At 57.5% G+C, this 53,692-nt stretch overlaps 1 protein-coding gene and 1 long non-coding RNA gene across 2 annotated transcripts; one reads left to right on the top strand and one right to left on the bottom strand.

The window, feature by feature from the left end:
• Positions 1–5,493: 5,493 nt before the first annotated feature.
• LOC140630035 (uncharacterized) lies at positions 5,494–14,639 on the bottom strand. Its single transcript, XR_012027841.1, has 3 exons — positions 12,563–14,639; positions 9,403–9,514; positions 5,494–8,172 (listed from the first exon to the last, which is right to left on the bottom strand). It is a non-coding gene; the product is annotated as an uncharacterized lncRNA (long non-coding RNA).
• A 144-nt stretch (positions 14,640–14,783) lies between these two features.
• On the top strand, positions 14,784–47,291 carry SLC7A5 (solute carrier family 7 member 5). Its single transcript, XM_072819535.1, has 10 exons — positions 14,784–15,366; positions 27,329–27,454; positions 37,741–37,846; positions 38,353–38,397; positions 38,819–38,942; positions 39,853–39,956; positions 40,352–40,448; positions 41,679–41,828; positions 43,572–43,749; positions 44,840–47,291. Exons 1-10 carry the CDS (start codon positions 14,814–14,816, stop codon positions 44,893–44,895), a joined length of 1,539 nt encoding a protein of 512 aa, XP_072675636.1. The 5' UTR covers positions 14,784–14,813; the 3' UTR covers positions 44,896–47,291.
• Positions 47,292–53,692: the final 6,401 nt, after the last annotated feature.

Here is a 53,692-nt window from a genome sequence, read left to right as displayed (position 1 = left end):
AGATAAAGAATAAATAGACTTATTACAGCCCACAAGTAGCATTTCAAATCAGAGAGAACGTATGATATGGAGGTGGTTTGTTTTGGCGGAGTACTCAGAGCCACCGCAGGTTACAGTCTGGCTTTGGGGAACTGGAGGTTCTGGATGCAGAGCTGCAGAGAAAGCAGTCCTGCACCTCCTCACGCACCCTCTTCCCTGGGAAAGAGCATGGGTCATGGCGCCCACCCCACCGTGTCACAACGCCTCATCCAAACGCAGCACATCAGGCCCTCCAGGAGGCTGGAGCCACGGAGGCACCTCTGTTCTGCCAAGTGAGCGTGAGTTAGCCAGTGATGGGGTGATGGGTGCATGGCCTGGCCGTTAGCCTGAGGGTGGAGCTGCGGGAGGATGGTCAAGGAGGAGAGGGTACTTTAAAGTTTGGCTCGGACCAAGACTATTTCTTGTCTTCTGGGGCAAGGTCACCACTCCTGAGTCTTTAGTGAGGTGGGCTTTCGTGCACAGGGAGAGCGTCCTGTGGCCGAGAGGGTGAAGGTGCTGCAAACTCAGTGGCTTCCCACAATATGCATTTGCTGCCTTAGGGTCTGGAGGGGCGGTCAATATGTGGGCGGGCTGGTTCCTGCTGGAGGCTCCAGGACCAAGTGGTTTCCTGGCTTCCCCAACTGCTGGAGGCACCCGCAACCCCTGGTTCGGGGCCCCTCCTCCACTGTCCAGGCACATCACGCCCCCAGCCTCTGCCTCCATCACCACACCATCCATCTGACTCAGACCCTCCACTTCCCTCTTACAAGGGCCTTGCAGATCCACGGGGCTCCCTTGCATCATCCAGGCTCATCTCCTTACTTAATTAAGTTAATCCTTAACTTAATCCCATCTGCAAAGTCTCTTTGCCATGTGAAGTCACATACCCATAGGTCCCAAGGACGAGGACAAGGATGTCCTGGGCCATTACTCAGCCGTCCACACTGTATGTGCAAAACTACATTCTGGCAACTTCAGGCTAGCAGCCCGGGGCTTCCTTGAGACAGTCTCCTCTGGAGATGGGGGGAGGGGCAGATTTGGAAAGGTGCCAGGGAGCCGCAGGGGTAGGAGGGAGACACCAGAGTTGCACTGTCCAATAACCCTTTCTCTAATGGTGGAATGTTCTAGAACTGTGCTGTCCTATAGCACTTTCTGGGATGATGGAATATTTCAGAATTGCATTGTCCTATACGGCAGCTCTTGGATACACATGCCCATTGAGCACTTTAAATGTGTTCAGTGCAACTGGGGGACTGAATTTTAATTGTGTGTAATTTTAATTACTTGAATTCTAATGCCACACATGACCGGCCAGTGGCCACCATGTTGGACAGCACAGCTCTTGAACTCCACCTGGGCAGGTGTATCATCAGCGAGCCCAGGTTTCTGAGGCCCTGTGGACAGGACGTGAGGCTGCCTGGGATTTCCATGCCAGTACCTCTGGGAGTAAGTAGAGCAGAGCAGGAGGGGGGAAGTGCCATGGGGCAGACAGCCCGCCCCCATGTTGAGGGCATCAAAAAACTCACTGCTGGTAGGTGACTGGTGCCACCAAGGGAAGACAGCTCTGGGTGCTGATAGGGATACAGGTAACTCATTTGCAATAAAATAACTTAAAATAAATGTGAGGTTTTTTGGAGTTTTTTTGTTTTTTGTTTTTTGTTTTTTTTTTACTTTAAAAGGGCTGTTTGGTGGTGACACTGGGTGAAAGAGGATTGGCTCGAAGTTGTCAAAATGGAAATGTTTCTGTACCACGTCTAAGCTGCTGTCCCTGGTCACTTAATTCACAATGAACAGCAGGTCCCGCCACTGCCAGCAACTGGCACAGTGCAGGTGGCATTCCCGTCCGGCCCCTGGGCTGCTTTCACACCTGCTCAGTGATCCTCGCCCACACCGTGTGTCAGACCACGTGGGGCCCAGCCCTCACCCCAAAGCCTGCCATTCTCTTGGTTTGAGGAATGGTGTTTTGGAAAGCTCCCCTGGAGCCTGCGTGGCCGGGGATGAGACCCTTTTAATCCCATTAGCCTTCTTAACACGTTCCATGGGAGTTCTGTGAAATGACCCCCCAGGTTTTAATGGGGAAATTGAGGCTCCTTAGAGAGATTGTGGCTCTTGCCCAGTTAGAGGCCAAGGCGGGAGAAAGAGCCGCGCTCCGACGGGAGGGCCCAGGCAGCGTTGTGCTCTTGCATCCTCTGATGTGTGCAGGTCAGCAGGAGAAGAGGGCAGTCTCCCATAAGAAAAAGAAAGTCCTGAACTGTACTGTTCCATGAAAGATCCCATCCGTGCTCTCGTGCCCTACAGGCGCATTCTGATGGGCACTTGCATTCAAACCGGCACCTGCTCAGACCTCCCACAGTTTCTGAGAATTATACTTCTAGATAATGAAGGCATGTCGGTAATTGGAGATGGGGTCTCTGCACCGGAACTTGGAGTGGGGGCGGGGGGGGATCCCTCTGCACTGGGGCAGAGACAGGCCCAGGTGTGCAGAGTGGCCTTGTAAGAGGAAGACAGAGCCCTGGCGCCCGGGCTCGGTTCCACGTCACACGGTAACATTGTGTCCCAACCAGAATTCCAAGAACAGGTAGGAGAACTTTCATCCTCATTTTTCATGTTGATGTAAATCTGTCCTTTGAGTGAACGGACATGTCTTGGTCTCCTGGTAGGTGTTCTCTTTTGTCAGTTATTTTTAAAAGCCGGCGGGAACCCTGGGACACCACGACTCTCCCGGGAACCACGCCGCGTCTGGATGCACTGCACTGAGACCACAAACAGCCTGAGAGGAAAGACGTGGATCTCAGCCCTCAAAGCAATGGTACAAAAAACAAACACAGACGCTCCCACTCCCTGTCCTGAGCGGCCGCCAGACACGGAGGTCAAGGTCCACAGGTTTGCGGGACGGGCTCTCAGTGTGGCGCAATTGTGGCTGAGGACCGTATTGTGGAAACTCTGGCCCAGACTTGAAAGCTCAAAGACTCCTCCCTGTGCTTTTATGTTATTTTCTCATTTTTCAGAATACAAATGTGTAAGAAGTACCGGTTCCTGGCATGCTGCCGTCCCTCCCTCCCCTCCCCTTCCTGACCCCAGAACGAGAGAGGCTGGGCTCCTGGTGGGCCACAGGCCAGGCTGAACCCCCTCCATGCTGCTGCCCCTGCTGCTCCCCAGGACGAGGCCCACTGCGGATCCTCTGCGCAGGCCCCTGCCCCCTCCCCCGCCACTCTGCACCAGCCAGGAGTCTGGGGCTCCTCTCATCCTGCATTTCTGGCCTGGATACTCTGCTCTCCCACCCCCTAACCTCTGCTCCTGCTTCTCCTCCCCGAAGACACACCCAGAACACAGAGGCACACCTGGCCCTCAGCCTGCACCTGGGGTTCCTCATCCTGCGTGCCTGTCCTCCTGCCAAAAGGCGCCTACTGACTCCCTCTCAGTAAACGACACCTCCGACACCTCCACCCCACAGCATTCAGACCGGCCTTGAGGAGGCCCCAGAGCTCCAGCTGTGGATCCTTGCTCCAGATCCTCTTCCCATCCCCCATGCTCGGTGCTGCTGCACCTGGACTGCCTCACTCCAGGCCAGAATTGCACCACTTGCCTCTTGATGCCACTCCTTCCTTCTAGGTCTCCCTGCTACCCCTGAGTGTGGGGTCCTCTCTGCTTGGACTGCTGTCCCACGACCGTTTGCATGGGTCCTCCTCTTCTTGCTCAGCCTCTGCCCTGACTGCGGGCCTCTCTGCAGTCCTCCACCCCTGTGCTCGGATGGGGCGCTCAGATGAGGTGTTCTCATGTGTGTCAGCTGGTCCACAGCTGGCTTCCCTGAGAGGGTGGTATCCTCACCTACCTGCTGATTTGCAGTGCAGAATAAACACTCTTCATGGAGGCTAAATGAGGAGCTCCAACCCATAAAGCCCAGGTGCTGCCTGCTATCTCCATGGAAGCCACACATGCTCTTGCCTCAGTGCCTTGGGTCATGCTGTTCCCTCTCCTGGGAATACGCTTCCCCTCCCGGTTCTGCTCATAAACTTCCATCAAGCAAGGCTCAGCCCCAGTGCCTCTTCTGCAGTGACTCTTTCCTTGGCACCTCCCAAGAGAACTGTCTCCTCTGTGCCTACAGCATGTCCTATTGATGTGGGAGAAAGTGGGGGTGGGACATGGAGCAGCATGGAGAAGACATGAAGCAGCATGGAGAAGACATGGAGCAGCATGCAGCAGCATGGAGCACCATGGAGAAGACATGCAGCAGCATGGAGAAGCATGGAATACCATAGGGCAACATGAAGCAGCATGGAGAAGACATGGAGCAGCATGGAATAGCATGAAAGAGCATTGAGAAAACATGGAACAGCATGGAGCATATGGAACAGAATGGAGCAGAATGGAGAAGACTAAGGGCAGCATGGAGAAGACATGGCGCAGCATGGAGCAGCATGGGGCAGTATGGAGAAGACCTGTAGCACAATGGAGGAGACATGGAGCAGCGTGGAGCAGGATAGAGTAGCATGGAGCAGAATGGAGCAGCATGAAAGAACACGGAGAATACACGGAACAGCATGGAGCAGAATGGACAGCATGGAGAAGACAGGGAGAAGACAGGGAGCAGCAGGGAGCAGCAGGGAGCAGCAGGGACAGCATGAAGTAGCCTAGGTTTCTGGCTCTCACCATAGAAAGCATTGTGTAGGGTGGTGAACAATATCTTTCTGGAGACTTCTGAAGTATGGAATTGAATTCTCACCTCCCCAAATCTATCTTTCAGCTCGGAGTCCTTTACCTGACCTGGTGTGTGTGGCATCTGCCCAGTGGCCTCTGTCCCCAAAACACAGAGGAAGAGCTAAGTAGCCTGAGTGAGCAGCTCTGAGAACCATGGCTCCCAAGAGTGTCAATCCCTCCAGACTCTGCAGAGTTATAAGAGCTACGTGCGAGGCACACATCTAGCCCTTGTACTGCTTAGTGCCAGGTTATAGGATGCAGGGTGAGTTCTCCCCACAATCCAGGGCAAGGTGGGAGCAGGTGAATGTGAGAGTCCGCTTGTCCGCACATTGACTAACACACAGGGTCAGCTGGCACGCCTGCTGCTGAGCAGTAGGGATGCCTGGCCCCAAGTCCATGGAAGTGTCAGAATGTATGTCAACAGGAAGAAAGCTCTTCTGTTTCCGCCATACTTAAGATATGTTCACCGACTGTTGCACTGAAGATTAAAGCCGTGTGTTTTTTCAATGTCAAGGTGATACTTTGTCAGAATTTCCTGTCAGTTTGGGTTTTTTTTTTTTTTTTTTAGTAGCATTGAAACAGGGAAACTTTTTAAGTAAAGTGAAATCTTCTGATCCTTTTACTGAATTCTGGGAATTCAGAGGGACCACCCTACAGGTGTTCAAGGTCCCCGAACACATAAACACAAATCAAAGGTATAGACATCAAACAGCAGGCATACAGCTCAGGCTGCACACAATATCCGCAACTCCAAACACGCGGTTTCTCCAACCATTTACTGAACCCCTCCTGCCAGCATGTACCAGTCAGTGAGCAAGACAGTAGGGATATGTCAGTGAACAAAACAAGAAAGCACACCGGGCCCAGCCCCCGCGGAGCGTGCATCCGTGGGAAGGCAGCACAGAGGCAGGGGATGTGAGAAGCAAGTGTGGAAGACACTAGAGTTGGACCAGGGCTCCAGAAAGTGCAGGGTGGAGGTAGGAAGTCGGATGCCCAGTCAGGGTGGGCCTCATGGAGGAGGTGACATCTGAGCAAAGATTTGCAGGAGGTGAAGAGGTGAGCCTTGCAAATCCTGAAGGATGGTTCTGGAAAGTTCTAGAGGAGCAGAGACCAGCATGTCTGGATGCTGTAAACAAGGGGCAAAGTAGCAGCTGGGGAGGGCAGAGATCCGATGGAGGGGACCAGACCCAGAGGGGCCTTGGGGGGGCATGCAAAGGTGCAGTTCATCCCCAAGGGGAGAGAGGAGAGGAACAGAGTGGGGCGCATGTCACACATGCTCCAGATGTATGCCTTGTGGTGACCCACGCCACAACGGGGGCAGGAAGCCCTGGATGCTGCAGATGTTCTTGCTCTGGCTTCCACCACCCTGGCTGTAAGAGCCAGAAAACGTGGGGTGTCGAGGGTATGGTCAAGGCAATGATACACAGCTCAGAGGACAGGGTTTGCTCAGCTGGCCTGGAAGTCGGGGGCAGAGGTCAAGGGGAGAAGGTGGAGGGACCCCCACCCCTTGCAGCTCCGACTGTGCCTCCATGGCCTCAAGGTGTGAGAGCAACACTTTCAATTGACTTTTCCCTTTTTCTACTCACTTCTACAATCTTGGAAGGGCCGAGGGCAGTGACATGGACGCATGTGTGCACCGCACTGCTGCATGGGGAGGGTGCAAATGTCTGAGGTGAGACTCCCAGCAGGCAGGTCCAGCCCCAGGGGCCCAACCTTCGGGAACTGGGGCGGCATTGGGGCCCAGCAGGCAGGGCCTCATCCTAAGGCCGCCTGAGTCCTCCTAAGCTGCTCTGGTGTGGGGGCCAGAAGCAGCCCAGACCCTCCTGCCACTGTCCATGTCCACTTGGCTGGGAGCAGCAATGGGAACAAGATGGCTCTCCTTGACACTTCCTTCTTGTGGGCCTGAGCTGGCTGCTGGAGGCGGGCTAACCACTGGGAGTTACCTCCTCCCCCCATTGCACTCCACAATCAAGGAAAATTCAGGGTGTGTGATGGCCTGGAGGTGGCCAGTCTAAGGAGGGTGGAGACCCTGCAAGCTCACATCTGTGTCCCCAGCAGGACCTCCCTGCCCACACAGGGCAGCACAGCCTCCGTCCATCTGTCCCTCCTTCTACCAGAAGATGATTCTGCATGGAACTGCTCTCCCAGCTGCTGGCACCGTTGGTGTCCACAGGGAAGGCCAGCCCCCGCAGAGCTGGGCCCATGGGGACCGATGGGGGCTCCGTGAGTCAAGGACCCCGTGGGGATGCCATGTGGACGGGTTAGGGCTGGATCTCCCTACACCCTTGACAGACTAGCATGACCGACCAGGTCAGAGAGGGGGCCCATGCACAGGTGCCCACCCTTTCTAAAATATTTCAGAAACCAAGAAGGACCCATCCGGCCTCTTCTGCCTCTGGTGTCAGCAGTGGTCCTCAGCCATCCTCATTATCACTGTGTCTGGTCTTCACAGGCTGGGACACCAGTCACACTGGGTCAGAGCCACCCTGCTCTATCACGATCACACCTTCCCATACCTCTGCAATAACCTATTTCCAAATGAGATCACATTCTGAGGTATTGGTGGGTAGGATTTCTGTCTATTGTTCCAGGAGGATATAACTCAACTGGTGTCAGTGAAAGAAGGTGGGGGGCCATGTCCCAAATGAGCCCGTGCAAGGACATGCAGGATAGATGCCCAACACTAGTTGCATATTATCCATGTGAAGAAATCAGACTAGGACCCAAATGTCCAGTCAGTGTTCTGACTTGTCAACCCAGGCCTTTGGGATAAACCCCCAAGAGAAGCCCAGAGTCCCAAACCCAGACTCCTTGGAGGGGGGGAAGACCTGAGTGGTTGGGTGGTCAAGGGTTTGGGGGATTAATTGTGCCAGAGACTGGTGGGGCTGTTGACACCAGCTGGTTATAGGCCATCAGGTTGCTGGCAAGTGTAAAGGGTCTCCTTTAATTGTCAGTGGTCACAGGAGGGGAGACACGTTGCAGCGAGCAAGAGAGGTGCATTTCCAGAGGCTCATCAGCTGCCTGACGTGGACATTCCTGCAGCTGAGACCACACCTGGACAAGGAGCTGTAGCCAGGCAAGTGACCACACCCAGACGAGTGACCACATCAGAAGATGCATGAGTGTAGAACCACTTCTTTCCACGTTTCCTCTGACACACATTCCAGCCCAGCACATGCTGGGAAAGAATCAGAGTCTGGAGGCCCAGCACCCCAACAGCCGGTCCGCCGCAAGGCCCTGGAGGCACACCTTTCTAGTGAGACGCTGATCTTCTGATCTTCGCCGCCTCTGCTGCTCTGCGGGGATGCAGGATGCGGGGCTTCACCGTCGGCTCCTCCCACCCGGCCTGCTTCACAAAGAGAAACGGAATCTCCAAAGTTGGGTGCAGCATTAACCACAGTGGCAGAGGCCACATCTGAACCCAGGGCCCCCAAGTCCAGGCTGGCACTCTTTTCTCTTGTAGGTAAAAAAAATACATAACATAAAGTTGGCCATTAGCTAGTTTAAAGACAGTTCCGTGGCATTTAGCACATTCACATCGTCATGCAAGCAGCACGTCTATCTGCTTCCAGGACATTTCGTACCCCCAAAGAGCACCTCAATCAGCAGTCACTGCCATCCCCTGGCCCCCCCACAGCTGCAGTACCTTCTGTGTCTGTACATTTGCCTTCCCTGCACATCTCACACACACAGAACCGTACAAGCCCGCGAGCCTGCTGCTTTCCCTGAGCACGAGGCTTTCACCGTCCATGTGTTGGCGGCTGACATTTTCCCCATCTATCTGCTGACGGGTGGGCCCGAACTCATCCTCCCTGATCCCTGCTATGGCCTCCTGCGTGATCCTCAAGAGCAGGCGCTCTTTCCGAGCGCATCCACAGGGCCAAGCTCAGGAACAAAGCTGAGAAGTGACGTATGCATGAGCCCAGTGGCCGATGGGAAGACCGATGCCTGAAACACAGGCAAACTTTTTATTTTTTCACTGGGTTGTGCCCTAAATGAAAACCCAGCCCTATGATCTCTAACTTTGATGCTGTTACTCAGAAATTCCCCGGGGGCTTTGGATGCCATCTGGAGCTACAAAGACTGGGACCAGCTCCACATCTACAAACTTGAGAAAGTTGGGTGGCCTTGCTGAGCATTCCAATGAAGCCAAAAGGATTCTGGGAAGGGAGGTCAGGAGTTCTTTCCTCCTCGAGAGTGCGGGATGATTCCACCTGAGGACAACGGAGCTGCAGGCAGCCACCAGGAGCAGCAGAAATAATGCTGCCCATAAACTGGAAGTATCTGTGTGCTTGTCCGTCTGGCCTGGAGTGCAGGTGGTAGGGCTGCCCGTGTAAGAGGTAGAGTTAGTGTGGCCACAGAGGCCTAGCTAGCACCCAAGACCCACCTTGTGGTGGCTGAAGCTGGGGTTGGCCACTTACTGAACTCACTGGGCCTTATTTCTTTAGCCACACACGGCCTCGCGATGTTGCAGAACTTAAATAACATACAACGTCTACAAGTCCTGGCCCGGGCCAGGCACTCAATATGTGGCCGCTGTGCACACACACATCCACTCAGAACCTCGTTTCAGATATTACTGAGGGCAGTCCTGCCTTTTCAAGCGTGTAGACAGGAAAAATGAACAGCTGAGCGCAACAAAAGCATGGCTTTTAAAAACAAATTTCCAGAAGAAAGGACACTTACCTTGTGAAAAGGACACAAATATTTCTCGTGGGATTGAGAATACACAGACCGGGCAGCTGCACAACGGGGGCAAGTTTCCACATCAATGTAGGATTTTTGGATCCGCTTTTTCCTGGGAAAAAGAATGAGTTCAAAAGGAGAGCAAGGATCTGATAGAAGTGTAAATGCCCAGGCCCACCCCGCTGTGCGTGCGACTGAAAGCACAACCCTGGAGCGGCAAGCAAACTCTCATGGCACTAGCTAAGGATCACCTAATTTCCTCTGCTTCCAACTTTCTGCGGGCTTGCCATCCCACTGCTGTGGCTTCGAAGCAGGCAGCATCGTAATGCAGGTTAACCTATCGGGGCGGGCGGCTACTGAGCTGCATTCTGGCACGCTGTGACCTGCTGTATACGCCTGATCTCATTTATACCCCCAAACAAGTGTTACTGCTTCCCCAGTTTTACAGATGTGTAAGCTGATCCCCTGGGGAATACCCAGGCACACCGCTGGAGGCTCCTTTTATTTATTTATTTTTTAAGATTTTATGTTTTATTTTTTATTTATTCATGAGAGAGAGAGAGAGAGAGAGAGAGAGAGGTAGAGACACAGGCTCAGGGAGAAGCAGGCTCCATGCCAGGAGCCCAATGCGGGACTCAATCCCGGGACTCCAGGATAGCGCCCTGGGTCAAAGGCAGGCGCCAAACCACTGAGCCACCCAGGGATCCCCTGGAGGCTCCTTTTAAAGCCAGGCCCCTGGCCACGCTGCATGCGGTGAAACAAGTGTCATCTGAATCAGCTAAAAGCAGGGGCACCGATGAGTACCACCCAGGGTGCCAAGTAAGCATTTTAAACCCTGTAAACAAAGTGAGCCCCTTGTCCATCGGAGCAAAGATTCCGTCTGCAAGGCAGAAAATCACCCTACGTGTCTGTTTTGCAAGTTTTATTTACCCTGAAGGGACAATAGGCTGGCTTTCAGTGAAGCATACCTGGCGATGACTTTGCTGGGAATATTTGTGAAAGACACTGAATCCACTTCTGGTGATTGAAGATTTGTAAGGCCATTCAACTCTCCCTGGGCAAGGGGGCCAAACCTTTCCCAAGACCAAAAGCATCAGGAGTGTGCCCGCAAACCAGCAATTTGGAGATGAAGCCCGGTGAGTGGGAGAGAGACTTCCCATAGATTCCCACCTCCCCCACGGAGGAGTCGCAAGTCAGGCATGGCAGAGTGGCATGCAGCTGGATTTGCAAGGGAGCCAGAACTCGGAAGTTGCTCATGTGTGTGCCGTGGGAAGTTTTCTTTCAACCTGGTGCTCTGTGAAATGAGGCCTTTAAAAAAGATTGAGAACGTGAAGAAGTATATGCTTACTGTAGAAAGTTTAGAAACAACAGGGAAATATAAAGAAATTGTTGTTCATAACAACCCCCTGACCCCTACGCGTGCACGCCTGCCAGGAGATGGCTGCTGTCACCATGTCAGGGTTTAAATGATCAAATTAGCCATTTTGCAGACCCATCACCACTCCTGGTGGCTACTACTTACGGAGTTGCTCTTCTGTAACGACACTGTTCTTAGTGCTCGATGTAGATTAGCTCATTTGTAGTAGGAGCTCTGATCCCCACTGGGAGCATGGGAAACCCAGGCCCAGGGAGGGGCCAGATTTGCCCAGCTCCCTGAGCTGGTGACCCAGCAGACGTGGGGCGTGGGGGTGAGCTCAGGAGCCTGAGCCCAAAGCGCAAGGATCACACTGCTGCTGTGAAATCCCCCACCCCCTCCCCACCCCCCAGGTTTGTGGAGATAGGATTGCAGGTATACTGTATTAGTTTCACGTGCACAGTGTAAGGAATCAACAAGTGTATAAACTGCAGAGTGACCGCACGGCAAATCTACCTCGCACCTGTCACCTCACATAGTTACCAGTCTTGTTAACTGCAGTTCCTCGCTGACCCCCATCTTTGCCAGTTTCTACCGCTCTGAGTTTGTGCCTTCTGACTCCCCTCGCCCATTCCCCCGCCCCTTCCCACTTCCCATTTCCTACACCCCTGCATCTTGCCACCAGGGCAGCTTTGGAGATGCCAAGAGCAGGCAGGAAGAGTATACAGAGTGGCTACAATCTTGGCCCAACGTCCAGTCAGTCTTCCAGCAGCCAGGGGGCTTGCAATGGGTTCTCTTCTCCCAGCATTGGCCCCAGTGCCTCTGAGACTCCAAACAGGACAGAGAGGCCACCCAAAAGGGATCATAATAACATGCAGCTCTGCCCTACCCAAGCACAGCGTATGCTTTCTTCAAGGCCAATCCTCCCTGTTCCAAGAGGCCCTGGGAAATGTTCCTCCCCAGAACAAGCAGTAGCCTTGAGGCCTGGTTACACCCTATACCTGAGAAACAGGAACTGCTCTTCTTCCAAAATGGCAGGTTCCCAGATCTCGAAAAAATAGAAGTGAAGCCTCAGTTTAGCCAGACCACATCAAGAGTCCCCCAAATGGGGCTTTGGAGAGTGTCATATCCCATCCTCCTCTTCAGTAAATCAAGACTAGATTGTGCCAGGAAAAGGCTTTCTTTCTTTCTTTCTTTTTTCTTTCTTTCTTCCTTTTTAAAAAGATTTTATGGGATCCCTGGGTGGCGCAGCGGTTTGGCGCCTGCCTTTGGCCCAGGGAGCGATCCTGGAGACCCGGGATCGAATCCCATATCAGGCTCCCAGTGCATGGAGCCTGCTTCTCCCTCTGCCTGTGTCTCTGCCTCTCTCTCTCTCTCTGTGTGACCATCATAAATAAATAAAAATTAAAAAAAAGTAAGATTTAAAAAAAATAAAATAAAATAAAAGATTTTATTTATTCATGAAAGACAGAGAGAGAGGCAGAGACACAAGCAGAGGGAGAAGCAGGCTCCCTATAGGGAGCCTGATATGAAACTCAATCCCAGGACCCCGGGATCACAACCTGAGCCGAAGGCAGATGCTCAACCGCTGAGCCACCCAGGCGTCCCAGAAAAAGTTGAGCCACCCAGACATCCCAGAAAAAGACTCCTTCACATCCTTATATTTAATGGTTCCCCTCTATTCCACCATGTGGTTAACAGCAACATCTACAAAAGCAAGTCTGTTGGATGTTTGGTTTATTTCCAATATTGGTGATTATGTTTTAAAGCTATAATAAACCACCGTGTAGCCAAAATATAGCTTACTCTTTACTTCCTTAGAGAAATTCCCAGAAGTGGAATTACTAGGTAGAGGGCACAGGGCTTTAAGGCTCTTGGCAGAAACTCCAGCCAACTTTCCTCTGTAGAAACGTTCCAGATATTTTCCCCACCAGCCTTCCTGAGAAAAAACAACACAGCTTTTAATAAATTAGCTCTTTAATCGGGCCACCAGTAGATGGCACTCTTTGCTAAGATTTTAGAGTCGGATTTCAGGGTGATGGACTTTAAGACCTTTCAACTTGCTAGAGAACTCTGAGACTCAAACACGTGGGAGCAGATTTGCAGGAGGAAATCACGGACGTTATCAAATGAAAACCAATCGGCAGTGTTGCATAACCGTGGGATCCTGGGATCCCAGAGGATCTTGAAAGCACTGCTGGGGTGTTATAACTCAACTTGCGAAGTCATGTCTCCTGCATCTTTTCAGGAGTCCTACAGGCAAGACACCAGTGCACCTGTGGGTCCCTCGGCCTCCCTTGTTAATTCTCATCCCCGGAAAGCTGAACCGGACCCGTCTGGTTCCTCCTGACCAGCTCTCCAGGTCCTGGCAGCACCACTGGCTTATCACAGCCGTAGTTTTGCAGTTCCACGTGTGATTATCGACCGGCTCTTTGGTTGTTGTTGGAGACCCGCCCCATCGTGTGCCTGGAGTCCAGTGCAGCGCCGGCCCAGGGGACAAATCCTGAAAGGCCTGCTATGTGGATGTAGGCGAGGTTATTTGGGACCTTGCCTTAGAGCTCGGCCACGTGATCGCCTTCCTAGAGAAACTCTAGCCCATTCGGACACGGTCAAGTTTTAGCTACTATGGGTGACAGAAACAGAAATTTAGCAACAGTCTGGAGATGAATAAACCACAGGAAGGAAGGTGACATAAGAGCTAGAAGTCCACACAGGCTCAGGGGTCCTCCAAGGACAAGTCCCAGCCCACTTACTGGTCAGACAAGCTGCATTGCCCAGCCTGCCCTGTTTCTCAGCTACAAAATGGCTCTAATCAGTCTGTGCACATTGTTGCCTCCACACAGCACCTGGGGCCTCACACGGGCTCAGTGAGTTTGCTGGGCCATTGGCCATCCGCGTTCAGGCCCGCCCACTCTGAAAGGACTGCAGGAAGAGCAAGAGCGGAGAGATTTTTATTTCCCCTAAGCCGCCACTTTACGGGTCTTGCCAGGGAACGTTTGTGTTGTGTGACCCTTCAGCTGCTGGGATTTCATTTAGTTATAACGCAGTGGATGTTCGGCCACCGTGTTGGGGGATCCGCTGGTGGTCCAGGGGAGGAAAGTCCAGGGTGATGCGCCCTGGCTAAACTCCCCAGGGATGATGGGACTCTGGTCTTTCCCTGTGCACATGTCAGCGTCATCAGCAAGTACTGGGGATCCTGTCCTGCTTCCAGGCCCAGGGTAAATGGTGACCTGGGACCTTGCAGCCATTTTCATCTTGAGGAAACAGAGTAAGGACGCTTCACCCTACAGTCTGCTTTTGAACTTGTGCTAGACTTGGGAGCAGGGTCCTCAGGGGGCTGCTCCCAGGAACCCCTGCCCCTTCAAGTCAATAGAATCGAGCTCCATTTCTGGTTTCCCAGAGTCTAGGTCGCTGCTTCTAAAGCTGCATGGCCTGAACTCTGCTCCTTGGCAGGGAGAGTCCCCTTAGGAACTCAGGCTGTGGCCTTGGCCCTTCCGTCTTCTGGGCGCTGCGCTCAGTGGTGCTGTGTGTAAGGAGCACCCCGGGCCCCGCCTGGACAGCTCCAGCTCCCCCGGGAGGGGCGGTTCTCCACGCGCTCCTAGTTCCCAGGTCTGCGACAGGCGTGGGCCGGGCCGGGGCGCCCATTACCGCGGCTCAGCGCGCCCCACCGGCCTGAGCGCCCGGGCAAGGGGCAGGCAGGAGCCAGGGGTTGGGCAGGCGGGCCCGGCCTCGCGGGGGCCTGGGGGGGCGCGCACACACCTCCTGTAGTCCCCCCGCCCCGCCAGCAGGTGTAAGTTGGCGCCACACCGCAGCAGGCGAGAGGAGACCTCGCGGAGCCAAACGGCGGGTACCCGCAGAGGCCGGGGGCGGGGCGTGGCCGGGCCGGGGGCGTGGCCGAGGCGGGGCGTGGCCGGGCCGGGGGCGGGGCCTGCGGCGGCGTATAAAGGCGCCGCGGCCGTACGGCCTGACGCAGCGGCCTGCAGCCGCGCGGGGAGCGGGTCCTCGCTGGGCGGCGGCGCGCGTGCGGAGGTGCGGCCCGGCGGGCGGGCGGCGCGGCATGGCAGGCACCGGCCCGAAGCGGCGCGCGTCCGCGGCCCCCGCGGCGGCCGAGGAGGAGGAGCGGCAGGCGCGGGAGCGGATGCTGGCGGGCAAGCGCGCGGACGGCGGGGACGGCGGGGACGGCGGGGACGGCGCGGAGGGCGTGACCCTGCAGCGGAGCATCACGCTCTTCAACGGCGTGGCCATCATCGTGGGCACCATCATCGGCTCGGGCATCTTCGTGACGCCCACCGGCGTGCTCAAGGAGGCGGGCTCGCCCGGGCTGGCGCTGGTCGTGTGGGCCGTGTGCGGGGTCTTCTCCATCGTGGGCGCGCTGTGCTACGCCGAGCTGGGGACCACCATCACCAAGTCGGGGGGCGACTACGCCTACATGCTCGAGGTGTACGGCTCGCTGCCCGCCTTCCTCAAGCTCTGGATCGAGCTGCTCATCATCCGGCCCTCCTCGCAGTACATCGTGGCGCTCGTCTTCGCCACCTACCTGCTCAAGCCGCTCTTCCCCACCTGCCCCGTGCCCGAGAGCGCCGCCAAGCTGGTGGCCTGCCTCTGCGTGCGTGAGTACCGGCCGGGGTGGGGGCGCGGGCGCGGGCGCGGGGGTCGGCGGGGCGGGGGCCCGAGCCGCCGGCGGCCGCCTCCCGGCGCGGCCCACGTGGCGCCCATTCATCGGCGGGCACCTCCTCTGGGGAGCCGGGCGGTGAGTCAGCAGGGTCCCTGCCCCAGTCCGGGGCGGGGGTGGGGGGTGCTCCACTTCCTCACCTTCTCCATTCACGTGTGGACGGGGAGGCTGAGCTCACATCCCCTGCCTTCTGGGAGCCTCCGTGCCGGTATGAAGAGCGCATTTCCTGCCTGAGAGTCCCAGTGCCCGACTGCTCAGACCGAAATTGTAGTTTAAAAAAAAAAAAAATCATTCATTTCTGGCCCTGGAAAAGGGCTTATCAGGGATCAACAGAGGCTGGCTGGTACAAAACCAATAGTGCCAGAATTCGGGGGTGCTCTTTTAGGCAGCGGTGTCAGAGTAAGTAGTAAAAGATGGGGTGCGGTTGGCTGCAGATTAAATTTGAGTGTTGGGGGCGGAGGGTGGGTTTCAGGGGGAGGTCCCACATTGTACTAAAAACAGCCCCCCGTCCTGTTGCTAGTGATGGGCATGGTCTGGGTGTGTTGGTGGATACCGTCCTGGTGAACTGTCTGTCAATGGTTTGCAAAAACAGTTTGCTTGTGGAATTTCAGGGGGAAAAAAATCTTTTGTACCAAACGTCGTGTGATTTTCTTCTCTTTTTTGGCTGTTGGCACTGTTTACACCGACCCCTTGGCCAACCTCTAAGGACTCTTGCAAGATGGAAGTGTCCTGCTTTCAGAGCTGCCACCTGATGTGAGGATTTGCCTGAATGTTAATAGTGCATATAGGTCCAGAGCTAGCAGGGCTACATGTAGGGTTGGGGTCCCAGCCCAAAACTCAGGGACCATGTAGTTATTAGGAGTGGCTTCTGATCGGCAGTGCCTGCTGGTGCTGTGGGGATTTGGGCGTGTGTGGACCGAGCTTCCCACACGAGCCACATGGTAGTGTGGGGGCACACACACTTGATGAAGTGGTGAAAGTCAGTGCAGCTCTGCTTGACTGCCTCACATCACACGCTTTTCCGAGACCCTGAACAGAGCAGCCACGCCGGTGAAGGAGCATTATTTGCCTTTTTTGGGTCGGTCTCAGTGATGTGGATCTCAGCTTAAGAAAAAACATTTGTCCAAACCTAGGAGGTTGATCTGCTTTCTGGTGGGGCTTGGGGATGAGGGTTTTATGGGCCGACATGTTGAACTGAGAAAGGAAAAGCCCCTCTAAAGGGAAAATGACTCACTAGGATACTATTGTGTTATAATATGATTTAATGTTTGTGTCCAGTATGTAGTGAAACAGATAGTCTTTAAAGCCCTGTTCTTTAGTCTGTAAAAATAAGTTCCTTTTGGAGCGGTGGGGAAAAAAAAGTTCCTTGTTTAAACTTTGGGGTTTAAGTAGACAGATTGCAGGGGCACTGCAGTAAGTACAGCCTTCCCCCGCCCCCCCCCCGCCCCCATGTCACTGTGTCACTCCTGGGCCTGGCCAGGAGCATGTTGGCAGTACCCCTGCCAGTTTAAGTTGTGAATAAGGGTGAGGTTTTCCATGTGCTGATCAGCCTTTGTGGCTGTTTTTCCCTGAACCACCTTATGAGTGTGTGACGTGGGTTATGGGTGGCTTTCTCTGATGGAAAGATTTTCAGGTGCCGAAAGGGACTCGGTGTCTGCAAGGGTAAGCGCTTGCCTAGGGCCTCACTCTCTGGGGAACAGAGGCTGGTCCAAGGTTCACAGAACTCAGAGCTGTTCTGAACTGGGCACGGGGAGAGGTTATGATGCCCAGGGAGGTAGGCCCACACTTGTTGGGGTGCCTGAGAAGGCAGTGAGGAGCCACAGAAGAGTTTCCGAGTGTCCTCTAAGTATGGCACAAAAGCTGGCTTCTAGGATTTCTACTTAAGAGGAAGGGCATTCTACCCCCTCTCCTGGGAGCCCATCCCCACAATGGTACAGGCCCCGGGCCCCACAGCGCCCCATGGGAGGGCCTGGTGGCCCACGCCTTCCTGTGTCCAGTCACAGGGATGCTAGAGCAAAGTTCTCAATTGCTGGTTGGTCTTTTCAGTGCCCTGGACGCAACCCACCAGTTTCTGCTTCTTAAGAATTGGTGCTCTGAAACAGGTATGGTCCTGCTGGTAAAACAAATGGGAATGAAAGCCTTGTCCTTTTTTTTTTTTTTTTTTTTTTTAAGATTGTATTTATTTATTCATGAGAGAGACAGAGACATAGGCAGAGGGAGAAGCAGGCTCCCTGCAGGGAACCCGATGTGGGACTCGATCCCGGGACCCCAGGATCACGCCCTGAGCCAAAGGCAGACGCTCACCCACTGAGCCACCCAGGCATCCCAAAAGCCCTGTTCTTGTCGGTCTGATGGCAATGAGGCTCTCGTGTTTCTCAGTCCACCAGGAAGATGCGAAAAACTTGCTCCGGGAATCTTGATGGCTGTATGGGACTGGGCATGGGATAGCTTACGTTATCGCTGAACAAAAACTTGGTAGCATTTGCTTGAAACTGATGATGCTGGCTTTTATTTGGGGGCAAAAGTCCCTCAGACTGGAATCAAGATTCTCGCCAGCCTCAGTGTATCCAACCTTCCTGGGCCAGCTTTCTCCATAAAATGGGTCCCGCGGTAGGAGCACACAGTGCCAGCTGGCCCAAGTCCAGAAACCTGCTTGGGTCCTTTATGTCAAGAGAGAGGCCCTTACAAGGGTCGGAAAGGGCCATGTCCCTCATGGTCACTCCCTATCCTAGACACAGAGGGGTCAGGCAGGTGGCTGCAGATGGCTGGGCGCCTGCCCTCCTGTCCCCTCTCCATGTTGGGTGTGTGTGGGGTGCGACTGGGCCCACTGGGACAGTCACGGCTCAGACTAGCCAGGTGCTTGTAGAACTCGGGTTGTTCTGCTGGTGGCTCTGGGTCCCCTTCAGGGTGGAGGCCCTTTGTGGGGTCTGGAAAGCACATTCATCTGCCTTCTCATGGGAGACAGATGGGGTTGCCAAGGCTCCCCTCAAGTGGGTAGGACCCCACCATGCCCCTGGTTCGGGCAGATCCCTGTGTGGTGGGGGTGGAGGTTCCTCTGGGGACATATGACCTTAGATGCTTTCTACCTGCTGTCAGGTAGAGCCTGTGCTCTGCATGTGAACAGACCTGGGTTCTGCTCCCAGAAATTCGCGTGGACCTCTCAGCATAGTTTCCACATCCGTGAAGTGGGAATTGGTCACAGCTCTGCCTGGGTGACTGCGAGGACTCTCGACCACAATGTGCTTGAGGACATGGCACATGGGGGGCCCTGGCCACACAGTGGCTGCGATTTATTCTAAACGCCACCCTCTGCTGTTCACTTCTCACATCTTGAGCTGCTCTAGAACTTGTTCTTCTCTGGTTTAGCAAAAAGAAGGAGGGAGAGAGAATGGAGAGAGGGCAGGAACGAGCCACAGGCAAATGCCAGCGTCTCCCTCTGGGGCTGGGGTCTGAGCTGCGAAATGCCTGTCACACAAGAAGTCATCCCTTCCCGCCTCGGGGCAGGAGCTTGGCTGTCCTGTAGGTGAGGGGCACAGATCGGGGTGGCTTTGGCTGGTTGTGGGTTGGGGCCAGCCGATGTGAGGCTCAGTCCGATGTGAGGCTCAGTCCGTTGGGTGATGACCAGAGGGGGAGGGGAGGCCAGGGCTGTACCCTCCCCTGCCGAGTCTTTTCCATCAGCACCAGGTGGTCTTCTACTCCTAGGGGTGTGGGGCACTTGCACAATGTGTCCACCCCTGGGCCTCCTGGTTCAGGAAGTCTGAATGCCTGCCAGCCGCCAGGGCTGGGCCCCTCTCTGCACGAGGCAAAGGCTTCGGGTGTTTCCAAGTTGTTGGCGACCCCAGAGTCACAAGCTGTGAGCTAAGTGCAGACGACAGCCCACTCATTAGTACTGAAATCCAACTTTCCCAGCCAGACGAGAACGTGCTCTGGCCACCAGGCAGGTCACGCTGATCACAGGACTAGGGCTCAGGCCTGGGGCGACTTCACAAAAGCACGTGACCTCAAAGGAAACGGGACGTGCTGGGTGGGCATGTCTAACCCTTTTCTCCCTGGGTCACAGACCCTTGGTAATCCGATGGAATGTGCAGACTCGGCCCAGAAATGTGTGCCAGGCATATTAACTCCACAGTGTACATGGCCAAGGGGATCTCACACCCGCACCCCCCAAGGGTTGCAGAAGTGGATCTGGCGTCTCTCAGCTGGCGTGTGTGCCTGGACTCACACCTCTCCTCACATGCTCCTGCCCCAGCCTTTGAAACTAGTGCTGTCATCCCTTTTCTATGGCCAGGGCAACTGAGGCAGTGGTGGGATGAGGGCCCGGAGTTGGGACTGTGCTTGCTGAACTGCCTATTGTCATCACACGTGTGGGGACTCATGGTTGCATCTTTGGCGGGAGTGGCCCATGCCAGGGTCCTGGGGTGTCCTGGACACGCCTGGATACCACATCCAGGCATCCCATCAGTCAAGGTAAGGAGACGTGGGGATCTGAGGTTTGTCCCATCCAAGACTTTTTGGGAAGAGTGTAGGCTTGTCCCCCGGATGGGGGTGCCAGACCCCTTATGCACAGCTGGCTGGGGAGCCTTTTGTCTTTCCTTTTTCTTTCCATCTAGATCTTTACCTTGCAGAGGAGCTTCTGGGGCAGGGTAGGGCCACAGCTGCCTGCTGGCACACCCCTTCTGTGCCCAGGCTGACCTCCAGCTCCATTGGCCTTCTGTGACCCACAGCAGGTGCTGGGAACCAGGGGACTATGTGATTCTGCACCCCTAGGGTACGTGACCTGCCTGGGCCCTCTCTGGATTGCTGGCCTACAGTGCTGCCCAGAGAACACTTGTCCCCACCCCGGGCTTTAACCCGCTCACAGAACTACCCTGCCCTTTCCCGGACCACTGTCCAGTCCAACAGCTTTTTGGCTCCTGGCACATGGTGAATTCTTGCTTGGAGGATGGCTATCCCGGGAGGCCCTCCAGCGCCCGTGTGCCATAGGGAGGCATCTAACCCCCCCCCCCCCCGCCCCTGCCTGTCCCCGCACACCTCCCTCCCTGCAGGGCTGTTTTTGGGGCCACACCCGCCCTTCCCGCCATGTGAGGAATTGGCACCACCTCCCCTCTGGGCTCTTGGAGGGAGCACGGTATTCGCAACCTGATCTGTGCTCTAAGTTACCCTGACCTTGGTTGCTGGCCGACAACTGTCGCTGCTGAGACCAGCTGATTGTCTCTGATTGTCAGTTACTCAAAATGTAGCCGGTATAGGACTGAGGCACTGCAGGGAAACAGGGGCCTGAGGCCCACTGTGACCTTATGGCCAGCCTCGCGTGTCATCCATGCCGCGTCCCAGGGCTGGCATGGGATTCGGCCTTCAGCACAGCACAGACTCACATCCTGCAGGGGCCTGGGTGGGGCTCTGTCCCGGGCCTTGTCCCCAGCCCTCAGGTTCTGTAAGTCCCTGGGTCTGTGTGACTTTCAACGAGTCAGACAACTTCTCTGAGCTCCATTTACCCAACTAGCAGATGAGGATCTGAGACTGGATGCTCCACGGTTCCCTCAACCCGCAGGTACTGTGACCACAGCAGGTTTTCCTTCCTCCTTCTTCAGTAAAACTGCTGGAGGAGCAGAGGGAGTGGGGAGGGAGTCTCCGGGCCACAGGGGAGAGCCCGAAGCACCGAGTCTCCTGAGCAACAGCCTGGTCTGTCCTGAGCAGATCTTCACGCTTGGCAGTGACTGGTCGGTTTATCAGGAGCCCTTGGTGGGGTGCTGGACAGTGCATTCATGTGCTCATTCACTCCTCCAGCAGCTATGCGGAGGCCGGCTCAGACACCCTGAGTAACCTGCCCAGCATCACACAGCATGTCAGGACTCGAGGTGACTTCAGAGCCAAGGAGGGGGCTCACCCTCCAGTGTGTCCTGGCCGTTCTTGGGGCAGGTGGTCCCTGAGTCCTGCTCTCCAGGACTGGTGCCTCAGAAAAGCCTGATGAAGCAGACGCCACTCTGTGCGGGGTCTCCTGCTGCCCCAGGACTCGGGCGGCTGGCTGGTGGCTTTCCGAGCTGATGAAATCTACCCCTTGCTGGTGTGTTTGAATGTGTCAGCCCCTTGAATGTGAATGCCTCCAGGCCTGGTGAGCTCCGTGGTCACATTAAAGATGGGAAAAAATATGGAGACACATGTGCCAGGGCTGGTGGTGGGGAATTTGAAAATGTGACACTGGCCTACCAGTAATTTGCACAGAGAAGCAGTGAATCCACAAGACTGGGGGCAGGGGGCTCGAGAGCCAGTGTTCCTGCTCGGCCTCTCCCACAGGCAGTGACCTCTTGGCTGAGGGAGCCTTGGGCCCTGTCTGTACAACTTCCTGCCCCTGGGTGGGTCTGGAGCAGGGCCGTCGACCTGACCTGGCTCCGTGTTCTAACACGTTCCAGGGGGGAGGTTGGCCTTGTCAGGTGCTCTGGGGTACCGTCAGGTCATGGACATTTGTTGCCTTGCAGCCAGCAAAGGTGAAGTCACCCTCCGGTTCTCCAAATGGGCTCTCTGGGCCAGCAGCACGGGTGTCCCTGGGGGCAGTTAGGAATGCAGACGCTCAGGCCCCACCCAGGCCTGCCAATCAGAAGCTATGGGGTGGGGCCCCACCAACGGTCCTGCAAGGCCCTCAGGGACTCTGGAATGCCAGGGAGTGTGAGATCCTATCTGTTCCTGGAATGGTGTGCTCGGTGGGGGAGGCCCAGATGATCATGGCTGTCTGGCTGCCTGTGCGGAGGGGGCTCATGGTGAGCCCAGAGGACCTCCAGGGGCAGGAAGGTGGTGCTGATGACTGGGCACCCACACTCTCCGGGCCCCTGCGTGTGCTGGGTGGGTTTGCATAAGGAGGGGGAAGGCAGGACAAGATTCTGCGGAGCAGCCAAGCACCCCCCCGTTGGTGGCTGCCCTGCCAGCTGCCTGGGCCGTGCCAGCCTCTGCTCGGTGCCTGAGCAAGCCCACAGCCCCTGGCTGCTGCCCTAGGAGCCTGCCCACCTGCCACCAAGGCTTTGGGTCTAAACATAGAGTGAGCGCTGTGATGTTGACCTGGGGCAGCGTGGGGGACAGGCTCCAGGTCGGCAGGCTGCCTGGTTGCCTGGGCCTGGGTCTTGGGTCCGCTTGGACCCCGCTTAGGTCACAGCCATCAGCTGGCATTGCTTTCTGGGGGACCAGGCTGGCGGAGCCTCCTGGAATCGTGCTGCTGGGGGGCCACTTCCTCGCCCTGCTGGCGAAGCTCTAGGTCAGACAGCACTCATTTGCCTGTTGTTGCCATCTCAGCCCCATCTGGCCATCTTCTGCCCCATGTGAGGTGGCATCGCTCACACGCCCGATTGTCTTTGCCCTAAAATCATACGCAGAAAGCACCCTTTTTAGAGAGACCCATTCCAGTGGCTCCTAAGCAGGACTCTGGCAGTGAGGTTCTAGGCCTGGGGTCTCTGACCCTTGGGCTCTTCCATCAGGGTGGGGGTGGCAAGGTGGACAGTCCCTGCAGAGCCTTGGGATGGGGTGGGCTCCATCACTGCAGCCCCCTGGGAGGGGGGCATTGGACTGATTTCCGGACCAGTAAGAACCAGCCAGCACCTGGATGCTGTGTGTTGGGTGGTTCTGTCGGGCTTACTTGTGACCTTTCCCCTGGTGTGCTTGACCTCAAGTCAGCGGAGAGGGTAGGGTCAGCCTTCCACCCAGGCTGTGCCGAAGGCACTGAATGATAGAGTGAGTCTGTGTCAGGTACTCGTGCACTGCTCTTGTTATCAAGATCCTTGCTGATTTGGGTACCAGCATCCACAAAGTCCTGAGGAAGCACAGCCCTGGTTACAGGGTCCGATACGTCCGTCAGCATTTCACCCTCACTTGGTGTGGTTTTTGTGTTTTGTTTTGGTACTTTTAAATGAAAACAGGCTCCCCTTGCCTGTCAGCCCTGCCCCCATGGGTGAGTACATTCAACACGAGGCTGCTGTCTGGGAGAAGTCCGGTCTGTGGTGGATGATTGGGGTACCTGGCAGTGCTCGGGGGTGAGAGATCAGGTGCGGCCAGGCCAGGGAGGGAGCCTTTGAGTCCTGTTCAGAAAACTGCCTTCCCAGAGGCAGAGGCCAGGGCTCAGAAGTGGCTGGTGCCCCGTGTGCCGGTGTTGAGTGTGCCCTCCCTGCTCAGCACCTTGCTCTGTGCCCTGCTGTGCCCTTGTGAAGTCTGCAGCATGGGGGCCCTGCCTGGGATGGGGAAGCCACTGTGAGGGGTGTCCTGAGTCACGTACGTCAAGCACCACCCGTGGCAGCACCGCCGGGCACCCCACGCTTGGGGCTGGGGAAGGCATCTTGTCAAGGTCCACACCATGGTGGTGGGTGTTGCTGAGGCTACCCAGGGTGCTCCTCTAGCTGCGAGGTGTTCCAGGTCACAGCAGGATGGGGATGGGACACACACAAACCTAAAGGGCAGTGAGGCAAGCCCCGGGCCAGCCTGCCCCTGTGGTCTGCAGGCAGCCCAGCGCCAGCTTATCGACCTGGCCCCAGCTGTCACCACATGGGAGCACAGTGAGCTTATCTGGGGGTGCCAGTGTGGGGAGCCTTCCCAACAGCACCTCTGCCTCTGTCAGCCAGAGGGCCCGTGCCCTGCTGTTACCTGTCCACCCCACTCATGCAGCACAGGAGCTTTCTCCTTGTCCCTAGGGCGTGGAGGGCCCATGACAACACCGCTCGCCCTCAGCACCACCTGTCCTTACCCTCAGGATGCCAGTGTCCCCATCAGAAACAAGAGAGAGCCTCCCCTCCTGAAGGCATCTTGTCAAGGTCTGGGAGCTGCAGGCCAGGCAGCCAAGATGCACAACCAGCTTCTGCTGAGGCCAGAAGACAGTGGGCTCCTGATGAATGCATTTATTTACTTAAGATTATATTTCAATTTGAAACTTTTTGAGAAAGGAATACCGTGGAGGATACTAAAGCGTTTGTTTATTCATTGGCCAAAGTCAGTGAACATTAAAGTTTCATCAAATGTTTCAGTTCTTCTTTTTATAAAAGAAATAGAGTGTTACAGGGTCCTCCCCCGCTTGTTCCGTGGCCGGGTCCCCGCCCCACCTTGCCTGTCTGTGACTTGGTTATTTTGAATGTGTCGCAGCTGCGTCAGAGTGAACAGAGGCTCCCTGCCACCTGCTGGGCAGGGCCCAGGGTGCTTTAAGGGGAACGGCGGGTCAGGTCTGGGCATGGGCGGGGTGTGCACCACTTGTTGGACGGCAGTGGTGTGGAAAAGGAGGGACCCTGGGCCTCTGTCCTGGCCCACGACCACTAGGACGAGCGCAGCATTTGTGGGCACCACAGTAGGACAGACCATGCGCTGGGGGCTCTGGGCAAGCTTGCTCCCCTTCCAGGAACCTGAATTGTCCTCTGTGAAATGGGAGAAGGGGTGGAAAGACCCCAGAGGAGCACGTGGACTGGAGGTGGCAGGCAGAGCTGGCTGTGCAGGGCTGACAGTGCTGTTCCTGGAGCCTGTGGCAGTGGCAGTGGCAGTGGCAGCGGCAGCAGCAGCAGCAGCGTGCCGCCAGGAGACCAGCCTGCCGGAAGCCGCGTTGGGCAGAGTGGCCAGCAGGCGGGGCGGGGGAGAGCTGCCTCCCAGCGCACAGGCAACGCCTCCCCCGCCGCCCTGCCTCCCTGAGGCATGAATGGGGGACTGATGCAATGAGCAGGCCTCTTGCCAGAGGCGCATCTGCGTCCAGAGTGCTAGCCACCTGTGCCTGGTGAGGAAGGGCCAGAGGCATCTGTGCCCCTGTGGGCGGGCTCACCCATAAGGAAGTTTGAGGCTGTCCCAGAAAGCCCCCAGCCTCGCCCTCTTGCTGTGCTGCAGCTCCTTGGGATCGGGTGGCAGGAAGGAACAGGCCCCCCGAGGCCCTTCCATCCCGATCCCAGCAACACGGCAGGTTGGACCAGTAGCACTGGACTGCAAGCATTCCCCTGGAAGCCTAGGAAGAGGAATTCTGCTACTTCTCCTCTGCCTGCCCTCCACTGCGATCACTGTGGGGATGTCAGAGGGACCCCAGAGGCCTCCATCTCAGTCCAGGGTCTGCCCCTAACACCCTGGGACAGGGGGCCACTCTGAGCCTCCGTTTTCTCTTCTGTGCCGAGAGTGGCAGTGCTGACATGGTTTATACAGGACAGCCATGTCGCCGTTGGTTCTGAGGGCCTGGACTGAGCATGTGCCCCCTCCCTGGGGGCCACACAGTGACGGTCCCCGTGCTGTTTGCCCTGCGCGCACATCAGCCCCTCATCTGAGCCTTTCCTGGCCAGGCTTGCTCCTATTTCTGGAGCCCCACCTACCCAAGGCAGCTCATTTTACTGCACGCCTGGCAGGTGCATATCACAGGCTTGGAGCCCCAGGGGCGCAGCCGGGGTCCAGGCAGCCCGGGTCCAGGCGGGCCATGTGCTGTCACTCCCACTGCAGGGAACCCCTGAGTATTTCACCTCTGGCGTGGCAGCTGGAAGCCACTACTTTCAGGGCAGAATGCAGTCGTGGTCAGCCGTTGCATCAGCCAGAGCCCGGAGCCGCCGGGGAGCATGGCAGCGGGGGAGGGGTGCTGTTAAGGTGTCAGTCTGTTTCCTGGAGCAATAAGCAGGTGGCAGGGTGAGCACTCTGGGAGACTTCCTGCTTCGCTTCTACCTGCCTCTCCTACTGCCGGGTCTTAACCAGTTCATCAGTGCAGATTGATTTCTTTGGGTCTTACTCCTCAAATTGTAAAATTACATTTATTTAGGTGGGGAAAGAAGCCACCTGGCGTCTGCCGGTCCTGGGTCCGTTCTGCGTGAAAAGAGAAGAGACGTGCAGACTTTCCCAGTTTCTTATGTTAAGGGTGGCCCTTGGAGAAGTGGCAGGTGTGGGGGGCCCGTGGACAGGTCCTTCCCAGGTCCACAGCCTGCCGGTTAGGGTCAGTCCCAGCCTCCCAGAAAGGCAGGTTTCCTGGTGTGAGCACTCCCCTGATGGCGGGCACCTGCCTTCCAGCAGCAGAGAGCACCTGAGAGCGCTCCAGGCAGAAACAGTGAATGGAAGGTCTGGGTGTCACGTACCTGTTGCCTTTGCTTTTGTACAGAATTGCTTCACTGTAAGTGGCTGTGACAGTCCCTGCTCACCTGACACATCAGCATATGGATGGCTCTGCTCTGGCTCAGGGCCTGGGGGTTTCACGGGGGGCCTGCCTGTGCGTGTCCGGGCATGTGTGGAGCTCGGCTTAGTGGCCCACTGTGCCCCCTTGCACCCCCAGCCCCATGTCCACCCCCCTCCACCCCCCCGTCTGTGATTGGTTGGTAGCATTTGCTGTTCAAACAGCCCTGGGATTGGAGCTGGCCCAGGGAGCTGGCCTGTTGTCCTGTACCTGCTGGGCCCACCTCACCCCCACCCTGGGCTCCGCCTCCCCTGCAGTCCCAGTTTCATGTGTCACGATTGCCCCCACGGTACCCCCTCTTGGCTCATGGAATGGGTTCATGCTACACAGTACCTTCCTCACCGGTCTCCCCTGTGGGACTCTAGAAGGTTCTCTGTACTGAAAGGAACCTGGTGGGCTGTGTGGACAGCTAAGCTGTGCTGAAATGGTGAGAGGTGCCCGCCTGGTGAGCACAGCTCTGTCCAGTGGCTCTGAGGTGCAGCAGGTGGGGTAGGGGTGGGGCAGGACGTGGCTGGGGTCAGTGGGAGGCTCACATTCCTTCACTAAAACTCTTCATAGCAGCCAGGGGCATGTGGGATCATAGCTTTTTTGAGCCAAGAAGTGTGGTTCTCAGCCTCTGACCTTGAGCATGGAGAGCCATCGGTTATAGCAGAACAAGGCCCAGAAGGGAGAGCCACTAGGGGGGCTGCCCCCCGCCAGACTGCCCGCATACCCTGTGGCCCGTCCCACGGAGCTTACTGCTGCCCTCTCTCCACAGTGCTGCTCACGGCCGTGAACTGTTACAGCGTGAAGGCCGCCACCCGGGTCCAGGATGCCTTCGCTGCCGCCAAGCTCCTGGCACTGGCCTTGATCATTCTGCTTGGCTTCATCCAGATCGGGAAGGGTGAGTGCAAGCTCTGGGCGCCCTGACAGGTGTCCTGTGCAGCCCTGCTGGGCTGGGGGAGGCAGGTGGTCCCCGTGCCACATTGCCCCTGGCCAAAAGTCTGCCGTGCCAGCAGGCGGGGTTTCACACAAGCCAGTGACACTGTCCGGTGAGAGGTGCTGACATCACAGAGGCTAAACATCACCCAGAAATTTAAATCCCACCCTGTCCCCAACAAACGCCACTCCTACCCACACAGGAGGGCAGGGGTAGGATGGTGACACGGCGGTTCACAGAGGGACCTCAGGGCTGCATCCTGCACATGGAGAGCAAGGCAGGATGGGACTGTTCCCGAGGCAGATCTCACACATGGGAGCACAAATCTCAGTGCCTGTTGGGCGAAGTGTGGCCGTCCCTGGGGAGGATGGAGGATATCCCAGCCCCAGCATTGGGCCATGCTGACCCTTCCCCCATGGTCCACCACTTTGTCTTATCTGTGTGGGTCACCCATGCTGTGGCACTTGGTGGCAGCACGTCCTCTCAGTGCTGGGAATGGAAGTATGGTTTCTCCAGCAGGGTGGGCGTCTGCTTGGCCTTCACAGACCAGCGATCCCACGGGGGCTGGCACCAGGCGACCTTCTGAGGGCCCCTTCACAGAGGGTCACCATGAGGATGCGCAGCCATGTGTGTGGGGGGGACATGCAGAGGCACGGCCTCGTTCTGTGTCCCTGAGTGCTCTCAGAGCCCTGGGGTATGGGAAGGCTACATACTTTCCCATATCCTGTGCCCCCAGCTCTGCAGTGGTGCCACTAGCTGCTTCACCCTGTTTCAGAGGCAGCTCAGAGCAGCTCCTGTGGAAAGAGCCAGGACATGGGCTGGGTCTGCATCCTCCAAGATCCCCTGCCAACACAGGGCTGTGTGCCCCTCTTGTGCTGGGGACCCCACACGGCCTCTGTGGGCGTCCTCACCCCAGCCACCCTCTTCCCGTGCTTCAGTGCTGGCTTGCTATGAATTGAGTGGGCGCAAAACCCGTGATGGCCTGTATCTGCGGTGTCCTCCAGGCGTCTGCCTCTGATACCCAGAAATCTGCTCTGTGGTTCCAGGCTCTCTCCTCCCTTTGCTGTAATGGCCATGCGGGGCCCCACACTTTGTATGAACCCAGCATCCACAGGCTGTGGGCCTCAATGGGGGGGTATTCATGATGCAGGAACATACAGGCCCTCTGGGCGGGAGAGAAGCCCACTTGCCGGTCTACACTGACCTAGTAACATGGAAGCAAGAATCCAGATAACTCGGGCAGACGGGCTCTGTTGATTATTTAAACATGTGAAGCTTTGGCTCTGGCACCTAACGAGAACCCAGCACCCATGAGCCATGATCGTCATCAGCATCGAGGGGAGAGTTCCACCTGATTTCCAGACCACTTTCCGTGGCAGATAGGTCACTGCTTCAGGAGCTGACCTTCAGCCTGGGAGCATGTTAGATTACTTTCCTGCCCCGGGTGAGCTGACCCTAGGGCTAAGAGGGGTGGGATCTGGCCTGAGTCTGTGCCTTTGTTGCTCCGGATGCTTCCCCAGCACCCAAAGTGCCTTTCTACGGCTCCAGAGTCCAGTGTCCTCTGGAGACAAGACTTTGTCTTCCTGCTTATCTCTCGAATCTTGAGGACCCTGGTCAGGCTAAGTAACCCTGCAGCGCCGTGAAGAGGTTGGCCGGGCAGGACCTGGCGGACAAGACTGTGCAGCCAGGAAGCGTGTCATCTGATAGAAGGTTTGCTTGCGAAGGTATTTGCTCGGGCAGTACGATTAGCTACAGACTGATGAGGAATGTGCAGGGGGTGACCTGACTTTTGTAAAAACAAATTTTGCTGGGGATAGCAAAGAGCTTTTGTTCAACTAGAATACCTAATATGTTTATCATTCTGTTGCTGTCGAAAACATCCTCCCCTGAAGCAGTTCTTCTCTGAACATGGGATATGGCTCCTGGTTTTCTTGGGGAGATTTGTGTTGATCTCAGATGAATGCCTTCCCTTCTGGGGACACACCATGGACCTCCTTCCCCAATAGAATCTGTGGTCTGACTCTTCTCCCCTTGGGCAGCTGCCCATTGCTGTATCCCTGGGGCAGGAGGGCCCGGACCCTTGGGATGGGGGTGCGGCTCAGTGCTGCTCAGATTACCCTCTGACTATGCCACATCATTGCACAGACCCTGGCTGCCCCGCTCCACCTGGCACTGAGGGGGTAGGTCTTCCTCCCCCACCGAGCACCCGTGGGCCCCGAGGGCTGCAGGGGGGTTTGAGCCCAGCTGGCCATCGGTCAGCCACTGGGCCTCTGCTGGGCTCATTCCCTTGAGACCCATGAGCAATCTGCATTTGTCCTTCCCACAATCTTTCACCAGAACCTTCTGAGGCCCTGAGTGTGATGCTACACTCAGCCCCAACTAGGACTTGGCCTTGTTGGCCAGAGCTCAGCTGTGGGGTGGGGATACCAGACGGCACATGAACAGGAGAATTTCAGACAGGCGGATGGGGCGCCAGCCCAGACCAGGACTTGAGGTGGGAGGGAGCAGCTCGATGAAGGCACAGAGTCGGGGACAAAGGGACTGCTCTGCATGGCCCTAGGCTGGGATCTTGATGTGGGAGCAGCTCAGCAGCCCTGTGGCTGGGGGTAGGGGTGCCCACAGTGTCGGGCATGCAGGCCTGGCGCCATGTGAGGTGTTTAGATTTGCTCCCAGCATTTTCGGAAAGGGAGACAGAGCTCAGGTCAGCATTTCAGATCTGTGGGTGGGGTGGCTGGGCCAAGGAGGCTGCAGACAAGCAGGCAGAGAGAGTGGGAGGCTTGTACTTGCCAGCTGCCTCGCCCTGCTTTGTCCCTTTACATCTGTCACCTCTTTACTTAGGATATCCCACAGGGGCCACAGCCTATGGTCAGGCTGTTCCCAAGACCAGAGATGGGAGTGGGGTGTGGAAGGTGCGTCCCTCTGCCTAGGTCTTTGCCAGAGGACACACAATGGCACCCTTGTGCCTTTGCTTCGCTGCAGCATCGGTGGGAGAGTGGTTACAGTGTGGACTGCCCAGTTGTACAGATAAAAACGGCCTCTAGAGCGCTTCCTTCCTCCCACACTGCGTCTCAGCAGGATATCCTCTGCGGAAGGAGGCCGTGGGAGGCCAGGTCTCTGTGCATCAAGCAGTCCTGCCCCCCAGGTCCCTGCCCCCGAGCCATGCACAGCTCCCATGAGCTCACCCTGTTGCTGGGACATTGGCCCCAATCGCCAGGAGACATGCGTGTGGTTTGCACTGCAAGAGGAGGCTCCTGAACCCCCTGTTGATTATCTCCTATGTCCCAAAGTGACAGGGTCATCTCAGAATTGGGGGAGCACAGGAGACAGCCCAACAGGAAGGGGCAAGCCCTTGCAGCAGGCAGCCCTGTGAAGTGGACTCTCTGAGGGAGGGGACAGGCATCTTAGGTCTCCCCTTGCAGAGGACTTCAGAGCCCATTTCACAGGGGCTTGGGGTCATGTTGGGACTGCAGGGTGCTCTAGCAGGGGGCCATGTAGGGCCAGGATTTGGTTCTCCACACTGGTCACCTGTGTCCCAGGAGCAGGGATGGGGCCGTGGGGTAGGGTAGGGTCGTCACCTGGTGGCTGGTGTCCCGTGGCCTATCTGCTCCTCACTGAGTGTCCATCCAGAGCAGCAGATCACAGGGCCACCGTGGGAAGACATCGAGGCAGGTTTGGTTGTTTCTTCCCCTGGATGTTCTTTGGTAATTTTTTTTAAAGATTTATTTGAGAAAGAGAAAATGTGAGCAGGGGAAGGAGCAGAGGGAGAGGGAGAGAGCATCCCAAGCAGACTCCCCCCACCCCCCACCCCCCGCCGCCCAAGCACGGAGCCTGATGAGGGGGGGCTCCATTCCACCACCCTGAGACCATGACCTGAGCCAAGATCACGAGTCAGATACTCAACTGCCTGAACCATCCAGGCGCCTCTGTTCTTTGATAATTTTTAATTGAAGCTTTTTTGTTGGGCCTGTGCACGCCTCTGCACTAATTCAGCATCCAGAATCATAACAGATTTGAGATCACATGCTTTGCTTGTGCTGCCCTGCGGCATGAAATCAGTCAGGAGAGTTGGGCTCTTTCCCACTGCGGCCCTCGGCTCAGCCCTGCAGCCAGCCAGGCGGACGGAAGTGCAGGGGGAATGGTGGGTGGTGGCCAGAGCCCTGCACTGGGCACGGTTAGGTCTCAGGGGTCTCCTGTAGCCTTCCCGGGGAGAGAAGGCCCTTTCCAATTGAATTGGAGGTTTGCTGGCTTCCATGGGGCCAGCTCCTCCAGGGACAGGTGTTGGACAGGTGAGCATGCACTGACCTCCCATCAACCTCCCCAAACCCAGATTCTTGCCCCATTACCATTGGCAGACATCAGGCAGAGCCAGAGGACGGGCAGCGAGCAGACACCTAGTGTTCAACCCGGGGTAGGCAGATGGGAAAGAGGAGCATCCTCTCCGAGGACAGAACCAGACACCCGTCGCCATACTGGCTGCCCAAGCCTGTTAGAGCACCAGTCACACAGAGCTCACTCGCCAGGTGGGACTCAGAGCCCCAAAGCCTGTGGTCCCACACATGACAGCCCATTCTACAGAGCAGGAGCCTGAGGCCAAACACCTCCTCCCTTGGCTGGTGATTGCAAAGCAGGATCCAGGCCACACCTTGTCCTGGCCACATCCACACACAGTGGAAACCACGAAGTCTGACCTGGTGAGTGAGGCCCAGGGGTCCGTCTGCAAACAATGTCCTGTTGTATCCTCATGGTTCTGGGGGACGAAAGTCCAATGTCAGGGCTGTACTCCTCTGAAATTCGTTGGGGGATCTCTCCTTGTCAGCCCAGCTCCTGATGGTCCCCGAGCTTGTGCTGCACCTCTCGGACCTCTCTGGCTCATCCCTGTGGCCCCTTCCTATATCCTGTAAGGACAGTCGTGGGCTTCAGGGCCCTCTCCTCATCTGTGATCTCATCTCCACATCCTGACGTTAACTCCATCTTCAAAGACCTGTTTCCAAACCAGGCCACATTCAGAGGTTCCAGGTTGACACGAGTTCTTGGGGGGACCCTGTTCACATCTCATGACATAAATGAGTGTCCCATGGAACCCCAGAGGGATAGAGTGGGACCAGAAGCAGAAGGTTCCAGCATGGTGGATATTCCCCCGTTGGGGCTGACTTTCTCACAGTGTTCCTGTCCCAGGAGGGGTGCCCCAGGGCTGCTCTGGCTATGGGAAAGCAGTGGGTGGGTTGGGGCCTCGCCAGCCCCAAGGTTCTGGGATTTGCTGCTGCTGCCTCTACCGCCCGTCTCCAGATCGGGACGTTGACAGGCTCCAGGGGCCCTGGAGAAGCCCTGATGAGCATCAGACCAGGCCTTTCCCCCATGTAGAGAGGCCAGGCAGGCCCTGTGGGGAGCATTGGTCCAGTCAGCAGCCATGGGGCTGGCACGCTCCCTGGGCGGGAAGAAGGCCCACTCCTGTCCCCACGTGCTCGGAGCTGCTGGACACCCGTTGATGGTTCCTGGGGCTGTGTCTGGGTGACACAGGAATTTGGGCTGGCTTCCCCGAGACTGTCCTCTGGGGCCTTGGAGCATTCCCACCCCAATTACCCCAGTTCTCAAAAGGGGTCCCAGTGGGCGGGAGGCAGGCCCTGCTGTGACATTGCAGTTTGCCAACAGGCCCAGCATCTGGTTGTGCACTGGCATTCCCTTTCCCGCGGCCCTTCTGGGAGAGTACTGTCAGTGGCTGCATTCTAGGGCTGGAAGAGGCAGACTTGAAGGTACGGGGGCTACGGGGCACTTGCCTGCAATGCAGGTGAGCAGAGGGTCGGAACCCACCCTGAGCTGACCTCCCTTCTCTTTGGACAGCAGGTTAGAGGTAGCTTTGAGGTCTGCATAGAAGCCCCAGACAAGGGGTGATGGCACAGGGGACTCCGTTAAACTGTGGGGTCCTGAGGTGCTTATCCCCCACTCTTGAAGCCAGCAGGAGGACCTGAACTTCTCTCTGCCCATCACGATCATATTCTTGCCTGCTCTCGGAGTGACATAGAGCTACAGGGTAGCTTGGAGCACGGTGGCCTTCCGGGGGACTTGTCATTCATCTGTGTCCGATGCACCCCGACTGTGGGAGCCGTGGCCTGTAGGCCAAGCATGTGTCATTACCCTCCAGAGCTGCAGAGCCCTGCCCTGTGTTGCTGCCATCCGGGTTAGCTGCCCTCTGCATCCCAGAGAGTGGAGCAGCACTGCTTGCCTCCATGCACCAGTGCACCCCCACCCCAGCCCTGACAATCCCAGGTGTCTCCAGGTATCGCCAAATGCCCCCTGGTTGCAGAGGACAGGTGGGTGGTTGGGACTACACGTGGATTTTAGAACCTGCCCTCCCCCAGGAGGGCTCCACGTCTCCTCTGCGCCCCTGCTCACCACCTCAGTGGCCCTGGGCAAGGCGCAGCTGCTAACACCCATCATGAAGCAGAGGTGTGGCTGCCTCACCCGCTTCTCGCTGGAGCCAGCCTGGAGATGGGTGGGCCCTCCTGCCAATTCTGCAAACCTCCTTAAAGCCCCCCTGCAGTTAGGGCTCCAGCCCCAGCAGGACACCAGGGCAGCGAGGGCAGGCGTGGCCCCTGTCTCTTAGCGGCCACCCAGACCCAGTGCCTGCTCCCTGGTGCCTTCGAGAAGGAGGGGCAGCATGCTTGGCCGGCATTTGGTCAGGAGCCTGGAGAAGCTATGGTCCTCCCTTCTGGGCTGGTGTCCAACACAGGCTAGTCTGAACAAACCCAGGAGCCCTGCAGGGGCGCATGTGTGCCTCCCCCTCTGGACAGTTGACTTGCAGATCCCTCCCTTGTCTCTAGGGTGCGGCATGCTGCGTTTATGGGAGATGATCGGGTGAGTGACAGCCCAGAGGAACTTGGCAGAGGGTTGATTGGCAGCCACATCCTTGGCAGAGCTTTGCATGTTCCCTCACCCCACGCCAGGGGAGAAACTGGGTCTACCGGTCACGCTCAGTGCTGCAGGGTCTGGGAGTGTGGTCCCTCTGTGCACCTGGCTGCCTGCTTTCCTCCAAAGGACTTGGGGCACCTCGCAGGCAGGTAATGGGCTCTCAGATGACCAGGGAAGGTCCCAGCAGATGGCCCAGCCACACTTGTCCTAGGAGTAGAAGTCTCTGTGGGCTGTTTGGGAGGGGACTGGCTGAGGCCCCCAGGGAGATCCTTCCATCTGTGTTTGGTCAGGGCAGCTAGTATTTTCTTGGAGTTTTAGATGCTGTAAAATCAGGCTGTAAATGTAGACAGTACTGTTGTACATCAGGAATTCCACCCCCAGTATGACCATCTCAGGGAGACGACTGTGTATGTCCCAGCTCTGAGCTGGTAGCCACAGTGGGAGTAGCGCCTGTGGGAAACTGAGGCTGCACAGACCTTCTCGAGGCTGAAAGCACCTGCTTCTTACTCGCCTTGAATTTCATCCCTGCCCCAGTGCTGTACCCCTGGTAGCCAGGGACCCTCTGGGCACCCACGTTTTACATCTCCTGTACCAGGCTTTGGTGGAACCCCAAAGCCACAAAAGCAACAGCCATCCCTCTGCATGGAATGTCTCCGACCCACATGTGCACACACGTGAATACACGGTACACACATGTGCACACACAGTGTCACTACTTCAGGTGGGAGCCAGTTTTAACAGCTGCACCAAAATCTATATCACTACATATGGGGAAAAAAACTTTACTTTGAGTAACAGACAGGATACATAGAGGTGTACTTCAGTAGGAAATGGAGTAGATCAATGAGAAAGTATAGGCTCCAGACACCCGTGTAGTACGTGGAGGGGCCTTTATCGTGGAAAGCCTCCCATGCTCCAGAAGTGGCTGTGGGACTCGGACCTGCAATCCTCAGCAAGTCTGGGGGAGTGGGAGCCGTCTCAGCGGGTTCCTCCAGACTCTTAGGGGCAGCCGGGCCATTCTGGGAGGAGTGGGGTGGTGTAGACTCGGGCTCAAGCACGAGGTGAGTCTCCAGTCGTGGTCCTGGATCCCATGCACGTGGGCGCTTGCCCAGCCCCAGGGCAGATAGCCTGAGCCACCGTTTCTCTAGCTGTTGGATAGTAGACGTACGTGGACAAGGCCGGGGGAAGTGGCAGTGCTCTGCAGGTGTGAGGGAGTGCACATTCCGGCCTGTTTCCATGGGGGAGCCACCAGGAGGGAGCCCAGAGGGGCTCTGGGTGCTGTTGGATGAAGAGTATGTTGTCCTGAGCCAGCTCTCTGCACCGCCCCCGGCCACCCAGGCTGCTGACTACCCTGTGACCAGGCAGTCCCAGGACCTGGGCCTCCTAGACAGGTCCCATGCGCCTGGGTGAGGTGCCGGCCACCCCGGGGCCTGTGCATCTCATCATGAGACCATGGCCTCAGGGCAGTGGGGGCTGGGCGCCTCTCAGGTCCCATGTCCACTTCCCAGCTCAGATTTGAGATCAAAGGCATAAGCTGACCTGTGGTGGCCGGGCAAACAAGCTCGGGGCGGGGGCGGGAATGCCACAGGAAGGCAGATCCAGAAACAAGAATTCTGGGGTCCGTCCTGCCCCTCCCCACTGCACTGTGTGCTGGAGACCTGAGCTGCTTTGCAAGTGCAGGCTTCTGCTGCATAAGATGACAGGGCTTTATGGGAAGCTCCCTTCCATGCTCCCCTCCGCAAACCTCCTCCCATATTGCCACCGGGTCCTGTTCTGGGTTAACAGGAGGCTGTCACCTTTGGGAGAAGTGGGAGGCCTTGGGCTCCCCAGGGTCCTACAGACCCACCCACCATGGGTGACAATGACCCGTGTGGGGCCCCCGAGCCCCAGCCCAGCCTGGGCCCATGGCTTCTCAGCTGGACGGGGACACAGACCTTCACATCCAGAGCCCTGAAGAATTTGTGGTGTGACCTTTTTGCAGTGCTCTAGTGATCCGCACCCGACCAAGCATGCAGCCCCTCCAGGTTTGTGTGTGCCTGGAAGGCTGGCCACTAGCAGGTGGGCTGAGGGGCTGGGCTGGCTGTGTCCCTGGGCACCTGCTATCTCATGTACATGTCCCTGCTGCAGCCATCCCAAGCAGGGGAGCCAGGTGTTGAAAAGGTGTGGGGCTGGCCCCTCACTATGGAGCCAGGGCTTCTGGGCCTGAGCGTCCAGAGCCATGTTATGGACAGTGTTGCTGAGCCACAGAAAGAACCCCCGTAGCCAGAGTCCCTCCCAACACCCACATTTCCCATTGTGTGTGCCAGGTCGGGTGTGAACACACACCCATTTCCCAGGGACTTGTGACTGTGCCCTTATTTGGAGAAAGGGTCTTTGCAGATGTCTTTGTGGGAAGAATCAGGGTGGGCCCTAAATCCAGTGTCACGTGTTCTGATAGACACAAAGGGGAGACACAGCAGAGAGGCCACGAGAGGGTGGGGGCAGAGATGGGGGCACCTGAGCCGCTCCTGGCTGAAACGGTCAGCAGAGTGCTGGGCGGAGCTGTGCAGGGCCCTGGTGCCGTCTGCCCAGGAGGAGGACTGAGGCTGCGATGCCCCCAGGGACAGCTGTCTGGGAGGTGCTTGCGCTGAATGTCCCTGCAGACACCATGCTTCCCAGAGGCACATCCCTGTGTCCCCTCAGGCCACTTCAGTCTCTCAGGAGCAGCGTGTCCAGGGACAGATCTGAGTCGGTTTCAGGAAGTTCCGTGCTGACCCTTGCGGATGGGTCACACTCTGAGCTCTGTCACATAAGCAGGGAGCCTGGGTTTGGGGTTAGCAGCCCAAGATTCTCCCAGCACTAAGGGGAATCAAAGACTCGAGCCCGGGTGCCCCTGAGCTGGGACACATGTCACGGGTTCTGCAGGGAGTGTGACCAAGGCTGATCAGCCCCTGCTCCTGCCTGCATGAACCACAGGTGGACGCATACATGCCCCTGCACTGGCCCATTGGGGCATCCCATCCCCCAGCTCTTGGGCGGTCGGCTAGCACTTGGAATGGCCGAGGGTCTGTGGAGCTGCCTCCCTGTGTTGGGTGAGCTAGGGGCCTCTTGGGGGTCATGTCCCCTGGGTCACAGCAGAATCCTGCTCACCTGCGTCTGCTTGCTCCTGACCCCGGGTAAGTCTGGGAATGCTGTGGCTAGCTGGCTCAGCAGGTGCATTCAATTTGTTGCCGTGGAAAGCCTTCACCCTGGCATTTTTGTTTGTGACTGTATTTTGCTCCAGGAACATTCCAGAATTTGTGGTGTGACCTTTTTGCAGTGCTCTCTAACCCGGCATTCCTTTCTGTCTGTTTGGCCTTTGCCAGGTGATGTGTCCAATCTGGATCCTAAGTTTTCGTTTGAGGGCACCAAGCTGGACGTGGGAAACATTGTGCTGGCGTTGTACAGTGGCCTCTTTGCTTATGGGGGATGGTAAGTTCTAGAATGTCTGGGTCTCTGGCCCTCGGGACACACATGGTGGGTGGGCCCTGAAGTATCCCAAAATCCGGTCTCCTGGCCATCTGTGGGCAGTTTCGGAGCGTGGTGGGAAAGCCTCTTAGAGCCATTTGCAACCCAGAAGAGCACGGAAGGCGTGCGGGGCAGCCCTGGGCACTGTTCGCAGCGCACCTGGGCCCCTGAGAAGCTGTCCCTATAGACAGACCTCTGTTGACGTGCATAAAGCATTTAGACGCGAAGTGCTGGGCTTGGAGCTTCTTGACGTCTCCTCCCCAGGAGCGAGGGGCCTGTCTGCAGCCCTTGCTATGATGCCTCCTGTCCCCTGTGTCCCCAGCTGCTCCCCGAGGGGCTTCTGGAGGTGGGTGCGGGGATCCCCATCCATGAGCCCAGAACAGCCAGGAGGAGCCCCCGTGGGATCTGTGTTCTTCCCCCCAGTGATGGTGGGAGGGACGTATAATTAAATTCTGCTTTCTCAATTCCAGGAATTACTTGAATTTTGTCACAGAGGAGATGATCAATCCCTACAGGTATGGGTACGAACAGAGACTTCTCTGAGGGAGGGAGGGAGCCTGGTTCAGTCTCCGGGCCACCCAGGGGCCCTGCCTCAGACGAGCGCAAGACCTTCCGGGGGCTCTGGGGTTAGGATCCATGCTAGGGCAGGGCGCTGGTTTCTGTCCCCACACTGGCCGCACGGTGGCCGCGTGACCTGGAACAAGGCTCCCCTGCAAGATCAGGGCACAAGGCTGGAGGGCTTGAGTTGCTGGCCCAGGGTCACCCAGCCACCCACCTGCCAGCTTCCAGCCACTCACCCGGGCCGGGAACAGTCTCGCCACTCACCACCTTCCCCACGCGGTGAGGCTCAGGACCCAGCCACCGTGTGTTAGAGGCATCTGGTCCCGCTGCATGCCGAGCTGCCTTCTGATAATGTGTCCCTCCTGTGCCTTCCAGAAACCTGCCCCTGGCCATCATCATCTCCCTCCCCATCGTCACCCTGGTGTACGTGCTGACGAACCTGGCCTACTTCACCACATTGTCCACAGAGCAGATGCTGACGTCAGAGGCTGTGGCTGTGGTAAGATGCCACCTGCCAGCCCAGCCAGGTCACTGAGAGGCCCACCTGCCCCCTCTGAGCCGGCCCCTCCCATCCACGAACCACACCCTACTCGGAGGGGTCGAACTGTATTTTGCCAACCCCCAGAAAGAGTAGGGTGCTCGTTCCTCACCCTGGCTCATGTGAGACTCATGGGGTCTTTGAGAGTGTCGGTGCCCAGCCTCCCCAGGCCAGATTTAGGTCAGCATGTGCGGTGGTCCTGCCCTGAACACAGCTGGGCCTAGAGTGAATCCAGGCAAGCAAGGTCTCTCCAGCCCTGAGCATGGGAGGGGCAGCGGGGTGGCCTTGCCCCATCTGCGGCCTGGGTGCATCCTGAGCCTCCTCTGCTGGACACTCTGGACACTGGCTTTAGCGGCGGGGCGCAGCATACCTAGGCCCCATGGAGGCAGCTGGCTGGGTGCCTTGTCAGCCCTCAGACCAAGCCGGGTGGCCCCAGAGCTGGTGGACTCAGCTCTTGGAGCACCAGCCATTCCATCTTCTGGATAAACACCAAGCCCTGCTCTGGGAGGGCACCAGGAGCTCAGCCAGGGACAGCAGTGCACCCCTTCCCCTCTGGAGCAGATGTGCTGATGGGGGGAGACCGTGGCCAGCCTGGCATATAGCAGGGTGAGGAGTGCCCAAGAGTGTGGACAGGGAGTGAGGCGCAGGGCCCTGTGCTAATACACAAAGTCCCATCTCTGGGGCTGCCCCCTAAAGTCCAGACCCCCAGGGGTCACTCCATGTGTAGACGTCTCATGATGAGCATGTAGGAAGCCATGCAGATGGAAATGTGCCAGGGCTAGGCTATGAGGACACCTGTCGTCCAGGTGAAGATGGAGCCCTGTGCTGGGGAGCCCCAGGGCCACGGGGCTCATGCTCAGTGTTTGCCTAGGACTTTGGGACCTATCACCTGGGAGTCATGTCCTGGATCATCCCTGTCTTCGTGGGCCTGTCCTGCTTCGGCTCCGTCAACGGGTCCCTCTTCACGTCCTCTAGGTGAGCTGTCACCCAGGCTCTGGGAGGTGGGAGGCTCCGCTGTCGCAGTGGGTAGCCAGTGCACACACACTGCCTTCTCATGTGTGCTCTGGATTTTGTTTTGTCATGTTTGAGTAATACAGAAATGAGGGAACCATGAACTCTACTCTGACCCCCGGACCCTGCCCAGAGGTGACACAGCTGTGTCCTTCTGGACTCTTTCATGGGTTCATTTCAAAACCCTGCCCAGGGGGATTGGAGGTAAGGAAGGCTGAGTCTCCCCCCTCGCCAGCCGAGCCCATCAGGGATGCCAGGAAGCCCCCGGAGGGAGCCCAGCCCTTGGGCCTGGGCCCTCCCACTCCCTGCCCTGCCTGGGGTGCATGGTGGCAAGGCTGAATGCCCACTCCTGTTCACAGGCTGTTCTTCGTGGGGTCCAGGGAGGGCCACCTGCCCTCCATCCTCTCCATGATCCACCCACAGCTGCTGACACCCATGCCTTCCCTTGTGTTTACGGTAAGCGAGCGGTACTGTCCGGCATCCTGTCCTCTGTCCCCGGGGGAATGCAAGCAGGTTGAAACAGGAGACGGGCATGTCCCTCAGGACCTGTCTGAGGGGCTCCCCCGCAGGAGACCGGGGGAGGGAGGCTGCACGTTCTCCCCATGAAGCCTGTCCCCTACTGTCCACCTGAGGCCAGCACAGATGCACAGATAATTAGTGTGAGCATTTCCTCACCTTGTGCTTCATGGATTTTTTTTTCTTTTTAATTCCAAAAACTATGCGCAGTGGTTGTAAAACAAAAGACCTCTAAACAGTCTGGAAGTGTGTGAAGCAAAAGCTGTCTGAAGAGACATATCAGAGCTTTGTGGGCATGTTCATGGTGTGCACAGCACGCCCAGCCTCCGCTTTTGTGTGAGATCACGTTACAACGTGCCTTCCTTCTGCCCGTCTTCGTCTGTCTGTGTGGGTATACGCAGTGTTAGGAGCTCTCTGCCGCTGCAGCACAGCACCCCACACACGGGGGAAAGGGGAATCGCCTGTTATCTGATTCTGGGAGTCCTGCCCTGGTGCAGGGTTCCCCATGAGGTGGAGATCCAGATGGCAGTCAGGATGCTGTCCCAACTGAAGGCTCGATTGTGGCTGGAGGTGCCTCTTCCCAGATGGCTCCCCACACAGCCACAGGCCACAGTTCCTCTGCTGCAGGATGTGGCTCCATGGGTACTGTGTAAGCGTCCTCACGACATGGTGCTAGGCGCCCCAGAGTGTGCCAGCTGATGGTGGCAAAAGGAGAAAGCCACCACACTTTCTGTGACCTGGCCTCAGAAGTCACGCTCCATCACTACTGTGTTTTTCTGTGTTAGGAGCGCAAGTCCACAGGTACAGCCCAACTCAGGGACAGAGGGCTTTGGCCCCTCTTGAAGAGAGAAGGATCCAGTGATTCTTGGTTGAGTTTTAAGGTGCTGCAGAGTTCGATCTTAGTTTTGAAACCGCTGCATGGCGTGCAGTGCCTGAATGTGCCACAGCTCGTGGTGTCACAGTAACGCTGCAGCCAGCGTGCGGTTGGGTGTTCCCTTTCTGCACCGACTGAATCCTGTTTGCGGGGCTGTGCTCTCTGAGAGCCCAAGTGTTGCTCAGACCAGGCCTCCCCTTCAGAACAAGAGTGAGCAAGCGTGGTTTCCCTGCCTCAAGGCTGCCCTGCTCCTGGGCCCCACCTAGGCCTCACCTGGCCCCTCTCTCATCTTGCAGTGCATCATGACCCTGCTTTACGCCTTCTCCAGAGACATCTTCTCCGTCATCAACTTCTTCAGCTTCTTCAACTGGCTCTGTGTGGCCCTGGCCATCGCCGGGATGCTGTGGCTTCGCTACAAGAAGCCTGAGCTAGAGCGGCCCATCAAGGTGAGGGGTGGGCTGATCCGGGGCAGCACGGGCTACGGCACACCGAGGGCCGGTCAAGGGTTCGGCAGAGTTGTGCACCCCAGAAACAGAGTCTGAGTGTCCACCAGAGTCCTGGGTTGGCACTGTCCTCCTCTGAGCCCGCATCTTCCCAGTGCAAACCAGCGGTCAGGGTACTTTCTCCAGAATGTCCTGGTAAGGATCCAGCAAGATACACATGAACACACTTGTGTTCGAACTAGACAGAGGGATACCTAGTTCACCTGATGGCTATTATCGAGAACTTCTTAAGTGCTGGGGGTCATCAAAGAACAAATTAGATCCCTGTGTCCCTGGCCCCCTTGAGCTCCTATTCCAAGGAGGGGAGAAGACGTGAGTAAGAAAGTGCCAGGTGGATGCGTGATGAGCACCGCAGGGCAGGTGGGGGGGGGGGTGGGGGGAGAGGCAGGTGCCAGGGCAAGAGGGAGAACAGGTGGGCGGAGGTGGAGCTGGCCTCAGTGCCCACCCTGGCCTTGGCCAGCCCAGAAGAAAGAAGGGTGCTGGCCCTTGTCAGCTCCATACTGGGGCCCAGCTCCCTAGGCCCTAGGGTGACCTTGTTTCTCTGAGAAGGGGCATTGGTGAAGCCTGCACTCCTGCTGAGAGGTCAGCTACAGCCCCACGTGCACACCATGGCCAGCAAGTGGCCACTGGCCAACAGCCCCGTCCCTTGTCCAGTTCTGGTGCATGGCTCCTCACAGTTGGCACCTGTCCACAAGCCTCCTCCCTGGCTCTCCCCCCAGCTCTCAACAGAGACCAGTGGGGTCCAGCAGGGGTTCTTCTGGGGAGACCGAGGCAGCCTCAGTGGCCTGGGTCATTGTGGCCCTTGTTGTGGTGGGCGCTGTCTCTCTCACAGCCTGGACACAAGCTGGGCACTGTCCCCTTGTTAGCAAGGGCTGTGGTGGGTGTTGTCCCAGTAGGGCCAGGTGGGGCATGCCCTGTGGGCTGACCTCGGGGAACCCTTGCTCATCCTTCATCCCCTGGGCTTTCTGCCGGTGTGTAGACACCAGCGTGTAGACAGACTGATTGCATGTGGAGATGAGCCTGCCCGGCAGAAGGCATGGGGAAGCAGACGCCGCTCCTCTGCCTTGAACTCTGTGGGTGGGCCGTGTGCCTGTGGTGTGCAGACTGCGGCCCCGCCTGTCCACACAAGGGCTCTGAGGAGGCGGGTGCTGCTGTGTTATTAGCGGGTGCCCACGGCCTTCCCAGCAGTGCCGGGCCCCTCCTTTGGGTGACCGTGGGTTGGGTGCTGGGCAAACGTCTCCACCCTGGGATGGAACCAGGGAGGCTGACCTTCCCTGACCTTGGGAAGCCTCAGGGACTGAGCTGGGTGTTTCCCTCATGCATCAGCACCCTCTGTGTTTTGAGTGGTTACTGCCCGGCTCCAAGTGCTCAGGGCACATGCTGGGAGAACGAGGTGAGGTCCACTCGGAAAACCAGGCAGGCTGGAGCCAGCAAAGGCTGGAACAGGCCCTGGAGGTCAGAGCCCTTCCTAGGTCGGCCAGGAAGTAGGAGTGGCTCAGAGCAGGGAGCACACCCTGTATCCCGGGGATCCCAAGGGAGAAGATGCTTCCGGCGAGGGCACAGGAGATGCAGAGCTTTCAGCAGGGTGGACAGGACTTGTGACCACAGACAGTGGGAGGTGTGGGCAGGGGGTGCCGGGCTGCCTGGCATCAGCTCCAACCTCCCGTCCCCCCCACCCATCCCCAGGTGAACCTGGCCCTCCCAGTATTCTTCATCCTGGCCTGCCTGTTCCTCATCGCCGTCTCCTTCTGGAAGACCCCCGTGGAGTGTGGCATTGGCTTCACCATAATCCTCAGTGGCCTGCCGGTCTACTTCTTGGGGGTCTGGTGGAAAAACAAGCCCAAGTGGCTCCTCCAGGGCATCTGTGAGTACCTGCTGGGGCCTCCCTCCGTTCCTGCTCTGGGACCCTCCATGCCGTGCCCCAGAGCAGGGCTCTCTGCAGCTCTGATCTATCCCCTCCATTGAGGAGCAGCGCAGGTCCCAGGGTCAGCCAGGGTCGCCGAGAGGTGGCTGTGAGGCCCTGGCCGAGGGGCCGGCAGTGAGGCTGAGCCTTTGGAATTGGGCAGCGGGCGTTGACTGTGCTGACTGAGGTTTAGGGCGCTGTGGTGTGTTTGGCAGTGACGTCTGGCCCGCGTATTTCAGGGATAAGACGCTCAGCTTGGCACCAGCTAATCTCAAAACAAGGGATTCCAGAGAACCAGGCTGCTCTTGCCAAGTAATGAAACCCCACCGTCTGTCGCCAGCTTAAACACAGCCGGCTGACCTAGAAAGGCAGAGGACAGTGAAGGATCCTGGTAGTGCAGTCCTGGGCTCCGTTGACAAGTCCCATTTAAGACCCTTTCCTGCAATCATGTCTGAAGTGAAAGGCTCCTAGGCAAGTCCGGGGTCTGTGGGCTGCGCCCCGGTCAGTGCACACCAGGTGGCCATCCCGCATTCTCATGGGCACCTGCCTGTCGGTCATCTTAGAGTACGCCACAGCAAGGAACCCCCTCCCTCCTGAAATCGCCCACAGTGAGCACTTGCAGTCTGTGCATGACAGGCGTTTGTTGGGCCCTGGGACTCGCGCACCTGCTCTAGCCCCTCTGCAGGACCATGGGCCAGCAGCGGTCATCCTGAGGAGGGCCTGCCAGCTGCCCGACCTGGTGTCTGCCCAGACCCTTAGAAGGGCCCTGGGCTCTGAAACAGCTCGGGGATGGGCCCAAGCCTGCCTGTTGCTAGGTTCCTCGGCCACACCAGCTGGGTGACTTGCACAGTCGGGGCAGATGTGCAGGCTGGCACCCAGCGGCGGGGAGGCCCACGGGCCCTGGGCACATGTGCGCTTCAGTAGCTTTCACATATAGCCCTGGGTTTCTGGCCGCACCTACAGCCCTGGACGATGTGGCCATGGGGATGGGGTGAGCTACAGCCCACATCCCCCACTGGTGCCCCTGACCTAACTCGCTGTCCCCCCACAGTTTCCACGACGGTCCTGTGCCAGAAGCTCATGCAGGTGGTGCCTCAGGAGACGTAAGCAAGAAGGGCCAGGAAGCTGCCGGAAAGAGAATGCGCAAAGATCCTGTTAAAACATCTCATACCCCCTTGAAAAGCGACTCTGGTCCTGTCATCCAGGCAGCTCAGCTGAGCGCCCCTCATTGTCCCTCCACCAGGTCAGGGGGCTGGGGCCACAGTGAACACTGGTACGAGTTCAGTCCTAGAAAGCTAACTTCCATCCTTACCTCCATGAGCATAAGAAGAGGCCAGGCCCCCGACCCTCCACAGACTGACTGTTCGCCATGTTGGGCCCTCTTCCTCCCCACCTTTATTTGTATTATTTTTTTAACTTAAATTTTGGGTCAAGTTGATGCTACCAAGAGATTATTTTCTAAAGAAATGAGAAGGAGTAGGGGGAGTTTTGTCCCCCCACACCCCCTGCAGTGTGTGATATGTGTCAAGGGACCAGGTGCTGGTGCAGAGCACCGTGCCCGGCCCAGCACGTCACCCAGGGAGTGAGGGCTTCTGAGCACCAAACACTCCGGTCCCACGAGCAGAGCAACCAGGACTCCGGCCTCGCTGTGCGGACCTCAGAGATGCACTGACAAGACAGCAGCCCAGACCAAGCGCTTGGCTTTCTTTTGTTGTTGTAGACGTAGTGACTTTAGTGAAACTAATCTCGGGACTTAGATCTCTTTGCCTTAAAGACCCAGAGGTAGACCCCTCCCCGACCCCCAGAAGAGAGAAGAGAAAGTCACCAGAACAGCTGCCTTCAGAGAGTGACACTGTCCCCAGCTCAGCAGACGGAGGCTTTCTGCACCTGGTGTCTACGCAGGTGGGGGCCCTGAGCAGAGGTCACGGGCAGCCGGATCGTCCTGAGCTCCCACCCGTGTGTGCCACCGGACCACAGAGCAGAACCAGCTCCCAGGCTAGCCCTGGGTCACCCAGGACACACCAGGCTTCTGACCTCATGCATCCCATCCTGGATGCCATTGTGTGCAAGGGCACAACTGCAGGAAGACTCGGGCAACCCCTGTGCCCACTGGGTGTGGGCTGTGGGTAGCACTGCTTCTGGACTGTTCTCCGTCCGGTATTGGGACTGACCTATGGTTATTCCAGGCAGAGACTCAACACTCAAAATCTTCTATGACAAACCAGATAAGAAAGGCAGCCACCATGACCCCTAATGGGCTTCCCTGGCCTTGCCAGCTGGCCGGCAGCCCAACAAACCACCAGGAACTGGTTCCGGCTCCTGGTGGGGGTGCTGCCCTCACTGCACGGCCCTCCGCAGGTCTGACTCCATTGCTGGGAAGCTGGGGCCACTCTAACTACACCTGCTTTGGAGGCTGTTGTGACTCCTCAGGCTTGTCTTTGTCGTTCCCATTCCTTCCGGGGGTGGGCAGCTGAGGCCAGTGTACCTTGCCAGGCCCCGATCTTCGGTGCTGGGTGGCTCTGTCCTGTCCTCTGACCACTGAGCTGAGCCCTTGGACATCAGGCTACCACCAGAGAGGCTGCTGTCCCCAGGGCCACGTGAGCGTTGGCATGGCCTGCGGCCCTCCTTCTGGGCTCCGGGACCCCCATGTGACCTGCCGGGCCTGAAAGCAGCTCAGGAGGCTGAGAAGCCGGCCAGCTGTCCCTCCTGCTTTGTGCCAGAGCACAGGGCTGGCTCTAGGAAGAATGCAGGGAGCCCCATGGCCCCGGCCGGACCATGGCAGCCTTCCTGCGGCGGCCCGCCCCAGCCTCCTGTAGGCGGGTGTGGGGAAGTGGGGCATCATCAGTCTTGCAGGGATGGGCGGGGGTCCCTTCTCACCAGGTGGGGGCACTGAGGGCTCACGGGCAGTTCAGCATGCTGTGAAGGCGGGTTGGCGGTCCAGGCTGCAGTTCCTGGAGCCGCTGCCCCCCACCCAGCCCAGGGCCCCTTGGAAGGAGCCGTGCAGACACCGGGCGACACTTCCATGGTGGCAATCTGGGCAAGGTGGAGACTCCACTCCTCTGACCGCTCTCTACTGACAGGGGTCCCGAGTACTCAACGTTTGTCGGGCATACTAGTTTTTTTTTTTTTTTAAAGCAAACCATCATAACCAGCAAGCATTTGTTAGTGGTTCTGCTGTCTCATCCTGACCTGATATGTCACTGACTTAAGGCTTCTGTTGGCACCGTGTATATTTATTTGCAGAATTGGCGTCCATCCTTGCTGCTACACAGTGTCCCGTGGTCCTGGCGTCCCCATGCGTCCCTGTGCTTCCTGGCTATAGCAGCATGGCCAGGACACCTGCTGCATAAAGGCGTGTGTGGCATAACGTCTCTCTTTTCCCATCCGTGGCTAACTTGTTGCACTTAGCTGGTGCAGGGTGGGGAGTTCAGGGGTTTTTTTTTTGTGTGTGTGTAGAGTTTTTCGTTTGTTTTTCAAGAAAAACAATCAGAATTTTAAGTCCTGCTGGTGGTCTTTTGTGTCCTTTTTTAAGCGCCAAATTCCAGGTGCAGGAATGATCTGGATATTCTCCCCACAGAAGCAGTGATGTGCACCTTTTGGCTCACCTGTTCCTCCACTGACGTGGCCTTGGGATGGGCAGCGTGGGAGGCCCAACACGGTGGCCTGTGGTCACAGCCCCTGCCTGGGGATGGGTGGTGATGACCAGGAGGAAGCAGGGGCTGAGCCAGAGTTGGGATCTGCCTCTTCCAAGCATGTTGAAGTCGAGATGGAGGAGGAGGAGCGCGTGGCCCAGTCTGCGGGCAGCGCACTGTGGCTGCTGCTGGGGACCAGCCCTGGGAGGGCAGGGAAGGCATATGCCAGCTTGGGGTTGGCAGGGACGGCCAAGCCCCTTCCCTCACTTCCACAACATCCATGAGCATCTCCCGGCCCCAGAGTGGAGCAGGGCTGAGGGCCACGGGAGCCTTATGCAGACCAACAGACGACACTCCTTTAACTCTGGCACAGTCTGTCCTGAGCTGGAACAGGGCCTTGAGGAGAGTCGGGATGGGTCTGTGGGGGAAGGCATTGTGGGGTGGCCACAGCCTGAACCTTGGCGAGGGTAGGACCATCCACTCCATGCCTCAGGCAGGAGAGCCTGCGGACAGGCTTGGCGGGGACTGCCACCCGCAGCTGCCACAGAGCGTAGGTCCCCAGGACTGCTGCCTTTGAGAGCACCAGGGCCTACCATGTCATGACCTGGGTGCGCACCCCTAGGTATTGATCCCGGCCCTGCATGCGCACCCCTACACACCAACCCTGGCCCTGCGTGTGCACCCTACACACCGACCCTGCATGCACACCCCTAAGTACTGGTCCCAGCCCTGCATGTGCACCCCTACGCACCGATCCCCACCCCGTGTGTGCACCCTACACACGGATCCCCACCCCACGTGCGCACCGCTACGTGCTGATCCTGACCCCGTGTGTGCACCCCTATGCACTGACCCTGGCCCCACATGTGCATCCCTATATACTGAACCCCAAAACATGTGGGCTGGGGGAAGTAGGGGTAGAGCTAACCAGTGGGAGAAGGGATTGCCAAGTGGAGCCGGCAGGGGGCCGCTGCCCCGGGTACAGCCTTGCTGCCCCCCACACCCTCCCACCCTGCCCCTGGGGCCAGGCGCCCACGACCACCCACACTCCCACCAGGTACGGTACCCCCCCACCCCGTCTGCTCCAGGGAGCCCATGACACGTCCAAGAGGGCTCAGAAATCCTACCTCCCTTCCCAGGGAAGCAGAAAAGAGGAAAGGCAAGAAGTGGGAAAGAAACCTCGCTGTGCCTGTTCTGTGGCCCTGGCCCCAGGACAAGGGGTCCTTTCCCTGCTGCCGATGAAGCGGTCTTGACACCGCCAAGGATAGTTCTCAACCCCCACAGCCAACTGGGGGCCGCTCCTCCTGTGATGGGTGGGCAGAGACTCAAGTGGGGAGTGGGTCATTGAGGCAGGAGCCAGAAGAGCCAGAGGCCCACGAGGCTGGGACTGGGGCGCGTCCATGCCACAGCCGACAACCCCTTGGCCGCTGTGCGAGGGGAGGAACGTGTTTGCGTTTGGAGGAGCAGTGGGGAAGCGAGGAGACTCCTCAAGGTCCCCCACTTCCTAGGACGTCCTGCCGACTCACCAGATCACCACGAGCTCGCTCGCATGGAGAGCTGGTGAGGGAGTTGGGGCAGGGATGAGGCCAGCAGCGACGAGCCTGGAACCCTTGCCCGTGGAATTTGGCAGAACCAGAGTGTGGGTTTTGGCCTGCTGTAGGAAGAGAGGTTAGCCAAGCGAGGATTCTGTGCCGAGTGGGAGGCAATCGGTGACCCCTGGGCCAGGTGGGAGAGCTCGGGAACCCCGGGGTGTCACGAGGACCCCAGGGAGGGGGCGGCACTTCCACCTCGTGCTCCCTCTGGGCTTGTGCCTGGCTCCAGACAAAGACCCTTCCTGGGCATCCCCAATACAGCATACTTTGCACTTCGGTGGCCTCCAGAGTTCGTGAGTCTTTGCCCCCCCGCCCCCCGATAACGGCCTCCAGGGATGATGAAGATGGAAGGGGGCGAGCCCACGTCCTTTGGAGCGGACCCCATGGAATCAGGCGGACACACAGGGGCTGCCCACACCGAGGTATCCCTGGGGCCCAGGCGCCCTTCACCTGGCAGCCAGAGAGTTCTGAATTCCTGCATGCCAAGCAGGCAGAGTGCTGCCCTCTGTACCTCTCGGGATCCAGTTCAGGCAAGACCCAGATCCTTCTCTCTTAGCCGGAGGGGTGGCTTAATCCTGTAAGCAGGAGCTCAACTGTGTGATTCAAGTCAAAGGCTTAAGAGCACACATGCAAAGCCCCGGGTGAGCAGATCGCTCACAGAACAAGTCTCTACCAGTTTCCCTAGGAGAACGAATCCAGCCTGGGTCAGAGAGGGCATGGAAGGTTCCAGAAGGTTCCTTTACCTCAGCAGCCTCTTTGCAGGCTGGCTAGACAGTGGCATGGGGCCCTGGGAAGGCTTTTCCCCCTCGAAGGAGGGCTTGGGACCTGAAGTCGAGGCGTGGGTCTGTGCCTGGCCATCCTGTGGTCCCCACACTTCTGAGCAGGTAGCGAGGTGCCCTGTGCTCCTGTGGGCCCCAGCCAGGCTTGCCTGTCCCTCCCGGGGGAGGCCACCGTATCGAGCCCTTGCACAGCTCCCAGTTGAGGCTGGGAAAGTTGGCGTGTGGGTGAGGCCAGGCCCCGAGGTCAGCCCCGCCACTCCAGTTCCTGAGCCACCTCCACGTCACAGAAGCAGGCGGCTGACTTCTGTGGCCGCGAACACTCGCCCAGGCTTCCCAGAGGCCGAGCTTGGTCCTCCTGGGCATCCAGGGCAGCGGGAGGGTGTCCCCAGATGTGACTGCCCCCCCGCCCCGTCCTGTTCCTCTCTACAGAAATGGCTGTGGCGACATCTCTCGGGCTCTGGCACCCAGGTGGACAGCTCTGTCCTGCGCTCACAGAGCCGTGTTGGGGGGTGAGGCTGAGCCCAGACTTCTCCCATGGAAGCCACTACTGTTTGGTTTCTGGGCTGTGAATCCCACAGGGAGGAACTCGTCCAGTAAAACCCATGACCGGCCTAAGTAAGGAGACACTGTATTTGGAAGGGCTGGGCTGCGGCAGTTGGAAAAGAGCCCTGCTCCAGCTCGGGGGACAGGCCAGGGTTTCTCTCCTGGAGGGACCCAGGTGGGTGTGGGCAGAGGGCAGAGGAGTTGTGGGGGCCAGGAGAGCAGGTTCCCCACCTGGATGCTGTCTGCTGGCTCGCCCTGAGGGGGCCCAGGGCCGGGGTCTGGGGAGGAAGGGAAGCCATGGTCTGGTTAAGGGCCATCTAGGGGATCCCTGGGTGGCTCAGCGGTTGAGCATCTGCCTTCAGCTCAGGGCGTGGTCCTGGGATCTGGGACCCGGGACCGAGTCCCATGTCAGGCTCCCTGCATGGAGCCTGCTTCTCCCTCTGCCTGTGTCTCTGCCTCTCTGTCTCTGTCTCTGTCTCTCTCTGTCTCTGTCTCTCATGAATAAATAAATAAAATCTTTTATTTAAAAAAAGGGGGGGCCATCTAGCTCCTGTGGACAGTGTGGGGGGGTGTCAAGCAGTTCTGCTCATCAGTGCCAAGGCACAGAGGGAGTTCAAGGACCAGTGTCCATCCTCGTCGCTGCTGAGTGTCCTCTAGTCGTAGGCGAGGCAGTCCCTGGCCAGGAGCTGTTTCTAGAACATAGAGGGAGAGAGCCTGGCAGCATCAGCCTCTGTCCAGGGTGGGAGGCTCCCTGCAGGTCAGCAGCGTCCAGATGAGGACAGGGTTGTCCTGCTCCGTACCTGGGCATGTGACCCCTCCCCAGCCACCTGTAGCCTCTCCCGTGGTGCCCCACTGCCAACCCCCTTCACGGGGCTGCACACACGGAGGCCCCGACCTTGCCTTCCTCCTCACGGGCTCCCGCTGGCTACAGAAGGCGCAGATGCAGCGAGTGGACGTAGTGGCCGCTCGCCATCCCCCATTATCCAGTAGCCCATGCATGAGCAAAGTTCCCAGCGTAATGAGTGTTTGGGGTTGAAATTAGACACACACACCCCAGGGAAGCAGGAAATGGGTGTCAAGGCCACCCCATCTCTCCTGGGTGTGTTGAAAGTGCTGGTGGGTCCATAGGAAGCCAGTGTGGGAAGAGCTCAAGCACTCTGTGGGGTAGGATGCCGCCGTGACAGCAGACTGCAGGGAGCAGCATGTTCTCACCTCCACGGTGGCAGTGGTGGCACGACCTTCGTGAGTGCGCAGAAACCGCTGAGTCGTGCTCTTCACGTGGTGAATTGTACAGCCTGTGAGCAGTACATATCATGAAGCAGACCAGCAAGATGTGGAACGGCGGACACGGTGTGCCAGCATTATTATTGAAAAGGTGAGAGAGGGGCATCTGGGTGACTCCGTCGGTGAAGCGTCTGCCTTTGGCTCAGGTCACAACCCCAGGGATCTGGGATCGAGCCCCACACTCCCTCTCCTCTCCCCCCGCCACCACCCTGAATCGTGCTCTGTCAAATAAATACTTTAATAAAAAAAAAAAGAAAAGAAAGAAACGGTGTAAAGAGTATACAAATGTATTTCCCTGAGGATGGAAGAATCACCGACTGCGGGATCTCCAGCTGGGGAACTGGAGGTCCCGGGGATGCGGCAGGAAGATGGGTTTTTGCCCTGTGCCCTTTGGCTCCTTGCGGGTCTTGAATCTCATGGATGATTCGCTAATTCACATAAACAAGACTTTCTAAATGAGCGTCTACAAACCAGCAGCCTCTCTAGATGCCTGCACTGTTCTGTGCTTGATCTGGCAAATTCATCATGCGGTGAAGGGTCGTGCACTTTCCAGACAGTTTTTTTTTTTTTAAGATTTTATTTATTTATTCATCAGAGACACAGAGAGAGAGAGAGAGAGAGAGAGAGAGAGGCAGAGACATAAGCAGAGGGAGAAGCAGGCTCCACGCAGGGAGCCTGATGTGGGACTCGATCCTGGGACTCTAGGATCATGCCCTGGGCCAAAGGCAGGTGCTAAACCGCTGAGCCACCCAGGGATCCCTCCAGACAGTTTTTAAAGTGTACACCAGACACATTGCTGCCGGGCTTCTGCCTTGATCTCACTGTGCATGCCCGATGTCCCCCAAAGACCACAGGACCCCCCCTCCACTGCCATGTGAGGACAGGGTGTTGGCATCCCTTTCTCTCCAGCCACGGCCAGGAACTCCTCGATCATCAGGTGCTGGATGTGAGGCTCAGGGGGCCCCAGCATGATGGGGGGAAGCAGGGGACAGAGACTCACTTGTATTGGTGGATCCCAGACTGACGGTAATCAGGATCAGCATCTACGTATGCGCACTGTCCTGGAGTCACCTGCTGCCTTGAGCCTTTACCCTGCCTCCTGAGGCTTGACTCCTCCAGCCGAGGCTCTGAGAACTCGTCAGGGACCAGATGCGTCTGAGACATTGGCAAGCCCACTTTCGTTGATTCTGCACCTCTGCTTCCACCATGATGAGGTCTTCTGGAGCAGGCAGGTCAGGACCTCTTGGGGACCTGCCTAGCACCCCAGGAGAGGGTTGTGGAGCTCCAGCTGGGGTTACCTCCAGAGGTCCACACAGGAGACCCCACCTCGCTGTCCCGGGCAGTCACGCTGAGCCGACTCCTCCACCTTCTCCCCAAGCGGCTCTCAGCCCTGACATGGCTTGCTCGTGTGCGGCTGATTCATCGTGATTTGATACACTTGGCGATACGACAAAGATGGTTCCAGAAACTGGCCACATCTCCAAGGCTACCGTGAGTTAGAGTAACAGACTTAGAAAGTCAAAGGGCTGCACCGTGACCGTTTTACAGATGGAGAAACTGAGGCAGAGAGCGAGAGAGTGAGAGAGTGGGAAACCCTCAGTTTGGTAAGAGTGAAGCCCTGCTAGGATTTCATCCTCTCCACCAGACACAAAAATCTGATTGTTTTTGCTAATTGCACAGTTTTGAATAGCTAATGTATGCAAGAGCCTCAGATATGTGTGGAGAGCAGGTTTCCGGCCCCATCCCAGGTCTCTTCCCAGGCTTCCTGAGTCCTGCGGCCTATTCAGCAGGACGCAGAGCACACAGGGGCCCCTGAGGAAGGCAGGCTCGCATGGGTGCATCCTAGGGTACGCGCAGAAGAAACCTCTTGGAGAGGCCGGGAGGAGCAGAGCTGGAGCCCCTGAGCTGCCCTTACAGAGGGAACGGGGAGGCTGGACAAACCACCACATGCGGGTCTTTCAGGCCAGGAGACACCCAGAGCCGATTCACAGGACAGTGTGTGAGCTCCTACAAAGGAGGCGATCTGACCATGAGGGCCAGACCTGGATTTTTCAGGGGGATCTGGGGGGTGGGA

The sequence above is a fragment of the Canis lupus genome, chromosome 3, assembly GCF_048164855.1.
Source record: "Canis lupus baileyi chromosome 3, mCanLup2.hap1, whole genome shotgun sequence".
Classification (NCBI taxonomy): Eukaryota; Metazoa; Chordata; class Mammalia; order Carnivora; family Canidae; genus Canis; species Canis lupus.
The sequence above is the reverse complement of the archived record's forward strand: the minus strand, read 5'-3'. Positions and strand labels throughout refer to the sequence as shown.

What these genes read in the sequence shown, in the direction of transcription:
- SLC7A5 (XM_072819535.1), top strand. Translation starts at nt 14,814, where the DNA reads ATGGCAGGCACCGGCCCGAAGCGGCGCGCGTCCGCGGCCCCCGCGGCG. An exon ending in CTCTTTGCTTATGGGGGATG is followed by an intron (nt 37,847 to 38,352) that starts GTAAGTTCTAGA and finishes TCTCAATTCCAG; the next exon opens with GAATTACTTGAATTTTGTCA. An exon ending in GAGATGATCAATCCCTACAG is followed by an intron (nt 38,398 to 38,818) that starts GTATGGGTACGA and finishes TGTGCCTTCCAG; the next exon opens with AAACCTGCCCCTGGCCATCA.